The sequence below is a fragment of the Saccopteryx bilineata genome, chromosome 6 (assembly GCF_036850765.1).
Source record: "Saccopteryx bilineata isolate mSacBil1 chromosome 6, mSacBil1_pri_phased_curated, whole genome shotgun sequence".
NCBI lineage: Eukaryota > Metazoa > Chordata > Mammalia > Chiroptera > Emballonuridae > Saccopteryx > Saccopteryx bilineata.
In genome coordinates, this window is record NC_089495.1 from 32,623,390 (window position 1) to 32,694,748 (window position 71,359).

Consider the following 71,359-nt stretch of genomic DNA (forward strand, 5'->3'; position numbering starts at 1 on the left):
ATGAGTTCCCAATGTAGTGACTCAATGGAGCAGGTGGGAGAGGCAATGGGTGGAAAACAGAATATTGTTTCATTATTTCAAGCCAAGTCCAATTCATTCAGTAAACCAGTTACAAATATTAAATATTAAATGTGTGAGAATAGTCCAGAGGACAGAGATGGGACTCCTGAGGTTCCGACAAAGAGCAAGCTGCTGCTAGGTCTATCTGAAGTCCGTACTGGTGGCCTTACCCAAGACCGGTGGCAGGACTTGCGTCCAGATCTGCCTCATTTCCCATGAGTGCCCACCCACGGGGGGTGGGGTCCGAAATGTCAGCCCCTGCTCTCACGGACATCTCAGAGCTGTGTCTGTCCCTCCGTGCGGGACCCCGACGCAGAAGCAGACGAGGCCTCAGACAATGGCCCTCAGCACCCCGTGTGAGGCTGGCGCGCAGGGCCCGGAGGGAAAATGGAGCCGGTTTCAGGAAGAAAGTCAGGGACACGCTGAGCTGGTGCTGCTGAAACCATCTGTCATGAGAGACTCGCCGTTTTTTCTTTCCAGTCTGCCTCAAAACTATATTTTGTAAAAACACAATGAAAGCAAATTGTTAGGGGGGAAAATGAATTAAAGTGAAGCATGCAACAAGTTCAAAATCTGTATCATTAGATTTGACAGATGAAATTCCTCCATTAAATTGCAATTTCTGCACTTATTTCATTGCGCATCAGCGACAACCACTCGGGATCCTGCCGTGAGGAGCGGCAGCTGGGGCCGATAGTGGCAGCTGCTGCACTGTCCAGGTAGCCGGTGATTACAGCCCGCAGGCATTGCGCACCCAGGCCGCGCCTTGCCCCTCTCCCGCCTGCCCGCAGGCATTGCACACGCAGGCGGCGCCTTCCCTCTCTCCCGCCAGCCCGCAGGCACTGCACACCCAGGCGGCGCCTTGCCCCTCTCCCGCCTGCCCGCAGGCACTGCACACCCAGGCGGCGCCTTGCCCCTCTCCCGCCTGCCCGCAGGCACTGCGCACCCAGGCGGCGCCTTGCCCCTCTCCCGCCTGCCCGCAGGCACTGCACACCCAGGCGGCGCCTTGCCCCTCTCCCGCCTGCCCGCAGGCACTGCACACGCAGGCGGCGCCTTGCCCCTCTCCCGCCTGCCCGCAGGCATTGCACACGCAGGCGGCGCCTTGCCCCTCTCCCGCCTGCCCGCAGGCATTGCACACGCAGGCGGCACCTTGCCCCTCTCCCGCCTGCCCGCAGGCATTGCACACCCAGGCGGCGCCTTGCCCCTCTCCCGCCAGCCCGCAGGCACTGCGCACCCAGGGGCGCCTTGCCCCTCTCCAGCCTGCTCTCCAGTCTCCTCGAAGCAACTGCTGATCTGGTCTGTCTCCCAGGCAGCAACCGACCGACCGTGGCTCCCCCAGGAGCAGTTTCTAACTCTCCCAAAGGTCCTGCTCCCCCCTCTGCCTGGAGTGCCCGCTTCCTGACCTGGCATGCGAAGGCCCAACCGTTCTGAGGCCCAGCCTCTGCACTGCCACCTGCCCCGGGTTTCAATCCCCCTGGATGGCGCTGCCCCGGGAGCTCGGGGGCGATTGTCTATACTTCTCCTGTTGCACACCTCACTTCCTACCCAGCACTGCGGTCATGGGTGTCCGTGTCTTACCTTCCCTATGAGAATATAAAATACTCGGGGGGCAGGATTTATTTCTGTTTTTCCTTTGCAAACTTCAGAACAGCTGGCACAGTGACTACCCAATAAAGTTGACTTTTATCAATGATTGAAAACAGCAGAACTCTCTCCCTCAGTCTGAGTGGGCAGAGATAAACAGCTAATTGTCAGTTCTTCGTACTTCCAGTGCCAAGAAGGTCCAGGCCCTGAGGGACCCCTGCCAAGGAAATCTCAACAGCACGAAGAAAAATGGCTGGTTGCTAAGTGGACTCTTTTAAAGGGCTCTGTGCCTCTCTCAGCTCTTCCGGAAAGGACGCCAGCTATCGCTGTCTCAGGCGAGTAGGACTTTTCCTTTCCTCTTTCTCAGGCCTCTGACTGCCCAGCAAGGCACTCGAGCCCAATGCCAGTTGTCCCAAGATGCGGAAGCCAGCGTGTCAGCTGGGAGGTAGGTTGCGTGGTGTGATAGGAGACCAGTTTTGTTTAGACCCCATGTGCGTGGCAGGCACAAGCTTGATTGCAGGGTGATGAGCTGTGGAAGGAAGGTGCCGCCCGGCTGGAACATGAACCGGACCTGTTTAGTCCCTGCCTCTGAGGATGCACCAGGATGGATGGCAGCGTGCAGGTGCAGTGTGCCACATTTCACACCTATAGTAACCAAACCCAGTCCCACCTGCCCCCACCCCCAGAGGCTGTAATTCCTGCAAATCCCCCGTGATGCCCCAGCCATAAATCAGGCATTGCTACCCCCAAGTCATAGGCAGTCTGAATGAGGTGACAGAGAAATGTGAGCAGGAAGGACAGCCTCCCATCAGGCTTTGCCTGTGCCGGGGGCGCGGCCTGAACTTCTCTGCAGACACAGATCCCCCGAGTATGACACAGCCTGCAAGTGTCCCTGAGCCAGGCCTTGCTGTGTTACACCTTAAAACAAGAGTCCCTGCACCAAGGATTGTATCTGGCTAGGACAGGGAGCCATGGAAGAGAGATAGACAAGGAGAGAGCAGGAAAAACAGAAGATTGCAGATGGAGGATAAGAGAGGTCAAAAGGAGAGAAATGAAGAAAGAGGATTCTTTTTTTTTTTAATAGTTTTATTTAGACACTTAATTTTAACGGGGTGACATTGGTCAACTAGAGCACATAGATTTAGAGAAAACATCTCCAGATCCTTCTGACATTCGATTATGTTGTATACCCATCACCCAAAGTCAAATCATCCTCCGTCACCCTTCATTTGGTTTTCTTTATGCCCCTCCCCTCCCCCCACCCTATCCCTCTCCTCTCTTCCCCTCCCCCTGGTAACCACTGCACTCTTATCTATGTCCATGAGTCTCAATTTTGTGTCCCACCTATGTATGGAATTATACAGTTTTTTCTGATTTACTTATTTCACTCAGTATAATGTTATCAAGGTCCATCCATGTGATCTGATGTCATCATTTCTTATGGCTGAGTAGTATTTCATAGTATATATCATATGTGCCACATCTTCTTTATCCAATCTTCTACTGAAGGGCTTTTTGGTTGTTTTCATGTCTTGGCCACTGTGAACAATGCTGCGATGAACATGGGGCTACATGTGTCTTTATGTACCAGTGCTTTTGAGTTTGGGGGGTATATACCCGGGTAGTTCTATTTTCAGTTTTTTGAGGAACCACCATACTTTCTTCCATAATGGTTGTACTACTTTACATTTCCACCAACAGTGAATGGGGGTTCCTTTTTCTCCACAGCCTCTCCAACACTTGTTGTTACCTGTTTTGTTAATAATAGCTAATCTAACAGGTGTGAGGTGGTATCTCATTGTAGTTTTGATTTGCGTTTCTCTAATAGCTAGTGAAGATGAGCATCTTTTCATATATCTATTGGCCATTTGTATTTTCTCATGGGAGAAAAGTCTGTTTGTGGAAAGAGGATTCTTTCTTAAATGCAAAAGAGAAAAGACAGAAAAAAAGTGATCAGGAAGTAAACAAGGGAAGTAGGGAATCTTAAACACTGGGGAGAAGGAGTGGAAATGAGCAGTGTTCATGGAAACAGTTTTGGAGAGCCTCGTTGATTGACAGAAAATGTTTCCTGGATACGTGTCCCCCTCCAAGGTGGGGCCCTTGGCCCAAGCTTCCTCTTTTCACGCCAGCAAGGAGCAGTGCCATACAGGTAAAGCTGTGAGTGTCTTCGTGAAGCCAAAGGAAGTCCCTTCCTCTTCCTCCAGGCAGCCTAAGTCCAAGGAGGCCCAAGAAGATGAGTTCAGGCTCCAGCCCAGCCCAGCAGTGAGACTAGGAAATGGTGTCTCACAGAATATGTCTGCTGAGCTGGCTGGAAAACTGTGTGTGTGTGTGTGTGTGTGTGTGTGTGTGTGTGTGTGTGTGTATTGAAGGAGGGTTGAGGAGCTTGCCTGCTGGGGTTGGAAAATCTTGCCACTGCAAGAGTTCTGAGCACTCTTGATTTGGGTGTAGCTGTTTCCCTTGTGATCCCAGTGTGGTGAGCAGAAGGGGGTGGAAAAACACCCCGTGAAGTTTTGCCATGGAGGAGGCCACTAAACTGCAGAAATATTTCAGAAATAAGGCTCTGCTGCTCACATAGCTTCCAACTCACATATTCCTGAACTTTGGAAAACCTCTTTTTGTCTCAGAAATGCCCAGGAAAAAAGGAACAATATTTTTAATTGTGGTAAATACATGTAGCAAAATTTATCATCTTAACCATTTTTAAGTGGATGGTTGTGCAATCGATCTCTAGTTCTCTTTTTGCCTTCCAAACTGGAAACTCTGTAACCATTAACAGTTCTCCACTCTCCCTGCCCCAGCCCCGCAGCCACACTCCACTCTGTCTCTATAAACTGGACTACTCTGGGTACCGCACATCATCCTACAGCAGGGGTCCCCAAACTACGCCCCGCGGGCCACATGCGGCCCCCTGAGGCCATTTATCCGGCCCCCGCCGCACTTCCAGAAGGGGCACCTCTTTCACTGGTGGTCAGTGAGAGGAGCATAGTTCCCATTGAAATACTGGTCAGTTTGTTGATTTAAATTTACTTGTTCTTGATTTTAAATATTGTATTTGTTCCCATTTTGTTTTTTTACTTTAAAATAAGGTATGTGCAGTGTGCATAGGGATTTGTTCATAGTTTTTTTTATAGTCCGGCCCTCCAACAGTCTGAGGGACAGTGAACTGGCCCCCTGTGTAAAAAGTTTGGGGACCCCTGCATTAGGGTCTGGGGTCAGTGTCCACAGAGGATGCCCGGGAAGTTCTGCTCTGCTTTTGGAATTGGCCATTAGGTTCACCAACCCATTCTTACTGAGCAGCCTACCAGGGCAGGTGCTGGGGGGATCAGGGGACTTGGGGGTTGCCTCTGTCCACAGGTGGGCTTGGGATGGGTGGAGAGCCAATACAAAGTCCCACACTCTCTTTACAGTCGTAATAAAAGGCTCCAGTGATCAGTTTCCTGAAGAGTCAGATCTAGGAGAGATTTTCCTTTCCTGCAGACAAAGAGAACTGTGTTTGGGGACCCCTGTCCTACAGTATTTGTCTTCTTGTGACTGGTTTATTTTACTTCATATAACGTCCTCAAGGTTCATTCATGTTATAATAACATGGTCAGGATTTCCTTTTTTTTTTTTTAAAGGCTGAATAACGTTCCATTTTATGAATATATAGTACCATGTTTTATTTATCCATTCATCTACCTTTTGTCTACTGTGAAAAATGCTGCTAGAAACATAGGTGTACAAATAGCTCTTCAAGACCTAGCCTTCAGTTGTTCTGAATATACATCTAAAAGTGGAATTGCTGGATCATATGGTATTTCTATTTTTAACTTTTGAGGAACTATCATATTACTTCCCATAGCAGCTGTACTATTTTATATTCACACCAACAGTGCACAGGCTGTTAATTTCTCCACATCTTTGCCAGCAATTGTTGTTTTCTATTTATTTGTTTGTTTGTTCATTTGTTTGGGAGGGGCTGGGGAAAGTTTGTTTTAGGGGGTCATTTTTTTTATAGTAACCATCCATGGGTGTGAGGTGTTACATCATTGTAGTTGAGTGCTGATTTGCATTTCCCTAATGATGACTGGTTGTTGAGCATCTCTTCATGTGCTGGCTGGCCATTGTTGCTGTACCTTCTTTGGATAAATGTCTATTGCCCATTTTTTAATTGGGTTGCTACATTTTGTTTTTGAGTTGTAGGGATCCTTTATACATTCTGGACATTAATCCCTTATCACATACACAATGTGCAAATTCTCCCATTCCACGGGTTGCTGTTGGCTCTGTTGGTTGTGTTCTTTGATGCACAGAAGTTTTTAATTTTGATGTAGTCTAATTTATTTTTTTTATGTTGCCTGTAAGGAACAGTATTTTAAGCCAACTTCAATACTATGGCTCTTCTCAAGATGCCATTAAGTGATAGGGAAAAAAACCATAAAACCCTGTCCCAATGAATGCAATGTGTGTGCCCCAGTATCTCAGACCAGCCCTGAGGGAACAGGCATAGACCAGGTTAAACTAACCCTGTCCTTCTGTTATTTTCTGTGTTAGAGTTTACACATGAGGTTTTTGGAAATTCTTTCTTTGCAGACCTATGTTAAATTTAGGGGGGGGCTTCACTGTTTTGTTGTTGCTGAGTGGTAATGTTTTTCCTGCCTTCTGTCTATGCTTTTTCAAGTCCTACAACAAGAATTTTGAAGAATTAACTTCACATAAAAGATCCAAAATGAACCACTTATTTAAGAGAAAATATCCCAGATTTTCTGGCCGGCTCAGCTCTTTACTATTTGTACCAGAAGGGATCATTCTGAAAAGTCAATAAATGGTCCCAAGGGGGTGAGCCAAATGCAGACATTTAACTGTCCAGAAAGATAAGAGTTGAAAGCATCTTGTAAGAAAGTGCTCAGCGTTTAGGGTCCTGGCTCCATGCTTTATGAGCCCTCTTTCTGGTCCACTGTCAGTTGCTGGGTCCTCTGCCAAAGAAATACTGGAAAATCAGCTTTTCCCTCATTTCACTGGTATGTCAGCAGCTGACGGACACCATCTGTGAAGTCAGACCGACCTTTAACACATTCAGATCTGCTGGCATGGATTCCCCATTTTCCTCTCATAATGGGAAAAAGAAAAGCCAGTTTAATTGAAGACCTTCAACCAATAGTGCCAGCAGGAGGTGAGGAAGGGGCTGGCAGTCAGGGCAACGTGGGGATGCTGCCCGACTCTTCACCTTTTAGAGCTTTCCTGTCTCCTGATGACCCCACATAGGCCACCACCGGCAAGACTTTGAAGTCTAGTTGTCCCCACCCACCCCTCTTCTTTCTTAACCATCTAACACAAGTTATTTGCATAGAAGCCATGTGCAAGTCACAATGCTGAGATCAAAGACGGTGGTGACGTGGTGACACACTAGTAGTATACTGGTATAACGCTAGCACAGGGTATTATAATGTATAGTGCATAGTATACTAGTATTATAACTCACGGTGTCTACAAACAGGTTGAACTGATTATAGCATCCCAGAAACAAGAGTAATCAATTCGAGACAGACTTGGCACCACGCAATTTAACGTTTTCACATTCCATTGTGCTCGAGTATGGTGGGTGCTTGCAGAAGAGGGGCCTGACTTTGGAGTTGCTTCACACACACAGACACCAACACAAACTCAAGCACACACACCCCAATGCCAACACCTACACACATGGACACTGACAGACACCCACACCCGTACACAATGCACATGCACACACCCTGAAGAGAGATGCACTCCTGGTACACAAGTTCAGGGATAGATTTTTTTTTTTCTTTAAGTTTCTCTCCTGAAATAAATGAGAAATGAGCAAAAGCTCAAGGCCTGTTGGGTGGCCCATGAAGGCACGTGAGGCTGAATTTCTAGTATGTCATTATCCTCTTGCCCCATTCCAATCAGGTTTATGTGCATCCCACAGGAAATGTACCCCCAGTTCCAGGAAGGGCTGGGTTTCTAAAAGAGTAACAGAGTTCATGGGAGGTGGTCGCTGGAATTTCAGGTGAAGAAGAGGCAACACAGGGTGTTATCCCAAAATTCCAAGCACTCTCTGTAGTCACACGTTAATTCCTGTAAACAGACGATGGTCTTTCTTTTTATGTGCTCTGGCTCCTTGTCAGCACAGGTCAAGTTCAGACGCTCTGTGCTGCCTGGAAAGTGACTGGGCCGTGAGGAAGTCCAGGTGGTTCTGATTAGGTCTAGAAGCACATGACTTGTCCAATATAGAACCCAATTGATTCCAAAGGTCTCTGCTCCTGTCCTCTCCATCCAACTTTTATTCCTGATGGAATGCAACTCCCCAGTTCAAAGAAAAGCTTTGATTTCTTCTTCCCATCTACCCTATTCACAAAAAGTCGTAAGGAAAAAAAAACAAAAAAGAAAAAAACAAATGGCTGGCTTGAAATAGAGGCCCTGGAGGTTTGTTTGGACATCACTCGCCCTTTGTATATCAACATTTTAGTGAACTGAGTGCACACGAATCAGAAACAGTAGGGCCACACTTCCTCTGAAATACTTGGGTTGGGGGTGCAAAATACACTCGGAGTTTAGCCTAATCTAAAACCAGGGGCCGGCCAGGCCCTAGTCAAGTCTCCCTTGTCCTGACATTTGGGCCAGCAGCCAGGAAGCCCAGCTGGTCAAGATAGAGGCTCACGGGCTAAATTCCTGTGGCCGGCTCGGACAGCCCAGCCACCCGCCGGACTGCCTGCAAGGGGACTCGCACTGAGCCCCATAATCGATACCAACCGTACCAAAGGCGCTGTGATGGGCCTTCTCCAGCAGGCAGAATATGAGGCAAGCGATAATGAGAACAATGAAAGGGTCTGACATGGAAATTTCAGTAGGAAACAAGCAATTACATGAGAACAAACATGCCCAACGCCACTCACAATCATCTGAACACATAACAGTGATTAAGGAAACCAGAGCACAAACGCAGACCCCGAGCAGCCGGCACTTCAGGAAGAGTTCTGGGGTGGGGTGCGGAGGCGGAGCAGGGACCCTCCGTGCGCACGTACGTGACAGTGTGTGGGTGTATGCGCGCACGTGTGTGTGTGTGTGTGTGTGTGTGTGTGCGCGCGCCTTTGAAACACGTGAATTTCATTTGACTTGATTGAAAGCTGGATCTCTTTCCCCTGCAGTGAAAACCACTTCTCCCTTACAAACACATTTCCATCCACTAGGCGGGGAGGAAACAGTGAGTCAGAATAGAGAGGATTTTCTCTGGACCTGCTGAAGATGCAGTCTGAGGGGTGCTGGGGGGGGGGGTGCAGACCTGGAGAGAACAGTCTCCCCACCCACCCACCCTCAGGGAGAGCTGTGCTCTCCTGCTCGGGACAAGAGCTAGCACGGAAATGAGGATGGTCTAGCATGCATATGTTTTGCTAGGAGTCCCACTGACCGGAACACACAGCTGTCCTTTTTTGCTGTCAACATTCAGGGCACAGTCAAGCCAGTTCTGAGAGTTTTAAAGGTGAGCTCTTTCTTTCCAGCCCGTGGAGTGGAAATAAAAGCAAGTCTGGATCCTGGTGTACATCTAAGCTGTCCCTACTTCGTCTCCATCGTGGGATGCCTTCATCACCCATCTCCAGTCTCCGTGTCATAAGAGCTGTCAGCCCTGGCACTGCAGAGAGGAGGCATCTGGAATAAGGACCCAACTTGAGAAAATTAGGAAAGGACGCAGAGAATTTACACGTGGTGGTTGGCAAGGTGGGGGCAGAGCTAGGAAGGCTTCGTGCTGACATTAATTGCAGTTTACAGGCTGGTCCGTGTTTTTTCTCTAGCCTACTACAAGCTGCCTCTGCCCTCGTCCCCCGTCCTTGCCTGCCTCTTCTTCAGGAGCTTGGGGCCTTCCCCAGGCCTGGTGCAGGGGCAGGTGCAGGTCAGGACCTGATTTGCCATGCCAGAGGGAGAGACTGCATCTTAAAGTCACTGAGTCACCTGCCAAGACCAGCAGCCAAATTCAGACTTTTGGTGGCCTCAACTGCCAGCCTTGGGAGGCAGTGCTGACCCCGGAGGAATCCAGCTAATTCTGTGGAACCCACCCTGGCTGTCCCTGGGCAACATTGTGAAATAGGCACTTGGGTTTTGGCCTGTTAGGCCTTTGTTCCATCAGATTATGGGCTTAAACTTCTAGGTCAGGAGGCAATATAACCCAGATCTGCATAAACTCTCCAGAGAGCTAGACAGCAAAAATGGAAACGGAGGCCGTTAGCCCACCTCCTACCCCCAATCCATCCCAGGTTCAAACAGTAAGAGGTGATGCTGGTGAGAATGAATAAAAAGTGCCACATGGATGGGATTGTACACAAAGCATTTCAGCAGGGGTCTCCTCTTTTCTTGCTCTTTTTTTTTTTGAAAGGACATCTAATGTGCAATTCTGGGGTGTGATTGCTTTATCTTTAAGTCTTGACATCTATAGACTCTCAGAGAAGCCGTGGCCCAGGACCCCAGCCAGCTAGCCAATGAGCAGGCTTCCCGAGCACGCACGGTTCTAGAGCCCAGGGCGCAGGCCCTCCAGGGAAGAGAGGAAGTAAGACCCTTTCCGTGGAGCTCACAGCTGCCCATAGCAGAGCCTACCTGACCCCAAGGACAGGACCATGAGAATTCCAAATCCTTGCCCCCGGCTCCCACCCACCCATTCTGGCATTCAGGTGATAGGAAGGTCATCCTAATTAAAACCACTTGGTGGGGTTTCAGCCATGGAAAATTGCTGGATCCTTTCTCCTTCCTCCCACCTCCTCTTTCTCTCCTTGAACACACACATGCAACTTTCCCTCCCTTTATTTAAGCAAACAACTCCCTCCATGATTAAGTACAGCCCCTTCTTATCTAAATAGTCCACAGATGTATAAAGACACAGGAGCTTTCTGCTCCTATTTGGAGCTTGTTCTGGGACCCATCTTATCCAAGCCTACAGAAAGGCAGCCTTCCTCGGCCTTTGCTGACAGAAATGCCTAATGCCTGTCCCCCCAGTAAATCAGCCTAGCTTGGCAGGCTGTCCTCAATTTATCAAAGAGGTGGGATTTCCCCTCCAAATACTTCAGTTCCCCACCACCACCCTTGTCTTGGCCTCTCCCATAAGCTGAGCTTGAAACTGCCCAGATGTGAACAAATGGAACATGAAAAGTCCCAATTCTGTTGTCAAAGTCTGATATTACTTTAGCGGTCAAGATAAATACCACCAGTTGGTTAACTCCAACGACCCCTGGTGGTCCAGGACAAGAGGCTAAAAGTAAAGGGCAGAAACTGAATTCTAAAAGTTTGCCAAGGAAGAAAAAAGCAAGGGATTCTGTGAGTTTCCTAAATAAATAGAGTCTGAGGAAAAGAGAACCGACCCTCAAGACCAGGACAACAGTGAGATGTAGTGGGTGGGCTGAGGGATAAACCCCAGTTTCGGGTTTCTAACTGCAGCTCTTCCAGTTTGATCATTTTCTTTCCAACCCAAACCTTGGTTAGTATTTTGAGCCCCTAGGATGTGGGGACCCCGGAGATGGCTTTATACTACAGGGACAAGGACACTACTGAGCCCAGGCAGCCCTTCTTGCTTGCCCCTTAGTCTCGCCACTCAAAGTGTGCTCTGTAGACCAGCAGGTCAGCCTCTGCCCTCGCCAGGGGCCCGTCAGAAATGCAGGACCCCTCAGACCTGCTGGATGGGTCGGCCCTACCCCAGGTCTCCGGTGACTCACATGCACATTCAAGTTGGAGAAGCGCTCCCTGGTCAGTCAGATGTACCCAGCTATGAAGGAGTTAGGCTCTGTCCCTCCCTTGTGTACCTAACTGACCTCTATTAACTAATACTTAGTAAGAAAAGCTCACAAAACTTCCCAAAAGGCTGCAGTAATATGTGGGAAGAGGGAAATGCCAAAAGGATCTTATTCTCATTCCCGAGCCATTCATGTCCAATTAGAATGTTCTGCAAAGTGAGATCCAGTGGACTGTAGGCGTCCGGGAAGCCTAGAGCACTTATTCTAAGTCCAGAGCCTAGGGCCCCACGGCAAGCCTTCTGAACCTGAAATTCTGGAGAGTGGAAGCCCGCAATTGCATGGTAGCAAGTTCCCCTCAGTGATACATACTAAGATTTGAGAATGGCTCTTTATTACTCTTGGATGATTGATACAGATTTCTCTTTCTCACAAGCGAAAATGAAATGCTGGCCCTTCTGATTCATTGTGGGGAGATAGCGTTAGAAGTAAGACCAGCCTTAGTTGGGTAACATAGTGCCTGACCCTTCCTCTCCTGCCCCTAAATAGCAGCACACCGGTATGGTTCCTTCAAGAGGCATGGATGCTCTAGAGTTTGGAAGCAAGGCTGCTTGCTACTCTGGTGTGGCCAGCCTCACTTAGGCACAAGGTTCAAACGGTCCTGACCCTTGGATACCCCAGACCCCAGGGCGATTCCAGCAGCTGAAGCCGAGATGCCTATGCATACACTTCATCAACCTTTTGCCGATTTTTTTTTTAATTCAGCCTGACCAGGCAGTGGCGCAGTGGATAGAGCGTCGGACTGGGATGTGGAGAGCCAGGTTCGAGACCCCGAGGTTGCCAACTTGAGCGCGGGCTCATCTGGTTTGAGCAAAGCTCACCAGCTTGGACCCAAGGTCGCTGGCTTGAGCAAGGGGTTACTCAGTCTGCTGAAGGCCCATGGTCAAGGCACATATGAGAAAGCAATCAATGAACAACTAAGGTGTCGCAACGAAAAACTGATGATTGATGCTTCTTATCTCTCCATTCCTGTCTCTGTCCCTGTCTATCCCTCTCTCTGACTCTGTAAAAATAAAAAAATAAAAAAATAATTCAAATAGCAATGGGGAAACCATGGGTCACGGCGGTGGGGCGTCAGTGGGGCAATAATGACCTCTACACCCAACCTAAAAGAGATTTTTTCTTCGTATTAACCACAGGAGAACTAACAGGAAATGCCGGTATTTCCTTTGGCTGGGCCAGCGTTATCACTAGTGCACCAGTCAGGTGCACCGGTATGGGAAAACCTGTCCATCCCGGAGCACAGCTTTAACGGAATTTTTACGTCCTCATACCATGCCTAAAAAATGGTGTCTCTGTGGTTAGGTGTGCTTTTGTGTGATGGGAGAATCTGCTCATTTCAAGGTAAAATTGCCAGTTGTCTGAAGTTTGAAAGTGCCTGGTTAAATCAGGGAATGACATCAACTGAAGGCGTCATTGTAATTGCTTATGGAATTAAGTCACACCAAACAATTCCTTAGGCAAGAAGCATACACCCTGACACGAAACGGCATGGGCCTGCCAAGGGCCACCCTCTGGATCCAAAGGGAAGTTCAGTGGTAAGCCGGACGATGTTGCCACAAGACAAGGACTTGGGAGCCCTGGGTTCCAGTTCCAACAACGCTATTGACGTGGGAGCCCCAAACTCTTTAGGAAACTCTAGCCCATCTCTCATCTTAGCTTCTCCACCTGTAAATTAAAAGATCTCCTTTAAGGTCTCATGTGGGTCAAAGACTCCAGATACCACAGAGTTTTCAAGTTTTTTGTCAGTAATTTTAACAGTGAATTGGCCGGGGAGTGGGAGGAAGAGCATCTGAAACTAGAGAAAGAAACTCAGGCAGGGTTGAGAAAAACATGCTGGTAGAGCAAGTGTACAACCTTTCTGATCTGAAACACACAGCCAGGAGACACACCCCTGGAACTTATTCCTGGAAGCAGATGGTCAGCGTGGGATGGGGGTGAGGGTGGCCTGTGGTGCCTCCAGGTGCCTCCCCAGCCCGCCTGTGCCCAGCTACCCCTTGAAAGCTATTAAACTGAGACCAGAAAACATGACTGAAAAAAAAACCAGGAGTAGGGTATGTGTGCAGTGGAAGGGGGTGAATGGTGTATTATAGGGGGGAAAAAGTCACAACTCACATTATCATTGATTAATTGAGTGATTTTAGTCAAGTGAATATTGATACATGGCAGGAAAAGCATGAAAATAAAATGAACACACAGGAATTACTATTAACATAAGTGATAACATCAAAACATCTGGTAAAATGCAGTTTAAAAAAAAAACAACACAAATGAAATGGAATGTAAAATATTTTCACAGTATTCAAAGCTTTTGTAAAAGATTTAGACTCTAAAAGAGGAGTGCTACAGGAAGGAGCTAAAGGGAACAAGAATCTCGCCCGTGTCTTATGTATCTGCTGGTGACAGGTTGCAGGGGCCAGTCCAATATTCCGCGGGAGTTACCTAGGGTGCGCTTCTAACACAGGTCATCTGAGCCCATCACAGACATCGAGGGAGTTACAACAGAGCAACTAGTTTCACCTGAAGTGTGGTGAGAAACATGGGTTCTAGGTTTGGGGAAAAGGTGTTTCTGTAATTTACAGATGCAGGTGAACACTGGAGCTCTGAATGGATTCTGCCTTGGGGCGAGCTTGGTGCTAGTTCAGTGTTACACAGAGGATAGTCTAAAAAGTTCTTGGAATTCTCACCTCCCTTTCTATCTTCTACAATAACTACTAATATTTTTTTCAAAGATTGAGCGGACTTCTGCTAATGACCTCACAGGATGCTACCCAGAATGATTATTTTAAACCTTTACACATATGACCTTTATACTGGCACTAATTACCAAATCACATACACACCTCCTCTTTTGGAAACCAATGACCAAGCCAATGAGTCTGCACATTGGTTTTGTTAAAGCCTTTGTTGAGCAAAACAAAGGTTTGTGATAGCGATGCAACTTTGGGGCCAGAGCCTCCCTCTGGGCCCTGAAATTGCTGATGTGTTTACACAGAGCTGGCGGGTGTCTCAAATCCACTGTAACACTCCAAGTCCTAGGCCGCTGCGCCGGGGTTAAAACCTACAGCTGCAATTCACATTTTCAATTTATTTTGAATTTTCTCTGAAAATATCACCTTCTACCTGAGAATTTCCATTTAGAGAGTTGCACAACACGGCCACCTATTATTCTTCCATAACCTTTCTGCAGTAGCTCTTAACACCCCACACAAACCCCTCTCCAAGGCCCCTGCCTTACAATGAGGGTCCAGTTGTATGATGCGCTCTTGTCAAAAACGAGCAGAAATGTCAGATACATAGGATCAATGAACTTGAGTGAATCAATCAAAACCAAGACCCAGATCCATGCACTCATGTAACTGCTCTGAATTTCCATTGACAATATGAAAGAATATTTCTAATTAACTAATATATATACACTTTTTTAACTATCCAAAATTACAGGCAACTCACTTAAGATCCCCAACACTTTATGAATAAAAGTCAGAGAGAACAACAACAACAAAAAAGGTGTTACAATGATGGGATCACTAAATTGTGAGAGGTTTAATCACATCAGGCTAACCCTCAGGTAGGTAATAAAGTTGGCGGGCTGATTTTCAGACTGAAGTCTTCAGAACTAACAGCATCTCCAATGTCTCAGTGTCCGGCCAGGGCCAGGGCCATGGCCACGTGGGTGACACTCCCTGGCCTCTCTGCAGCATCCATATTGGCTATAACCATTCACCCCGAGGGTCCTCAAGCTGTTACAGAGAATCAGGAACCCAGCTTGAGGAAGAACATACTTCCTACACACGGAACAGGAGGAATGAAGTTGCATAAGTGAACAGGTTTATGTACATACATCACTTATTAAACACCAGGGCTTTGAAAAATATCTTAGGGCACTTGGGAAAAACTGCAGAGATGTGTTGCCTTTGAAACTCTCTCCTTGGACGGGGAGACACTGTGGCTTAACATTCTCTCTGCAGAAATAGAAATAAATTTTCTAAATGCAGATGGACAGGCAGAGTATGTGTGCCACATTTCTTTGACCTGCAGGCAATCAAGTTGAAAAAACTCTATTTCTTCACAGGAAGGAAAAGCATGGAGAGCACTGTGAGTTTTGATTAGCGTTGTGTCAGAGCCACAGCAATCCCGAATTCCTCGGGAAGGAGGACCACGCCCTATGCTGCCAGCTGAACCCACCTCCCGCTCAAAATGCCTAGTGACGGCGTTCTCTATAGAAAGCAGCCTCGGGTGCACCAGGAGACCTTGGTCCTAACACACTTTTCAAACGCTCAATAGAGACTCTAAAAAGAAATCTTAAAAAGTAAGTGGGTTTTGGATTGTTGCTCTTTTAAAACAATGCGAAATGAACAAACAGATGAAATTAGAATGTTCAGTCCTTCACCAATTACACTTCGCTCTGACTAGCAATTTGCTAGTCTGTTCTAATTTTTTTTATTTCTTCTTTAACTATGTTTTTTTGCAAACCACTAACCATTGCCTCCTGGGTCTGAAAATCATCATCTCTCTCATGCCGGCGGTCTGGTACCCATGGTGTTTCCTTTTCCTCACACAAAGGCAGGCACGTGCCACCTTCCACGTGTGTGGAAGTTCCATCATGCACTGAGGCTGATGTCAACTGCCACTCACATGGCATCTGAGACTGGCTGATTCCCAGCAAAAGACAAGCACATGGAGGGGCAGGGCAGGCAGACCTCCCTCTGGTCACTATTGCCTCCTGCCCTTGTGCTTCTCTCCTCACACCTGTTACCTCTGGGACCGACCCTAAGTTGTAAGTGTGCTGGGTGTCTCCGTCTAAAGCAGGCAGAACGCAAAATGACTGAGACCAAAAGCAATGTGTCTTCCCGACAGTATTTTCTAATTTCAGAGGAACAGATTAGCTGATCGACCCACGGGCAATTTATAAGGACACAAAGAAAGTTGCAGGAATTCATTTTTGCTGCTGTCTTTTACTTTTTGCCTCCACCCCACCATTTTTTTTTTCCAGTGAAAAAAAATGTTCTTTTATAGCGAGTGTGTCTCTGGTTGAAATGGTTTCACGCCTCCTCGTGCTCAGTGACATGCTGTTCCGGACTGTAGATCTTACAAGGCTTCCTAATCTAACTGGGTTTCCATACCTGGGTGTGCGGCTTCAAATACTGGCTATCCTGGGGTCTGGAGCGTGGCTGCGGAGGGGAGGGGGACGCTGCAGGAAGAAAGCCGGCGGGGTGACAAGGTCCTCCGCCCACAGAAGACGCGCAGTGAGCTCCAGGGCTGCCCGCTCAGCCCCCACCCCTCACCCCCACCCACCCGGGAGATTCACTTAAAGACCGACTGAAAAGTGGGACACTCGTGGTTTTTCATCTTCTTCATGAAGTTTTTGAACTCCTTGTCTTTCTTGTCCCACTTGTGGATGGCCGTCAGCAAGTACTGGCTCTTCACTTTCCGGCCCATGATGAGGAAGTGGTGGCTCAGGTTGTCCAGCTGGTGACAGGGGCAGTCGGCCCCGTTCTTTAGGTACAGGACCAGCTTCTTCAGGTCCTTCTTCTTGATGGGCCCCAGCTTCAGGGGCTTCTTCTTCTTGGGGACAATCTTTTTGTCACCATTTTCTTTTTTCACTTCTTTTATTTTCATCCTCAGTGCTAGAGACAGGGAGGGCAGGGGGGGGGGAGAGAGAAGGGGAGAGAGAAAGCATTTTAGAACACAGCTCTGCATGCCCGACAGTAACCCAAACCTACGGCCGAAGTGTCGGTTTCAGAAATAACACAGAGGCCTCGGTTTACCTTCACTCACCGATTTTGCCCCCTGGCTCTGCAGTGCCCCATGGTGTCTCAACAGTTGCCACAAGGTGCCACGAGCCTCAAATACATTTTCAAAACCAACTCATATTTCTCTTTTTTAAAACTCTGACTCAGAATATCACACCATGCTTTCAGAAAAGGGGACTGTATAATCCAATATAATCCATATCATCTAAGACTTTAGACCTCTGCATTAAAAAAAAAAATGCTTACCCTGAGGGTTTTTTTTTAAGAGAAAGTTATTGAGGTTTTTTTTTAAATCGGTTTTATTTATATTTTTTCAACGTCCAAGGGTTATAAAATTCCTTGAAAGCTGTGTCCGCTAAATGAGACAGACAGACTACGTGTACACACCCAGCAAGTGGTAGTTACAGGATGCTTCAAAGTGTCATGTTCAAGTACACTGAACATCAATGGCCAACTTCAACACTGAAGTAATCGGGAACCCCGCCGGCCTACCGGTTAGGGAGTTTTGACAGCAGGTACTGCTAGTGCTTTATCAACCACTATCAGCCAGGTGCCACAAATGTTCAGTCCACTGAGTAGACCCACACGGAACCAAACTCTATTTTGACTTCCTGATAGATTAGAGCAAGTCCTAGTGAAGTCCTGACAGGTAAATCCAGGTGCTGACCCCTCTAGTCTAATGTGCTACATGAGCTCCTGTTCTGAGCACAGCCCCCGCAGAGAGGGAAAGCCAGCGTTTCTGCCGACTCTGCCTTCTCTTCTCTTTGTCTCTACAGACCCTGAGTTAACGTATGTCAGTGTTAACGTGTGGACCAGATACTTTGACGATGAAGACAAATCACTGTGGAGGCTTCTAGAAGCTGTCAGTGCATTAACACCCCACCTCGAGTCCCAGTCCACTCCCTTCAGACCAGCCAGCCCCGGGTATGTCCAAAGGGGTTGGAAACCATCTTCTAGACACTAGTCACCAGATACTTTCTACATTCTCTGAATTCTTCTGAATTCAAAATTACTCAACCCCTCTTAATAACACAAAGCTTCCACCCACCCTCCATGAGGAAGGGCTGGAAGCTGGACTAAATAACCAGAGCTAACAATTAAGAAAGCATGTGGCATCCCAGGGAGTGTGCTGAGCTCTGGCCGTGCCGTTTCTTCAAGCAAACCTCACAACTCCATGAGGAAGGGGCGATTATTTCCCCCCAACTAACAGATGGGGAAACTGAGGCAGAACGGGTTAAGTTTACCTGCCCAAAGTCACTAATCCGACGTTGAAACCCATGTCTGAATGGGTACATTTAATCACTGTGCGGCCCATGCTGACTCTAGTGTTGCAGATTCTTTATAATGAACCTAAGACTTAAGAGTGCTGATTAAATGGGCCAAGAAAACGAGGGGCAGGAGCTTGAACTCTCTTCCCAGTGTCACCCACCATTCCAAACGACTTTATTTACGAAATGGTGCAAGAAGAGTTCCTCCTGGCAAAGGAAAAACTGCATTTGTGAAACCTTTATAATTTAATATTTGGCTGATTAGAAAGCACACCCTTGGCCTAACCCAAGAATGAGTACAGAGAAAATGTCCTAGGAACAAACCTTTAATGAATGAGTCAAAGTCAGTAAATTAAACATGTTCCCACTGATTCTTTTTTTTTTTTTTTTTTTTTTTTTTACAAAAAGGGCTCCAGACGTTGCAGCCTACTTAACCACATAAAGTACCCTAGACCTGGTGTCCCTTATGAAATGCCCCGCTCCCAAGGCTGGCAGGGTTCTGGAGCTTGGCACCAATCAGCAGAATGCCCTCGCTGAGGATTAGCACTGCCCTCACAGCTGGCCCAGGTTCCACGCACACGTGGCAGTGAGCTGAGCACCTTCCCAGGGGGCTCCTTTCTTTAACTCTCCCCGCAGACTGAACCAGCCATTGCCCAGCGCCGCCGCACCACCAATCATGCTGCAGTCCCAACCCCACTGCGGACAGAGTGTCATGAGACCAGCGGGGTGGGGGGTGGGGGGCGGTGCAGAACAGAAGGCAGCAGAAACCAACCCCTCCAGGACCTCCCCCCAGACATGCCCAAACAGGCCCACACCTGGTGGTTTAGCCTCCCTTGTTGGCTTAAAATCTCATGCCTGGGGTTCACTTGAGAAAAGACTTCAACTGTTCTAGTCGGGGGCTCGCTAAATGAACAAGGTTCTCAGCGGGGCTGCGTGAGGACTGCAAGAGGAGACTGACTGCTCAGGCCTGGGCAAACCGAGTCTCCATCTCTGCCTCCCCTCTGCCAAGCAGAGCAAACGGGACCAGGAGAAACCACAAAGAAAGGCAGTAAAAAATACTGCAGGGAGGCAAGGTAGTCAGAACAATTCTCCTTTCACAAGAGCTTCTAAGAGCTGGCCCCACACGTTAGATGAGTCTCAAGCTACTTCCTCAAGTCGCAGGCTGGGAACCAAGTGTTGCCATAGGAGTGATCAATTCCATCAACAGGAAAGGGGAATGTGTGCTCAGCCGCCATTGTGGGTGTCCTTTCTGCAGAGAAGTGAGCCGTCCTTTTTAAGGTCCTCACCACGTGCCAGGCTGTCCACGGGCCCAGGACAGGTGCCATCCGTGCGGCTCCTGACCTAATGCTCATGGCATCCATGTGAAGAATCATCATTACTTATTACAACCAAGGAGAAGGACACAAGTTACGCAGTGACAACATGCGGCCACCATTTGTAAGAGACGGCATCCAAGTTAGAACTCATCCCTAACCCCAAAGACCCTGCTCTTTCCTGCTATACCATGACTGGGTTTCAAATGATATTGCTTCAGTGGAAATTATCTCACTCTTTTGATTGTATAGCTTTTAATCACAACTCAAATCAAAAATTAATGGTCCTTTGCCATGACCGTGTAAAAGAATTTGGTTTACATAAGTGGGGGGGATGGCGAGGGGAGAGGGGAATCAAATGGTGGAAATGTGTTCTGCATTAGACTCTTTATTCCTTGCCATTTGGCTCACTTTCTTTTTTGAGGTGGGGAGAGTAGGGAAGGAGGCACATATGGCCAGAAATTACTAACATCTTTCCATCTTTCAAAGGTTTATTTTAGGGATGCAGATTACCAACAATGTTTGGACAGGCGATTAGCTGTCCGGGGTTGATTTCCCTGTGCCTGTGGATAGGTGGGCAACCCCCCACCATGCCTCATCCAGGTGCTGCAGGGACAGGGGTGTGTGCGGGTCCAGGAGAAGCCTGGGACCGACCACTAATTCCTCCCCTCCTCGCCCCACCATGCTGAGGCACTCCTGGATGCCAGGGGTTATGCTCCTGGACTACACTCCCAGTTTGCCATGCACATGGTGGTGGTAGGCAGGGAGGAGAAGCCTCAGGAGGCAGCTGGTATGATGGGCAGAATCCTGGTGACCACAAAATCTGGTCTGGAGCTCCTGACTGTCTGTTTTCCATCTATAAAGTGTAGAGTGAAGTCTGCAAGCCTAGCAATACTCCCATCCAGAGGCACCATGCTGGGCAATGCCGGGACGGGGTGTGGGGGGCAGCTGAGCTCATCTCCAGCCTCCTCGCACTGCACTCACTCTTCTCTGCCCTCTGGTGAGCCCACCAACAACGGGCAGAGTTCTACAGCCTTAGGCCCTGACCTCAGCTACCTGTCACAGCAGGGCTCTGACCTAAAACAAAACACTTCTTTGGGGTTTTCTTTTTCTTGCTTGTTTTTTGCAACAACTTAGCATCTTTCAGAAGTAGAATATTACTCTCACCTTTCACCTCACTGGTCACTGTGAGCAAGAACTCAGAAACCTAGCAACTTTGAAAACCCAGAATTTAAGGTTACAATCAGGGGCTATGTAGGACTTTCTCGGCAATCTTAAAATAATCCCTATATTCATGTGGATCCTTAATGTTTCACGCCACTTCAGTCACCCAAGCCATACACACACACACACATTTTTTTTTTTTTGTCGCTCACAAATTACACTTCCTTGATCAACTTCCCAGGAGGCTTAGCCATATTTCTGAGGCTAACGTGAAAACAGGAAATTCATTAAACTCAAGACAAACCCACACTCTCTTCAGAACCATCCCTTCCTCCTAGATCTGCTTATACAAACGCTGCTGCTATTCTTCTAATAATCTAGACAGAGCGCCTGGATGTAGGACAACCATTAGGCAAGGGCCAGTCTTTTATACAACCAACAGCACAGAACTGCTGCAGGAACACAAGAAAAGTCGGATGGGAAGGGGGGGGGGGGGATAGGGCTGAGTTAGTAATCAGATTTGTGACTCATCTGATTCCAGATAGTTGTTACAGTGAACAGTAAAGAACAAAAAGAATGAGGGACCCCAGGAAGCACCTTCATAGGGGTGGGAGGAAGAACAGTTATTACAAAAGTCACCACAGGCACAGATGGAAAACCAGGCAGCCCGTGTCTGAGAAAGCACATGAGGAAGGTGTTTTGAATGGACAAAATGCTCCTTGATCCCTAACGCTGCCAAGTTTAAGAATGAGTGTGAGACTAGATCCTTTGACTCGGCAATCAAGGGGTCCCTGATGACCTGTGGGAGGCCAGGATCCAAAGGGGTGCGGGTGAGTTCCAGAGAGCTCAGTGGAAAGAGAAGGTGTCCATCCTGACAACCACCAAGCTTCTGGAATGTTTGTGAAAATTTACTGCTGGCCACCGCTAGCCAAACATATTAGACTGAGCACACACAATCATTTCCGCTCCTTTCCAAAGTCAGTTCAAAATTATAGGGGAAAAAAAAGTTATAAACACATGCAGGAAAATGGTAAAGGGAACAAGAACATATCAACATTTAGTATGACAGGAAGTAAAATGGATGGTGGAACGCGGCTTGATGGAGAGGAAAAGCTGCGACCTCGCTGCCAGTAAGAAACAAGTCAGTGTGCACGGTGGGGCCCAGAAATGCTCGTGGGCGGAGCCATTGGGTGCGTCCGCACTCCGTTGCAGAGGCTGCGTCACACGCGGGAACTGGTAAAACATCTGGATGAGGACACTGACGTCGTCCAGTCTGGGCCATAAGTCCAGCTGCCCAGCCTTCACCAACTCCAGCAGCAGCCAGGAGCGCTGTTCTCTATGGGACGTTTGAACCAGGCGGACCGCGAGCTTGCAGACCCGGACGGGAGGGCAGGGTAGTTGAGGTGCTGCACTAAGTCAGTCTGCATAGTGAACAGTGAGACGGACCCTCAGGTCTCAGAACGCTACACTTATGTCTCTCCCGTCAGGGGATCGAAGGGGTTCTCTCTAAAGGAACTAGGAGCCCAAAAGAAAAGACCTACAGCTCTCATAATGAAGTCTAAAGGGAGGCCCCACAAATCACAGGCCATGCTCACACACAGCTTCCAGTGTAGTGCTTCGCTATTGACTTCAAATGGCAAGACAGGCGTTTAAGGAAGCCTCTAAACGCGAACAGAGCCCAAAACATGCAAAACAAACAAAAAATAATAATCAGAGACGACAGAGACAATGCAGGGAGCATTTAAAAACCCTTGTACCAAAATAATATTAGGTAAGATATTATAGTCACAAAAGCAGAACAGAAAGTTACTAAAAGGAATGTTTAGAGAACAGAAAGAGTATTTGGAAATTTAAAATGTAAGAGCAGAAGTAAAGAATGCAATACCAAGTGCTTTCAGATAAGGTGGAAAAAAATCCCTAGAAAGCTGAACAAAATGACTCAGAGATGGGAATGGGAGAAGAAGAAAGCTAAGATAGAGGATGGACCCAGGAGGCTCAACATCTGAATAGAAGACATTATAGAGAGGACCAACAAAATCAATGGGAGAAATTATCAAAGAACTAATACAAGAAAATTTCCCAGAAATGAGGAACAGGCATTCTGAGCTTAAACAGTCCCCAGCTCACTCAATCATGACATTTAGAAAAAACAGTGATAAGGAGAACTTTTAAAATCCTCTAGAGAAAAAGAGAGTGTACCTCTAATACAAAGAGCAGGCATCAGAGCGGCAGTGGACTTACCAACAGCAACACTAGGAGCTGGAAGATAATGGATCAGTACCTGTAAAATCCCCTCACTTGGTACTGAGTGAGCCTGACTATCAATCAGTGTGTGCTTAGAATAAAAACAGTACAATAACATCTTCAGACATTCAGTGATTAAAGAAAAATTAATTCCCACATGTCTTTTCTCAAGAAACCACTCCATGACGTGTTCCACAAAAACACAGAACAGGAAAACACAGAATTCAGAAAACCAAAGCTCTAACTTAAAATAAAAGCAGTGGTGTCTTAGGATGGTTTTTCCAGAACAATTGTATGGCAGGCCTAAAGCTCAGCCAGTCCCAAATGAAGCAGGAAGAGGGAGGATTCAGGCAGATCCCCTGCAGAAGAGTTTGGGGATGAATTTCTAATACAAACAGAAGAACTGGGAGAATGAAATGAGGCAATTGCCAACTCAAAAAAAAAATCAAATTTTAACCATGTTAACTATTACCAAAAAATAGCTAAAATTATTACCTCTGGGAATTAGCAGTGGGAAGGCATGGGGTCAGGGACGGCACTTTTTTTGTTAATAACCTTCTATTACTACTTGACTTTTTAAACTGCATTTATTTTGAAGCAAAAAAAACCTAAATTAAAAATATATATAGTCTCTAAATAACATATACATGACTCAAATAGAAACAGACATGGATACATGGGACAGAAAGACAGCTATCAGAGGGCAGGGGGGTTGAGGGACTGGATGACAGAAGGTAAAGAAATTAAGAAAAAAATCCCATCTGTGTGTCTGTGTGTCTGTATTTATATATAACACAGAGACACAGACAACAGTGTGGTGACAGCCAGAGGGAAGGGGAGGAGGGTGGGTGGAGTCAGGCAAGGGGGGGGAAGGAGATGAGGGAGATGGCTGCACGATGCAGCACACCTGAAACCCGTACCCCAATAAATTATACCTTTGTTATACGTATAACATATATATATAATCAGAGGTTGATTTAACAGCGGGCGCACCGGATACGCGCCGTGGGCCCCGACTTCTGAAGGGCCCCACAAAATCCCAATTTTACACTTTTTTCTAATGACACCAAGTTTGGTTTCATATGTGCAATTTTAACATTAATAGTACATAATATTTTTTATTTATTTAAAAATACAGTCAACGTGTATTTTTACTTTTCCTGTCTTTTTTTTAAGGGGCCCAATATTTTCTTCTGCACCCGGGGCCTCAACAGACCTTAATCCACCTCTGTATAAAATATGTTATATATATTTTATATAAATGTTATATATATATATATATATAATACACACACACACACACACACACACACACACACACACACGACTCACAAAATGTGAGACCTTAAAAGAAACACAAAGATTACATTTCCAGGTCCTCCACTGGTCCTTCAACTAGAGCAGCTTGGCATTAGTTAGGGTTTCTCATGGGTTACATTTTTATAAAAATTCTGCTTTTTCCATTGTTTTTTAAGGGGAAGGGTGACCTAGAGATTTAATCAATCCCCTTCATGATTCAGATTTTAAAACTCAATTAGTTTAGCATCTGAATTATTTCCTTCAAGCAGGAAAGGGTGTTACAGCTGGAGGCTCCCCTAGCTCTGCTGAGAAAGGCTCCCTGCCTCCCCACTGAGCTCATTGTTGTATCCCATAGTTCCTCCAAGCAGAAAGGCAAGAGGGGAGGAATGGTGTTCCAGAAGATTCAAGGGACAGTTGGACAAACACATGGATCCATTTTCTGTCATCCACACTCATGAAAATCCATCCCACAGCAGATAACAGAGTGCACACCCAGATTCCCTAGGGACTTGCTTTTTTTTTTTTTTTTCTTAAATTGCTTTCTCCTTCCCAGAGGGCTAAAGTCCCCAAATAGATAATTTGAGAAGCAGGGGGTAAGACTGACAAACTCTGTACAAAGTGGCCTGTTTCTGGGCCCTTGGGTCAGGAGGAGCCCACAGATGGGCACCCGGGCATCCGCTCTGTGGCCTCGGTTCACACCCCTCACCCCACATAGAGCCTCCAGATTAAAAAAAAACAAAACCTGTTCAGATAACAAGGTGTCACTAAGCAACAAAAACAGAGAGGACCCGATTTGCTGCTTCCCACCCCACTGCCACAAATCTCTTGGGTGGGTATCCCTAAGGAAGAAAGCCTCGTTCCCAAATCCAACTGTGCAAATGAGATTGGGTAACAGCGCTGGGTACGGCTGGGCTGTGGAAGACCGCAGCCTCCTTCCAGCACTCAGCAGAGGGCCCGGCACCGTGGCGAGCTGGCTTTGAGGCGTTAGGGCCAAATGAGCCCTACTGACAAAGGCCCCACAATGGCAGCTTAGCAGATCTCTCTGTTCCCAGCAGGAGCCAGTGTTTGGCATCATTAATTCGTTTAGCAAAGAAAGGAGCTCCTACTTGGTCACGATAACTCAGGCTCTCTCCCCTGACCACAAACCACACGCTGCATACTTACATGCATTTACTGACTACAGGCTGTATGTTACCAAAAAAAGAGAAAAGAAAGATCGCAAAAACAAATCCCCCTCCCCAAAAAAGATTGAAAGCAGCTTTCTTCTTTTCTCATTTACAAAAACAGTAGAAAGTCGCTGCTCAGTGACTTACTTGGGGCAAATTATTTATTGACGTTGTTCTGTTTTCTGGACCCCAGACATCTTGGGAGGTGGGCAGGAAAGTGGAGTTTTACAGGCCCTCCCCAACACACACACACACACACACACACACACACACACACACCACAACAGCACTGATGTCAGCCAGCCGGAATCCTGCTGCCTAATTGCTTGATTTCATGGATTGTGTTAAGTCCCCACTGGTTTAAGCTAATGGTACAAGATGAAAACCCCACTTTAAGAGCAAAGAGCTGCCTGGTGTGGTTTTATTTGGGAAGACGTGTGCATTGGCAGCTCTGGCAGCAGGGGCATGGGCCTCAGAATGGGACAAAGAAGAGCTCTGGGCCCCTTCTTCCAGTAAGCACTGTATCTCTCCTCTCCACCTCCCCAAGCAAGAGGCAGAGAAGAATGGGAGAATCGCTTAAATAAAGTCAATCACTAGGATTGATTGAATCTTGGCTCCAAGTCCAGGCGAACCTGCCAAGGCAAACAGTTTTTCCTGCCGCAGGGTCACTGGTTTTCCATTCCTCTCCATTCCACCCCCTGCTATTCGCACAAATGACAAGCTGGAGTGTGGAATGGTCTCTTGGAAGAAAAAAGTGGGGAGTGGGTTTCACAGCCAACGAATCGGAAAAGCCATGAGCTATCCCTGGCTTAAGAGGGGGGTTCTCGAACTTTAATGTCATCAGAATCACCTAAGGACTTATTCAAATGCAGATTGCTGAGTCAACCCCTAAGTTTCTGATTTGGTAGCAATGGGATGAGGCCCAAGAATTTACATTTCTAACAAGTTTCCCAAGTGTTACTGAGCTGCTAATCCAGGGACCACATTCGAGAAGTACTGGTTCAAAGAGTTTGAGGGGATGGATAAAGTGGGCTTTCTGATTTGTCACCTTGGTTATTCACAATGGTGCGTTCTTAGGACTCTTTCTTGGGTGGTGTTTAAATATCCCAGAGGCCCAGGAGAGCCCTCCAGTCTCACAGAAGCTCAGGCTGAGGGCAGCAAGACCAACATGGGCATGTCCAAAACCCAGCGGACCCTGGGAGAGCTGGTCTAGCACTGTTTTCAGAATTGCAGAGGTCTGTGGGCCCCTATCCTTGAGTAGGGGATTCTTGCAAAGCCAAAGCTGGGAAAACAAAAGCTTTGATAGCAAGAGGCACACATTTTAGAGGAAAAGTCCAGAGTCAGCAGAACGAAGCTTCTGGTTCAGACTCCATCACTCACCTTCTCTGCAAATCTGGCTAAACCACTTTACTTCCCTGGGTCACTGCGTAGCCATTTGGGCCACGTAATCTCATTTTCCTTCCCAGCACTTGCAATCTTTCTGAATCTTCCTATTTCCTTTCAATGTCTTGAAATTCAATACAGAAACACTAACCATATAAGGGAAAGCATATCCCATCTTAAGTGGTAACTTGTTCCCATGGCCTGTTCACACCAACTCACAGTGAGCGTAGCCCAGGACTAGAGTGAACACGATGGTGCGAGAGTCCAATCCTGGTCATGAAGGCGTGGTGGAGTCAGACGTGTTTCCATCTGACAGATGGGAGAAGAGGCTAGATGTGCCCTGACCCCTTGGCTGACAAAAGCGACATGTCCGGTGCCTGGAGCACTAGCAACAGGCACACCCAGCTCTTATCCCTTTATTGACTTCTGAGTTGATCCCTCTGAGGATAGAGGGTGCATTCCAGACTAAATTTATGTTTTTCCCACCCACCCTTCCAGCCAAGTTACAGACCGTCTTCTCCCTGAAGCCTCCCCAGCCTGATCCAGCCATGCCCAAGGGTGAAAGCATTCTAGGTACAAAAGGATTCGGAGAGGAACACACCTCCCAGTAATCACAGACTTCCCGAAAGAACCAAGCTAAGAAAGCACAAAAAAGCAGCCTACGTCCCAAATCCTTCATTCTCACCATCACAAGATTCACTCTGAAGCAGAAACAGAGGTTCCGTATGCAGACCTCGGCCACCCCACCCTGAAATGAAGGCTTTTCCTCCCGTTTCACATTTCTGATGCTATATATCTGTCTAACTTTCTGTACTGGCGTTTTGTTTTTGTTTTTGTTTTGTTTTTTTCACCCTTTCTAGGCTTTGTGTAAACAGCAAAGAATCAGAAGACCCAGTTGCCCTAGCAGCCTGCCTGACTCGGGCCCTTGGCAGGCACCGAGGTCTATTGTGAGCCTGGGCCACAATAGACACCTTCCCTGTCTGGGAGATGGGGCAGGACCTGGCCTCGCCAGAGTCCCAGGACAGGGTGACAGAGCACATGTGGTTCTTCTATCTCCAACCCAGCCAAGCCCCACTGGAAGCAGACTTGCCTCCAGTTGAATTACAATGAACAACAAACAGGATGGAAAGTGCTGGGCAAACAAGTTTGTGACCAGTGTTTTTTAGGTTTCCTGGCTTGTAATGGGGCAGCACCATGTGTGTATCTTCTATGCAAGGCTGCGGTGCTTGCCCTCAGGGCAGCAGATTGCAAATTGTGGATTGCCTTCCTGCTTGGGAGGGGCAACTGTTTGCTGGAAAAGGGGTTTTCTCCCCCAGTCTGTTTTGCTGGAGGGTGCTGAGGCTTGCGGGGGTGGGGTGGGGGTGGGTGGGGGGGCTGGGAGTTCAGGAGAGTCCAGAGAGAGAGAGGGAAGTGGACTTTCCTGACTGTTTGCTCGTCTGCATTACCAGACTTTAATAAACGGAATGGCCCACCATTTTCTGGCTCCACGGTTCCTTTACCGTCTGCCCAAATCCAATGAAGACCTGCATGATCACGGTGGCAGTGGCCGCTGGCCCTACAGAGAGGAGTGCTGGGCCCCTGAAGGTGACATCTGTTTTGGCCTGAGGTAGGTCTGACTGAAGCCAGAAATGTAAAGAGTGAATGGGAGCCCCCAGTCCGAACTCGAGGCTGGTCTCCTGTTGCCCAGGGTGTGCACTCTGCCGGGCTCCGCCGCACACACTCAGGGTGGCCGGGTGGTGTCCGTCCTGAGCCGGATGTCCTGACTCCTGCTTCTAGGTCCTCTGACCTTCACTGACTCCTTTCTCTCCACTCATCTGGAGCCTCACAGGCAAGTCACAGGGCGGAGGTTCCGAGAGCCTAAGGGGTGAGGGACGCAAGGGCATCAAAGGCAGTGGGATCGCAGGCATTCCCTCTGCGCTCGCTCCCTCCTTCTCAGGAAAGCCACTTCCCGACAGGAGACAAAAACAGAAATAAATGAACAAAGAGACTTCCCCGTGACCCTGGGGGCTGAGGTGGCCCCAGAGGAGGGACAAACAGCCCCAGGCCCAGAAGAGAGCCACATGAAGTCTGATGCATGAACAAGACTCAGGGCACCACAGAGAGAGCTTAGCAGGAAACGGGTGTCCAGACCACACTCTGGGGTCCTGTCCCCCACTCCCAAGGCAGGCCTGCCATTCAGGCAGCACCTGCTTTCTGGGTGTCTACCGAGTTCCTGACTCTAGAACTTGCAAGTTTGCTTTGAATGGGCCCTATTACTCTCTACGTACAGTGCACCCTTTCCTACAAAGACAGTCAGTCCCCAGAAGACAGGGGCAATGGCTCTGGCTTACAACTCTCTGAGAGTCCTGTAAGCACCCAGCTCCCCAGCAGGTGTGCCCATTTACTGACAGGGGTTCGGGGAGCTGGCCTCATGTCCCCAGTTCCTTTCCTCAGTTCTCGTGCCACCTGCCAAATGCCCCTACATCTTGTTCATGGGCTTCTGCCCCACCCAGGGAGCTAGGGGGTGTCCTGTCTCCTCTCCAACCCCTCAGGTACTGCGCCCAAGGACCCTCATCGCACCCTCGCCACACAAGCCTCGCCCCAGTACCAACCAAGCGACGTCCAAGAGGTTGGGCAGCTCCTTCCAGATTTGTTAAAGAAACAGAGCTTCAGCCACCCTCCCTGTCTCAGCACAGGAGGATTGAAATGACAGCCACAAACCGAAGATAAGACGACGTCGCCTCCCATCTGACCAAGGCTGAGCAGCAGTGCAGCCACTTCAGAACGCAAGACATCTGAGCTCATGGCTACCACCATCTGAAGATTTCAGAAAAGCTGGGAGATGGGAAGTCATCGTGTCAACTGTCAGGTGCTATACAACACCAGCACCAGTTTAGATTTCGTACACAGCTGTGTATAGAGACACATCATGTAATTAGCAGCAACGGTGTCAATTTGTCATAAATTGAGGGTTTACTGTGAAACCACCCTTAACACAGCATGTGCATCGTGGCTCATTACGAGGGGGAGCTGCCGGCCTGTGTGCAGCGCTCAGAGGAAACGGCGCACCCTGCGCTGAACGGCATCTCGGGTGCACGTCCCATCATGAAGGACGCAGGCCCCGGCTCTCGGACCTCTGTGCCATGCAGCTGCCTCTTCTCCGGACAGAGGCATGGAATAGATTCTCCCTCAGATCCTCCGAGAGGAACCAAGACTTTGGACTCCTGGCCTTCCTGAACTGTGAGAAAATAAAATTCTGTTGTTGAACTCGCCTGGTTTGTGGTGACTTGTTTTGGTGGCCCTGGGAAACCAGTACGAGCCAGGCTCAGCCGCTGCACCACTGTCTCTCAGCAGATGCAGCCGGTCAGCTGGGAGAAACAGCAGGGTGCGCTGGAGTGTCTGATTCCTGCGGCCTGCCAGCGCTCCCTGTGTGACTCCCGCCTCTGCTCTGTGACTCCGAGCAAGTCACTCGCCCTCTCAGAGCTCCATTTTCCTCACCCTAGAGAGGGGATAACATTGCTTTCCACATCTCTCCCAGGTCATTGGTGGGCTCGGTAGAAAAATAAGCTCCTATTTGGGAAAGCATTTTGAAAAAGGCAAACTTACTTTCAAATCTCTACTGTTTCGTACATTTTTTATCTTATACCATGTGCATATATTGCCTTTTCAAAACTAAATTACATATTCAAAGTAAATAAGTATCTACACATAGATTTGTGTTTTTATTTACACCCGATTCATTTATTGTGTTCACCTAAACTTCTGCCCGGTTGGTAAGCCTGCCTCTGCCTTCGAGAGAAGGAGAAAAGTGCAAATCATTTTCTACTGCGTTTGGGCAAAATCACTCTAGCTTGAGAATTTGGGTTCATTTCCCTGTGGTCTTTCCAGAAGCTCTGTGACTATGGTCTCATTGTTCTTCACCCTATTCCTAAGGAGGGAGTGGGGATTCCAACTCTACTTCACAGATAAGAGCCCCGTAGAATTTCAGTCCTTGCTTCCCGTTCTATGACCTTTGACGACGCGTGCTCCCTGCCTTGTTTCTCCCTCTCTTTCTGTCCTTTCGATTTGAATACCTTTGTTTCCTGAGCTTCAGGACACAGCCACGTCTCTGCTTCTTTCCTTCGCTGTAACAAAATGTATGCTTCACTAAAACGTGTCAGAATGAGAGAGACTACTGGGTGGCAGTCCCCTGTAGGTGTCGCCTCCTCCTGTCCCCCTTCAAAGTCGGTGGCTTCCCCCTTTGAAATGTGAAGGGAACGATCTTTAGGCCTTTTCCCTGGAAGTATGTCAAGGGCTCCGCGTCAGACAGACCTGGGTGGCGGACGGGTCCGGACGAGAAGCCCAGTGAGTCTGTCCTTAGAAAGAATGTGCAGGTCCCAGGCTGCTTTTCCAGCCGTTCTCATGGTTCACTTAAAGCAGGGGTCCCCAAACTATGGCCCGCGGGCCACATGCGGCCCCCTGAGGCCAGTTATCCGGCCCCCGCCGCACTTCTGGAAAGGGCACCTCTTTCATTGGTGGTCAGTGAGAGGAGCATAGTTCCCATTGAAATATTGGTCAGTTTGTTGATTTAAATTTACCTGTTCTTTATTTTAAATATTGTATTTGTTCCCGTTTTGTTTTTTTTACTTTAAAATAAGATATGTGGAGTGTGCATAGGGATTTGTTCATAGTTTTTTTTATAGTCCAGCCCTCCAACGGTCTGAGGGACAGTGAACTGGCCCCCTGTGTAAAAAGTTTGGGGACCCCTGACTTAAAGACTATCCAATGCAGGGATCCAGTCAGACCAAAATCAGCAGCTGAGCCTGTAGAAACCTCCCAGATCAACACTATTTTTTCTAGAAAGAAAAAAAAAAGTCATTCCTCCAATTTTCTTATACCTACTGATTATAGTTCAAATAATATAGAAAGTTGATAAGCGTTTGTTCCTTCGCTCAGACCGACCGCTCTGCCAGCCTATCCCTGGGCGCGGGTGTCCTAGTGGGGCCACAGCGCAATTGGTAGCAGCACCACCTGGCCTCCGATGCCACCATTATTACCTGTTTGCATGAGCTCGGAGAAGCTTTATGGAAAAAAACAGATCGGTAAGATTCTCAGTGAGCGGGATCCATACGCATGCAGGAACAGGCAGAAGAACTGCTGAGAGTCACATCACCGAGAGGACGTGAAGCCGCCGGGGACATCCAGGAGGAGCCAGAGTCTGGCTCGTCAGCTCAGACTCAGAGAGGGGTCTGAGGGGAGGAAGGACTCGTGGCTCGGAGTGCAGCACATGCTGTCACGTGGACCAGACACACTGGGACCATATGTGCTGTGGGAAGCTGTTAAAGAGCTCTTTCACTTGAGGCTGGAACACAGCAGGACCCAGGGAGCCCACGTGTAGGGCTCCTCCCCCAGAGGACCCCCTCAGGGCCGAGCAGGGCCCTCCTACGCTCTCCGAGCACTGGATCCCCAGCTCCAGCCATCTTCTGCAGTGACCGCCACCAGCCTCGCGCGGTTGACGGGAGAACTTCAACAAAGGCAGGCTGCCCGGCAAGCACAGTTTGGGTGGAAATGTCAACCTTTGTACCCACGGGCAGACCAGGGGACAGCTAGTAAAGGCCCCAATGTTCCACTCAGGAATAAAGTACAGGTGTGTGTATCATTGGAGAATCCAGCCCTTTCCCCTGAAGTCACAGACTCAGTAACTTAAGAGTGTCAGATGTGCCCCAGGAGTGAGCAGTGGCTAAGCCAGCCCAGCTCTGGCCCCTCCTCTTCCAACCCAGGGGCCCGTGCTGACCAGCTTCCTGTAGTAGATTTTAGGGTAACATTTCCTTTGAAAAAAAGTTCTGCTTCATGGAATGCGTGTGTTTAAAGATCAGAAAGTTAGGACACAGAAGCACAGATTCTTAGGATGGGATTTAAGAGGCCGTCCAGCCAAAGTCTCATTTCAGAAATCTGAAAACAGGAAATGACCAGCCTCACCTGTCAGCCGCCGCTCAGGAGCTGAAGCCTGGACCCCGAGCCCCTGTGGCCCCCGTGTTCCCCCTCGTCCCCAAGCGCTAGTCCCTCCTGTTTGTGTCCTTCACACACATACACACACTTACTCAGAAAGCCGATCCCCCAGCTTCCCGGGCTCCAGCCCCACGAGCTCACACAGTCTCCCTTCCCCCTTCTGCAAGCCACCCCCTCCCTGTTCCAACGCCGGAACAAATGCGAAACAGAAAACGGAGCTCCCTCCAGCTGAAGAAGTACAACACCAGGTCACTATCACAGAGTCACTTCCTATAAGGAGCGTGGCTGTGGGGCAGGAGGAAAGCCGGACCAGAGGCCCTCCCACCAGCCCTCAGCCCCCTTCAGGGAGATGGGCACGCTGCCCAACCCCAGGTCACTATCACAGAGTCACTTCCTATAAGAAGCGTGGCTGTGGGGCAGGAGGAAAGCCGGACCAGAGGTCCTCCCGCCAGCCCTCAGCCCCCTTCAGGGAGATGGGCACGCTGCCCAGCCCCAGGTCACTATCATAGAGTCACTTCCTATAAGGAGCGTGGCTGTGGGGCAGGAGGAAAGCCGGACCAGAGGTCCTCCCGCCAGCCCTCAGCCCCCTCAGGGAGACGGGCACGCTGCCCAGCCCCAGGTCACTATCATAGAGTCACTTCCTATAAGGAGCGTGGCTGTGGGGCAGGAGGAAAGCCGGACCAGAAGTCCTCTCGCCAGCCCTCAGCCCCTCAGGGAGACGGGCACGCTGCCCAGCCCCAGGTCACTATCACAGAGTCACTTCCTATAAGGAGCGTGGCTGTGGGGCAGGAGGAAAGCCGGACCAGAGGTCCTCCCGCCAGCCCTCAGCCCCTTCAGGGAGACGGGCACGCTGCCCAGCCCCAGGTCACTATCACAGAGTCACTTCCTATAAGGAGCGTGGCTGTGGGGCAGGAGGAAAGCCGGACCAGAGGTCCTCCCGCCAGCCCTCAGCCCCTTCAGGGAGACGGGCATGCTGCCCAACCCCAGGTCACTATCATAGAGTCACTTCCTATAAGAAGCGTGGCTGTGGGGCAGGAGGAAAGCCGGACCAGAGGTCCTCCCGCCAGCCCTCAGCCCCTCAGGGAGATGGGCACGCTGCCCAACCCCAGGACCACTGCTCAGACAGAACAGCGGGCTGCAGCCCCACATGCAATCCACTGACGATCCTGGGGCCTGACCAGGGGAGTCCCCACGCTACCTTCCTCCAAGGAACACTCAGCGGTGAGGCCGGGACCAAGACGGAAGGATGCGTGCCTGTAAGCTCACTCCATAGAGAGGAGCCCCGGCAACGGGCTCCCAGACCTCACTCCGCCAGAGAGGCAGACTTGGGGATGCCAGCGATCCCCCCAGACCACTTCAGAAGAAGCTCTCTGTTGTGTCCCGTGCCAGAGTTTCTGGGGCGTGGGCCCTCCAGAACCCCCCACCTGAGGGCTCCATGGACAGGACAGGCAGCTTCTCCCCTCCAGCCTGGGTTTCTTTCTCCGGACCCCAGAGGGTAAGGCAGGAGTATGAGGAGTGTCTGGCTGGCTGGCCGGGACCAGAGGCAGCTCACCGGCCGACCCCCAAGAGCATCAGGACGGGGCCCTGGACGGGACGATGAGCGAAAGAAAGGGCAAGTGCTGAGCTCCCCGCCAGGCTCGACTGTTCTCCGCTCGAGGAATCATTCCAAACAAGGAGAGCTGCCAGAAGACACATTAAGTCTGTAAGAAAAGAAGGCTGCAGGCGAAGAGCTGTCAGTCACGCAGAAAAACCAACAACACAATCTATTGATTCTTCTCCTTTTCCAGCGAAGGGGCAGCTTCTCACTCACCACCCTCCCCCTTCACACGGTTATACAACTGTGAAGGCAAAAAGGGGTTTTTTAAAAGTCACCAGGAAAACCGACACCAGGGAGTGGGGGGTAGACCAGACGGTCTTGCTTGTATGAAAGAAAGGGAAGGACAGGGAGGCAGGAGAAGAGAGGCCCAGCCGGGGCCAGCCGTGGGACCTCCTCTCTGGCAACTGGAGGACCATTTCCCGAGAGTCGTGACCACCAGAGTGCTCCAAGCCATCTGGTCTTCGTCACAAAGACATGCAACCTGGGAATGAATTCGAGGTTCTGTTTTTGCACACCCAGGAGCCGGCCCTTTCCTGGCTGAAGAGTGGTCTGCACGTGAGGATGGAACTGACCGGAAACACACTGCCGAGGGGACGGTCCATGTCGCTGGGTGAGCTCATGAGCCGGGGCCCCAGTTTATTCCTCCGCCTTCTTCAGGAAAACAATCTGATATCCCCATGAGAAGGAAGGTGCACCTGCCAACACAGCCACCTCCCAGAGGGAAAGCGAGAGCCAGCGCTCCATAAATCACTGACTCGTGCAATCTGCAGGTTTGGACAGGACCATAGGTCATGCCTTCAGGCTTCCTGCCCAATGCAGCCCTTTCTGGTATCGCAGGCAGGAGACCATCCAGCCTTGGAATGGCTCCTGTGGTGGGATCCTCCTTATCTTGTTGGTCAAGGTTTTATTTCCGCACCAAGCCAGGCTTATCAGACCCACGCAAGTCTGCCCTTTGCTGGACCAGTCTCGGCTCTCTCAGCTCCTGTCCTTACTTACACTTGTAGTCCTGAGGGGCGGACACCCTCAAACACACAGGCTTACCCACTGGAAGGGGGATACAGGAGAACTGCCAGGCCCCTTAGAGACTGGGAAACATCTGACCTGACTGCAGCCTCCAGATGCAGGGCTGATGGCTTGGCAGCTCAGTTTCTGACACTTCACAGCCCCTGTATGCGAAATATCCACCATCAGCCATGATGGGCCGACAGGAGGCTGACGCTTCTGCACGCTGGTATCAGGGCAGAGGGACAGCACAGAGTGGCAGCGGAAGCACCAAGTCATTCCCAGACCGTGACGTATCTGCACCGGGGCGTGCCATGGCCACTGTCCTCTCTTTGGGGCCAGGCCGGCATAAAAATGCCTCAATTTTCCAAGTTTCCTCTCCCACCCCTTGGGTTTGGACCTCAATCTTCCGATAATACATGCTCCCTTGTGAGCCCAGAGACGCTTAGGGGTGAGGTCAGCCTATCTGCTAAGAATCTCTAAAAACTCGACAAACTCCTCTGATAGAAACATCACTCACTATCACTACCCTGGTTCAGGCCTGGTGTTATTTGTAAAATGCTTTCACCCTTTATTTTTTCTTATTAAGGAAAGCAAAGTGTGTGGCTTTTGTTATCAGTGCTTTAGGGGAAGAGTGGCCGTGTTGAGCCAGCTGACAGCCCCTGCTCAAACAGAAAGCCCTTCCTGGGGATGCCAGGGAGCTGGAAGACGGCACCTGTGGACCAGCTGCCACGGGGTGATTTGTAAGATGTGAATTTGCACTTGGTCATTTCCAGGACACTTCAATAGAATCTCATGGGATCCACACACCAGTTCTGAGAAGGGTGTACAACTATTCCTATGTGGCAGGTAAAGAAAACCAAGGCTTAGAGAACTAAACTGGGCCAAAGTCGCATGGTTGGTACAGTGTGGAGCTGGAAATAAACCTCGATTGTAAGGTTTAGGCAATGTTTCTTAAAATCACTTGCTCTACATTTCCAATCTGCTTTCCCATCAGGCTATGTCCTCCCCATGCAAGCGAAGAGGGTCCTATGACCTCCATCCCTGGGTTTCTGAGTAAACACAGGGAAGAGCGAGAGCCTCAGAGACAAAGTCAGGAGAGGGATCCCAAATGTGGGATCAGTCCAAAGAGCTGAGGTCAGAGTGTCCAGAAGCCCTCCAGGCACTGTCAGGGAGTGCTCAACTATAGTAAACAATGCAACAATGCATAGTCCTTCGTGGTGGTCCGGCAACCCCAACTCAAGTCTTCAATGAAGGCATCCACTCCCTTTTCATCTGCTGCACACTCAGATACCGGCTTCTCTTCTACCTACAACGAAGGCCACGTGTTCCCAAGTGAACACTTCTAGGGAGCAGGGAGGTGCCAGTGAAGATATTCTATCAAGAAACATGCCACATTGCCCTGGCCTGTTGGCTCCATAGTAGAGCGTTGGCCCAGCGTGTGGATGTCCCGGGTTTGATTCCCGGTCAGGGCACACAGGAGAGGTGCCCATCTGCTTCTCCACCCCTCCCCCTCTCCTTCCTCTCTGTCTCTCTCTTCCCCTCCCACAGCCAAGGCTCCATTGGAGCAAAGTTGGCCCGGGTGCTGAGGATGGCTCCATGGCCTCTGCCTCTAGCACTAGAATGGTACCAGGTACAATGGAGCAATGCCTCAGATGGGCAGAGCATCTTCCCCTGGTGGGCCTGCAGGGTGGATCCCAGTCAGGCGCATGCAGGAGTCTATCTCTCTGCCTCCCCACTTCTCACTTCAGAAAAATTTTTTAAAAATTAAAAAAAGAAACATGCAACAGAGTTTTTGCAGAAAACCATACAGTTTCAGGGCTGGAAGGCCCCGCAGGCCTGACTAATGCTATAGCGGCAGGGTGATTACAGGGCTGGCCCCAGAGGCGCTGTCTGCTGCCGGCATGGGCCACTAACAAGGTCTGGAGGGAAGAGTCATGGCTGTTCATGGGCCTTAAAGATCACCTAAGGTGACTTGAACACAATAGCCCGAGTCACAACACCATTTAGTGGCAGTGCTGAAATCAGACCCCAGGACTCTAGAATTTGTGCTATTGTCTTCACAGCACATGCTATCTCCTTGCACAGAATTTTTGTTTTGTGATAGGTGGATAAACTGAGTCACAGAGAGGTTAAGTGGCTTTCCTGAGCTGACACAGCAGGTGGTCAAACCAGGCCTTGACCTCAGTTCTGTATGACTCCTGAAGTCAGGCATGTTCTTTCCATTCTACTTTTTAAATCCTCGGGATTACAGCATGCCCTTTATGACAATCCCTGCTAACCACTGGCATCCGCTAAGGAAGTCACCCCTGCTCAGAGAACCAGCAGTTCTAAATGGACTTGCTGCAAACACTAGAACCTAAACCAATGAGGCCAAGCTGGTATTCGTAGTAATAAACAAAACATCAGGCCTGTAGCAGTGTTCCCCAGACACACAGGACGGGTTTGCATCGTGGCATGCTGCAGAGAAATCTTTATGGACTTCTCCAAAGCCTTCCTGAGCCCAGGGAAATCAGGGCCACGTTCTGGAAGGCCTCCCTCTGAGGCCATGGGGCCAGGATTAAGCCTCTGACCTCACCAGTGGAGACTAAGGACCTGAGGCTAGGGGAGCTATACGAGGTGTTAGTTTTGCAAGCAGCTGGCTGCCATGGTTGTGCTTGCGGGGCAGATAGGCTATGAGCACACAGAATGTCACACCTATGTGCATATGCACATGGCCCATTGTACCCACAGGGCCACATGCTTCTACATCCACACCTCAGACCCACCCACACACTCACAGGCATAAACACACACACACTACACACACACCCCAACCGAGGCCTCTCCCTTGTCCTGTACAGTAGCTATAGCCTCTCTTGGCTCCCTCCTCCAGAGAACCAACACCTGAGCTGCCCCAGCCCGGCAGGCCTGACTAATGCTGTAGAGGCCGGGTGATTACAGGGCTGGCCCCAGAGGCGCTGTCTGCTGCCGGCATGGGCCGCTAACAAGGTCTGGGGGGAAAAGTCACGGTAGTTCATGACAGCTCCTAATGACAACTGCTCCTGGTAATGACCGGCTCTGCGGTGACCCGTCTCTGCAGTGACCCAGCTCTGCAGTGACCCAGCTCTGAGTTGACGACGAGCTCTGGCTACTGCTCCACACACCCAGAACAAAGGTTTCTTGGGGGCCCTGACCACAGCAGATGGTCTCTTCCCTGGCTGCTCAGGCCATGGGCTGACCTCATCGGCCAACCTTCAGGGGCTCCTTCAAGTGGGTGGCCCAGAGCTGGCTGGCCCTGACTGAAGAAATGTGACTTCAGGCACCCTCTGTCCACCTCCTCACCCTCACCCATACATGTCTCCTGCCCCCAACCTCTCAGCCCCGATGCCTGAGGGGCTGCTGTTGTACTTCATCACGTGGACGAATGAGTACCTTCCCCTTCGGTGTCCTCCTTCTCTTCCCCTCTTTTCCCACCCAAGGTCTTCTTCCCAGATGTGAGTGACCATTAGAGTTTCAAACAGGCTCCTGATGCTTCTCCATTGCCAGCAAGACAGTTGCTCCATTTGTTAGCATGGCCTTCAAGACTGCCATGAGCTGGCTTCTGCCAACTTTGTTAATTTCCATCTCTAGATACTCAGCACCACAGACCTATAAGCTGATCAGAAAAAGATTCACCGCACCCCAATGTACAGATAACGCCATGCCTCTATTTCTTGATCTCTCCTGGGCCTGCAATCTAGCATACTATTCCTACACCCATCTTTTTGGCCTGGCAAACCCCTATCGATTCCTTGGAGGAAAGCACAAGGTACCCCTTCTCTGGAGCTTCCCTGACCCCTCCCTAGGAAGAACTGTTCTCCCATGGCTCCCATGGCTCCCGGTCCTCACCTATTACAGGAATCTCAGCATTTGCTAACACGGCATTATGTTTACGTTCTTCCCCCTATATCCTCTCTGGATGGTGAGGACAGGCACCACATCCCAATCATCCTGCACAACCATTCTTATGTCCAAGAACCAGTGCTGAACCTGACACACACTACATCTGCAATGCAATTCCACTGGCATTTGTCCCGTCTCTAACACTAACATACAGTCGAGTTCACCGACGCAATCCCTTCTCTAGGGCCGGAAACACCACACCGGGGAGCACAGAAGGGCTGGGTGTCAGCGCCTGTGAAGCCAAAGAGAAGCACCTTGGGGAGGTAGTGACAAATGAAGCTGTGACCTCAAGCTGGCCCAGCAATGGGGAGGGCGAGGTGCCCCAGCTCCCATAAGCTCACCCACAGATATTACCCTCACCCTCACCTCTAACCTCCCCCACTCCTACTCAGTCAAATAGAGGAATGTTCAAGTGGGGTGCTCTCACCTCAACCAGGTGGCTCTGCGCAAGGCTCTCACTCAGAATCCAGCTTAACAGGCAACATGCAACAGGATACAGCTGAACCTACTAAAACTCTCCCCCACCTATACTTATATGCCCAAGTGAGACCTATTTTTTTTATGGCCAACTAAGGTCTTTCCTGCCTTGCCAAGGACTCAACTCAAGGTTCAGAGCACTTGGAGGGAGGAGGTGGTTGCTCTCTCTGGCTTTGACTATGGGGACTTCCCTCTTCCTAGACCCTGGAAAGAAATGATACAAACACTCTCTTCTGTACAACTGACCTTTCTTTGGGTGTTGATCGCAAGATCAGAATATGCAGAATAAAGTGTAAGCTGGACCATGTGCTCAGTAGACAGTCGTCTGTGGAATTAAATCTGTACAAAAAATGCATACACCTGTTTTTAAATGAACATGTGTTTAGAGTAAAGAAGTTGTAACCCGAGAGGCTGGGTACTGGCTGGCATTTGGCACCTTGCACGTCTGCATCTCAGAACAAAGGCTGTGACTCTCCGGTTAGCCCCGCTCCCTGTGGGTGGAGGCGGCTGCGGGTTCTGGGGAGGTTAGAGGTGCCCTCATCAGCCCGTCTCGCCCTCCCTGCTCAGCACCTTGCCCAGAGCAGACAATAGTTCTCACTGACCAATCGCCTTCCCTCCTGCAGCCCTGCCCCGCCGGGTGGTGTCTCTGACTCGAGCCCATGGCCACAGTGAATGGGTGACCACTGTAACACACTGCATTCCCACTGCTGCTCATTCATAAGGAGCAGGCCTGGTGCCACTGGGACCCCGGCCTCACTCCCAGCAGGGCACACAGGCAGTGGTGAGTCTGAAGGACCAACTCATCTTCCTCGAAGCACCTCAGTTCAGCCTTTGAGATCCCCATCTCTGGCCGGGGCTAGCCCTTACACAAAATGCTGACTTAGTAGCCAGAAAGGACAAATGGCATTCTTTACCTACATGTATTTACCCGATTTAAATTTTGTCACTCTAAGAATTACTATTTGTTGTGAGTCTTCACTGCCTTTCCAGCCCTCGTCCCCTGACACCAGAGATGCCTCTCTTTACCGTCTCCATTAATCTTAATTAAGCCTCAAGTTAGGCTGTTCCTCTCCTCTAGGAAACTTGCCTGCATTTCTCCAGCCCCCCACACCCCCTGCAAAAGATACCCTTCCTCCTTCAGGTCCGAGACCTGGGACTCTGTGCTGAAGCCTCAGAAATCACCGGGAACAGAGACAAATCAGCATGGCCAAGGCCTGCCTCATCCATCAGATCCTTACATTTTTGGAGGACAGGAGCTGGGTCCTTAATACAGAGCTGAGACCACATGAAGCCGGAGACACAGGCCGTCTCTGCCACAGACACGGTACCTGCATCTGAGACCCGTGCGTGGCAGCTCACACCACCCCCCACGCATGTGCCGCAGGAGGGGCTTGCCTCAGGTGCCAGCGGCTTCAGAGGGTTTAAAGTGCTTATTCCAGGCCCCCAGGTCTAGCTCTGCTGCCAGACAGAGTTAGGGATTACCTTCAGCCAGAACGCCGTTTCCAGAAGCTGAATGGGCCTGTTGTGGAAGACATGCCGGTGTGAACTGATTTTCAGAGGGCTCACAAAGAGAGAACACATCGGAGGTACTGGGGCAACGTCCTGGGGAAAACGCTGACAGAAGGGCAGAGAAAAAACGAGGGAGGGAAAATCCTCCTCATAATCCTCCCTGGAGAAGCCAGAACACGGTTTAGGGAAGCTGGTTCCTAATTTCTCCCCGCTGCCAAAGTACCATGTGGGCATCTCTGTGCGACTCACAGACATCCTTTCAGAATTTGTGAGCGATTTCCCTTCATGCCAGCCCTAAAGGAAAAATACTCCTTTATCCTCCTAAATATCTGTAAGCCAGTAAGCACCTATGACCTGCACATCAATCCCGGGAGCTGTCAGAACAGCCTGGCCTCACACATCCAACCTGGAAGGGCCGTTTCCTCTCAAGACTCAAACCTGAGCACAGATGCCCTGCACATGAGCCCAACCCAAAGAGCACTCACCAGACAGACACAAATGTCACCTCTCCTCTAGGGTACTTACTGTTGCCCCTCCCTGACTCACCAGGGAAGTTGGGAGGAGAGGGGCCGAGGATGGGGCCTGAGTTATGGAAGGTGCCTGGTCCTGCACTAAGGACCCTGACCAAGACTACAGTGATCCAGAAGCTCCAGCCTCGGGGACTGTCTGAGAACAAGCAGTTTGTTACTCAGCGACCCTTCCTTATAAAGCCATTATGAACAATGAGCACCATCTCTTCCTTTCAAAGATGGAGAAGGCTCTATTTCCTCTCTTCTCCATCATCACCTTGCATTTGTTCCCTCAGTCATCACTCAGACAAGCCCTGGACACTCACTGCAGCACTCAGAGCAGGACCTACGAACGTATCTCTCACAACCACCAGTGAACAAACCCAGGGACCCCAGGGAGGCGTCTCAGGGCTCTTGCCACGATAACTCCAGCTCAGCAGAATTCACAGTGATTTCCCCCTCCCACCAGGCCCTGGCCCCAGCTCCCGAATCATTCAACACGTCCCAGCCCCCTGCCAATCTGGTTCAACAAATGTCTATTTTCAAAGAAACCTAAGCCGGCCGCTTCTGGTTCACCTCCTTCATAACTCATCACAGGCTGTGTGTGTGATGTCGAGGGAAGCCATCCCAGGGCTTGTCCCCTCTGAACTAGGGAGTCCCCAGCGCCAGCACTCAGTGGCCCTCGAGGCCAGGGGCCCCCACAGCAGGGGTGGTTCCTGCACACACAGGCCTTGCCAGTTCTGGCTCCCAGTGGCCCAGCCGGCCAGGCTGCAGTGCCAGGTCCTCCCAGGCACAGTCAGAGTGACAGCGCTGGTGACAGCCGGGCCTCTTACACCGCATAGCTGTAGCTCAAATATTTATTGTATGTGTCTGGCTTTCACACGGAATTTGCAACCTGCCAGTTACCAGTGTTTACCTTGGTAGAAATTCACGGGAAATCTTAGCCTGAACAGGCTCAGAGTTTATTTTACTGCCAGATAAACAACTTTCTTTGATAAATCATCCATGTGACAGTGTTCCTGAAAGACTAAACAAAGATTTCAAGCGCAATCTATAGGCCTTTGAGAAGCCTTCCAAAGCTAATGCACGTTTAATTGGCTGCCCTAAGCCGGCTGAGGCAGCGCAAGGGCCTGACATTTCTTTGGCCATTTGTTCTTCTATTAAAAAAAAAAATACAATTGGAGCTTCTGGTTCATTTCTGCAAAACTAGACAAAATTTACCAATCTATAAATGTTTGGTTGCTTCTCAACATAGCCTATTTTTCGGTTGAAATGAATACATATCACAGTGACAGAAAATAATTTGACTTTAGGTGATGGGCATACAACACAATCAACAGTTCAAATGCTATAGAAATATTTACCTGAAACCTACGTACTCGTATTGATCAATGTCACCCCACTAAATTTAACTTTATAAATAGTATTTTAAAAAAAAAGAAAAAAGAAAGGAGTACATAGCAAACATCACAAGGCAATTGTTGGAAAAGAAATTAAAAACACCCCCGGAGACACTGCTTGCGAAAAAGGGAAAGGCGAGGGAAAGCCCAGAACGCAAGACCTAAAACGCCTCTTACACAGACCCTAATAAATTATGAGTAGAAAAAGCTCAAATTAGAAATAAGATTTCAAAAAAAACACCAAAAAACATAAGAAAAAATGTCAGTGGGCCTGTCCTGTCATTGGTAGGCTCAACCTAAGCTCCTTGTGTCCTGCAGTCCTAATTATCTAATGACATCCAGCTTTACAATGACCTAAGGGTGTCATCTAATTCAGTGGTCCCCAACTCCCGGGCCGTGGACCGGTACCGGTCCGTGGGCCATTTGGTACCAGTCTGCAGAGAAAGAATAAATAACTTAGATTATTTCCGTTTTATTTATATTTAAGTCTGAACGATGTTTTATTTTTTAAAAATGACCAGATTCCCTCTGTTACATCCGTCTAAGACTCACTCTTGACGCTTGTCTCGGTCACGTGATACATTTATCAGTTCCTCCCTAAAGGCCGGTCCGTGAAAATATTTTCTGACATTAAACCGATCCGTAGCCCCAAAAAAGTTGGGGACCACTGATCTAATTAAAACTGCTAGTATCTAGGGGTTTTTTTGTTTTGTTTTGTCTGCTTTGGTTTGCTGGGTTTGGTTTGGCTTGGTTTCTTAGCTATAGCACCTTGAAATTGCATAAAGCTTTTTAAAGTTTTGCCAAATGGGCTTTTACAAAGGCTTCTTCACCCTGGGCAGTTGACTCCATGGTAGAGCATTGGCCTGGCATGTGGAAGTCCAGGGTTTGATTCCATGTCAGGGCACACCAGAGAAGCGGCCATCTGCTTCTCCACCCCTCCTCTTTCTTTCTTTCTTTTTCTTTCTTTCTTTCTCTCTCTCTCTCTCTCTCTCTCTCTCTCTCTCTTCCCTCCCACAGCCATGGTTCGACTGGATTGAGAGTCGTCCTCCGGCACTGAGGATGGCTCCAGGGCCTCTGCCTCAGGCACTAAAAGTGGCTCCGGTTGCAATGGAGCAACGGCCCAAGAAGGGCAGAGCATCACCCCCTAGTGGGGTTGCCAAGTGGATCCCAGTCAGAGCACATGTGGGAGTCTTTCTCTCTGCCTCCCCTCCTCTTACTAAAAAAAATGAAAAGAAAAAGGCTTCTTCCACTTAATTCTCTGTTAACCAGAGAATTAATCAGGACATTCCATTCCATTTCCTAAAACTTTTTTGCCAAACCACACAATTTCATTAGTGCTAGGATCCTCCTACCTAGGCTAATTTCCCTCCTGAGACAATCCTTTTGAATAAGAGATAATTATTATGGATGGAACATCCACCATATTCTAGAAACTGTACATACTTGACTAATTCCGTTCTCCCCACAGTAATGCAGGAATCGCCATCCACATTTTGCAAGTGAGGAGAGAGACTCAGGGAAGTTTAGAGACTTCCTCATGGTTGTTGAGTTTATCAGGGTGGGATTTAATCCAAGCCTCTCTGGCCCGAAGCTTACGTTCTTTCTACTCTACTACACTGCCTGCTTCTCTCCACGAAGAAAGGAATCAACAATGGCTGAGTTCTTTCTACGGGTCAGGCACAGATATCAGTCCATTTACAGCCCACAAACTCTGACGGTAGTGAAGGAGCCGCCTACGCCCCCATTTGAGAAAGCCTCCCCTAACCATTCCCGGCAGGACGGGAGTGTGGCGGGCATGAGGGAACACGAAGGAGGAAGGGGGTGGAATCTGGACTGGCTACCCAGGTAAGCGCTGTCGGGAACCAAACCGGGATGGGATGCCAGGCAGACGGGCCTTGGGCCATCCAGGGACTCACCCCTCCAGCCGAGCCTACTTCCCCCAGTCCCTAGGATGAGAGCCCTGACCTGGCCGATCCGAGGTCCGACCATGCGCAGTCTGTCTCCAGAATGACAAAGGGGTACAGGAGAGCAGGACAACGCTCAGAGAACCGGGCCACTTGTGTGGGCTGTGCACAGGCACCCGGCCCAATCTCAGCCTTTACCTCTCTTTCTCCAACCACTCCCGGAAGAGCTCCGGAGAACAGGGGTGAACTTGAGGGCAAATCCTCCTTGCTCCCCTTCTCCATGATAGTTTATATATACATCAAATGATAAAGAGGACGTTTTGTTGAGTGAAATAAGCCAGACACAAAAGGACCGATGCTGTAGGATTCCACTTAACATGCGGTACCTAGAACAAAGTCATAGAGACTGGAAGTCGAGTGGGGGTTCCTAAGGGGGAAGGCAGGGGAGCACGGGCAGCGAGTGTTTGGATGCAGAGTTTCAATTTGCAATGATGGAAAATACCCCAAGTTGGATGGTGGTGATGGTTGACAACAATGTGAATGTGCTTAATGCCGCCAAACCATATACTTAAAAATGGTTAAAATGGTAAATTTTAGATTATGTATATTTTACCACAATAAAGTTTTTTTAAAAGATGAAGGCTAGGCGGGGGTGGGGGGGCAGGGCGACTCACACAGAGAATTACAGGGGACAACAAAGGACTCCCAAACCGCACTGTATGGCAACTGATGGCCCCAAAAAGCAACCTAGTCAGAACCGGACTTACCCACGAAGAGAGGGAAGTCACATGTCTGCCAAGCCTGAGCCGGCCATGCCCGTACCTAGATCTGTCTCGAGACAAAGAAAAGCGGCCATTCCAGCGTGATGCAAGGAAGGGAAAGGGTTCAGAACAGAGTTCGGTTCTAGAAAGATTTCAATACATAAGCGCAGAGCAGAGATGCACCTCTCACTTCTCCGGTGAGTCATGAAGGAGAGGCCTCGTCTGCCCCGACAGGTCGCTGGGTTACTGCTGTCCCTGCAGAGCACCAGAAGGAATGTTCAGCGAGTGTGGCCCATCTGCAGGGCCCAGGGCAGGCTGCTCACACACCATCTCATCTACTCGTCACCGGCACCTGTACCTGGCTACCAGTCGTCATTTCGTAGAAGGAAACTGAGGGCTGGCGAGGTCAAGAGATTGGTCCAGTGTTGTATTCATATAGAGATCGGAGGAGGACTGAACTCAGTTCCAGAGAACCCGTGCCCTATCCCTGGCTCAGGTTTCTGTGTACTTTCCATACTTAGATACACTTTCAAACATTCAAAGACGCTACTAAAGATAAGAGCTTCTTGTTGAACTTCGCTTTCTCTAAGTGTCTTCCTGCCACATGTAGAGCCAAGAAGGAATTAGAGAAAGAGGCAAAACGTACCCCGCTCGCCAGAGCGGGGAACACGGCTTCCCCCGGCTTCCCCGCAGCTCTTCTGACTTCGGAATATAAAGGGCTGCTGATACGACCTCAATACAAACTGCCCAAGATCTGACTCCTCTAGCCAGAACCCCAGGTTTGGGGTCTAGTCAGGAACTTTCCTATGTGACACTGCGGGTGAGCCAGGAATGACATTACCACTCGCCCGGCCACCTGGAAGGCTTGATGGCTCCTGGTTCAGCTACAGTGGGCGCCCTGTCCAACCTGGCCCCATGCACAGGAAGCACAGACTGGCACTCAGGCTGTGAGCTGGCAGTTACACTTCCAGTGCCCAGCCCCACGTTCTCCCTCCCAGGAGATGCCATAACTCCTTCCGAGCACTTACAGAGCTGCGGGTGGAATGTGGATTTTAGAGCTCGCCAGTGACAACTGTTACCCTGCGGTGACAGTTCCTTCTCCCCTGTCTATTTAGTTTTACTTCGACTGAACTAGGTTTCTGAATGTTAGGGCTTTTTTTTTCTTTTACACGTGTGCTCAGTCACCCAAAACAGGGCATGTAATTATTCCTTGAACGTAATAAACAAGTGGCACATATTCACTTGGCAAGGAGCCTTTTCCTTTTATACATATATATATATATATATATAAAGGAAGTTCAATATCCAAATCCCTGCCATCTCCTGTCATTCATATTCTCATCTGACAAACATTTCTTTTATGTGTGTCTCCATGTCCAAGACACTGTGCCAGAGGCTGTTTCAACACAAGCCGACCTTGTTTTGTTCACAGATCATTGCTACATTTGAACACTGAGTATGTTCTTGCTGTCAGTGGTACAAAACAAATAGTGTGTCTCACAATTAATGGGCATCTTACATTAGGTAAAACAGGGTTCAAGATACAGACCCTGCTCTCAAGCAGCTTACAGATGTTGCAATTACTGTGCTGGCAGCATTTCTTCTTCTGTGGGAGGAAGCTCAGGGCTTGGTTTGGAAAGGCTGAACCTACTCTTTGCAACAGATCAAACTGTCCTTCAGAGGAAAATACTGTGCCTCCAAACAGCAGCACAGCCAAGACACCTTGAAAGTGGAGTGAGAACAAATTAGCAAAGGTGCAGGAGCCTCCAAAAACATTTCTTCTAGAAAATCTTCCCCAACACTACCTGTGAGCGCTGATTTTTTTTCTTTCCCATATGACTCATTTTAGCGTTACCAAGTACGGTTTTACTCTTTATGAGGAAACATATAAATGGGGAGGGGGGTGGAAATCCTTCCAGAAGGCAAGGAAAATTTCTGGGGGCAAAGAAATCTTTTTCCACAGTGAGCAAATATTGGGCTAAAAACATCAACTGAACCCTCAAGCTCAAAAAACAGGAGAAGCCAGTACAAGAGAAAGTTCTAAACTATCTTAGCAGAAATATATCTGGTCATGCACATTTCTACCAAAAGAGCTTACGGGTGTTTGCAGATACTGGAGAAGCTACAGATAGTGGCCAGAGGTGGAGTCCTAACCTCACAGCCATTAGGAATCAGATCCTCACATCCCGAGGATAAGTTCACCTGAAGACAGGTACGGGTACTGAGTTGTTAACAGCAGGATTGTTAGTATGGCGGCTTGCAAACACGTTGGTCTGTTTAAGAGAAGAGAGCGGCACCCTGGTGTCATTCAAAAAGCAGAGAGGACAAAAAGCAGATCGGTATGTCCTAAGTTAAGCACAGCCAGCAGGCTGGCCACCATGTCCAATTCAGAGACTTTGCACCATCTAACTTTTGGCTTTTCCACATCTGGTGCTTGATCCAGGCTGATTCAGTTGCATTCCTGAGCATCAGCTCACAGGTGTTTCTGCTGATGCTTTTCCCTGCTGGGGGAAAATGCGTTCTGAACTGGCGGGGTGCCGTGCAGGGCTGGAGAGACAGTGGCCAGGCAGACCCGGCGGAGTTAGAAATGCACTGCCCAAGGAGGAGGCCATAGGTTGGGTGTGCAGGGGTCCGAGGATGAGCTGACAGCAGGGCAGGTGTGCGTGCTAGCTCAGAATGAACGCACCCCTTCTCCCGGGAGATCAGTGAGCCCTCCAACAACCCGATGTCTTCCCAAAGGGTATGTCAGGACCACTTAAGGCAAAGTTTGATCCCTGAAGGAGGGAGTAAGATGTTATTTTTCTTTTCTGTTGTGTCAGCTTACATGCCGAATTTCTGTTTCCTGACTGAATCCTAATGCTGTAGCTGACTGCTTAATTTACTTGAAATGTACGAAGATGGTACATAAGTACCTCAACAAAGCCACCTTCTCCAGGGTGCTGGGGACAGAGCTAAGCTCAGCCCCTGCAGAGAGGGGGAACCCCCATTTATTGTCTTAGAAGAATATGACAAAAAAAAAAAAAAACCACGAACTTTCTCCTGCATTTAGATTAAAGAAGCATCAAACACCGTATCTGTGCTGGATTGATAAATGCTTTCATGGCAAAGTTCAACGGCTGGTTGTCTTCTCTTACGGGAAAGGCAGCAAGACAGAGAGTAAAAGAACTCCAGTTGGAAAAGTCAGATTCCTTATTTATGAAATAAGTGAACCTGATAGGATGACCTGTAGGGTCCAGGAAGAAGTCAAAAGTTCTATGAACCCAAAAAGAAAATAATCTCAGACCTAAAAGAACATAGTCCCAAACAGCTGGTCACTCAGATTCACCAAGACCTGGATGGTAACTAAAATAAGAGATGGCCCTCCCTCCTGTAAGCCATGAGCAGACGCTTGCTGACTCAGGAGGCACCTACTGTAGTGGGGAAAAGACATCCAGCCCCAGGTGAGTGACCTGAGCACCTAGACGGTGACCCTACATCATAAGGTCAACCTTCCCCATTCAAATTCTTTCCGAAGGCTTGCTTCTTCAGCTCAGGTCTAGGGAGTGTCTCCAGTTTAACCAGTGACCATAGGCTCCTGCTCCCAGAATGCTGGTGGGCAGCAGGGGGAGATTAGAGGAGACCTGAGGTCAAGTTCAGGTTGGCATGTTCCAGACAACAATCGGAATTAATAACCATGGGTTCTCTTCTTACAGCTCCTTGGCATTAACTTTGGCCTTGAGTTCCCACCAGCCTCTCTTCAGCCGGCAAGTTATAAAATGAATCCAGTTTCTAGGAAATCAAGGATTAGTGTTTGGTCAGGATTTTACTTTTTTTTTTTAATTAAATTTTAATTTACTCTAGGTAAGTATTTTTGGATATGATGTCTAGCACAGTCCTTTGCACTCAAGAAACACTGAATGAATAGATACATAAGTCAATGAATAACTAGACAGATGCACTGGGTTTGAGCTCCATGATAGGAATTCATCACCTGACAGGCACCTCCACACACTCAATTCCAGAGTTTTCCAGCACACTGCCCTCAGGAGCTGAGCCTGAGAGAAGGCATATGAGCATACACATCGGCTAATATATTACTTTTCAGAGTTTAATAGGTCGGGGGGGGGGGGGCGGCATTTCTAAAAGGATGGTGATTTACAATGTCTGAAGAGGAGCAATGAAATCAACAAGATTATCCTTAGTTATTCTTCCCAAGGATCCTTTGGAAACACAACCATACCTGAGCAGATTCTCCTGCCCCAGCCACGCAGTAAAAAAAGCTTCTCATTAGAATATCTGAGAATTTATGTCCTTGTCCTTCACATCCAAAGGCATCTTTGGGAAGAAATCTCAACCCTATTCGTGGAAGAAAGCTTGTTGCTGAGGCGGTGCGGGCTGTGTGCCCCAGGCTTTACGGCGGGAGGCCCGCCAGGCTCAGCCTGAGAAGCAAAGGTCACCAGGGTCAGGGTAACCAGAGCCCTCCACAACAATTTTATTTGAGTTCGTTTAAAATGACAACAAGGAAAAGTACGTGACAAACACAAGCAGCAAGATGCAGAGCAGACCAGATCCCCTCGGAGGTCCTGCTGGGCTCCCCCATGAACGAAGGAGGCAGGCAGAGGCTCCCAGAGCACAAACAGAGCCCACCAAACGCATCCGTTCTCAAGAAGCTGTCGGTGGCAAAGGGTCCGAACTCTCCAGCTCGTCTTCAGTCACGGTGGCAAATACCCCGAGAGCAAACCTGTCATGTGTACAACCTCCTTCAACTCATGTGCGCACGCACATATGTGTGCGGCTCATTCAGACGTGGCACTCTGCCAGCACACGGCCCTGCTGTGTACTTTATGAAGTTTAGTGAACGAAAACACAGAGTAGGTAGCTCTAAATGAACGTAAAGACTCGTATGACCTACCATTCTGCTTTTCCTGGTAAGAATTTTGTACAAAATCCAGCCTCAGGGATACATTCCCTGAGCAGGCTTGGCCAACCCATTCTCAGCATCCATATAAACAGAGGCAGGTATGATGGAGGTGACCCTTCAAAGCAGTTACCATTTACTTTCCCCAGAGGAGAGACTCTCGGGCTGTCTGGGGCATGGGTCTTCCATGGGGCAGACAACAAGGGACCATCCCTGAAAGGCCACATGACACTGGCTGCCCAGGCTACATCCAGCCTTTCTCCTGTGTTGATTAGAAACTCCCTTTTAACCGGAGTGATTTGGGAAAAGGGGAGAAAAATTCCAACACTGTGTGGATGTCTATTTTCTTTGCCAGGAAGGACCTGGTAGGGGCCCCTTGTCTGAATGCCTTTGGACTCTCACCTCCCCGAGAAGGCAACCCCACTGTCAGCCACTTCAGATCCTAGGCAGAGTGGTGCTGACATCTAGGGGTGGACAGAGAAAGAGCCAGTACAGAGAAGGCCGGCCCAAGCCGCCTGCTGTAATCCTGGTCACGTCCGAGGAGTGGTGCTTTCCTCTCGCTCCTGTCCACCTGTCCCCAGGACTACCAGCCTCACGCTTAGAGGAGGTCTTCAAAAAGCTGCCCAGTGACCTCCCACACAGAAAGAAAGACCAAAGCAAAGTTTAATAAAAATCGGCCAGTTCCCCATCCAGTCTTGTTTTCCATCTGCCTAAGAAAAGCAGCCATTCGGGAAGGTAGAGGTAGAGGATATAAAGCCCCCAGAAGATGCATCGACAGGAGGCTCTGTTCAGCAGGGACACAGACCAGGGGGAACTGGGCAGTGCCGAACCTCCCCAAGGCGCCTAGGGATGCTTTCTTACCAAACTCGCTCGCACAGAGATGTTCAATTATGGCTTCCGATTTCAACTCGTTGTCACACGGAGGACACACAGTGGTGCCTAGGGAGGGAAAGGAGAAAAAGGAGCTGTGAGTTATGGGGTTAGTAGAGGCTGCAGAGAGGAGACATCCCTGGGAAGAGATCAACCTGCTACCAGCATGAAAGTATTTAAAGGTCTTCCAGAATTTCTGAAGGGCACCCCAAGAAACAAAAAGTCCTTAAAGCCCAGAACTTAAAGCTATAAATAGACACATGGTTTCTTCAAAGTTTGGGGACTAGAGCTGTTGAATATAGCACAAGTATTTAGAGCAGGGGTCCCCAAACTTTTTACACAGGGGGCCAGTTCACTGTCCCTCAGATCGTTGGAGGGCCGGACTATAAAAAAAAACTAAGAACAATTCCCTATGCACACTGCACATATCTTATTTTAAAGTAAAAAAACAAAACGGGAACAAATACAATATTTAAAATAAAGAACAAGTAAATTTAAATCAACAAACTGACCAGTATTTCAATGGGAACTATGGGACTGCTTTTGGCTAATGAGATGGTCAATGGCCGGTTTCTTATTTGTCACTGCTAGCCGTAACAAGTGATATGACGTGCTTCTGGAGCTGTGACACATGTGTACAGCGTCACCGGAAGTAGTACTGTATGTAAGCGATGCCGCGCTTTGTGGTACATACAGTACACATACAGCATCCGCATCCTGTGCCCCTCTCACTGACCACCAATGAAAGAGGTGCCCCTTCCGGAAGTGCGGCGGGGGACGGATAAATGGCCTCAGGGGGCCGCATGCGGCCCGTGGGCCGTAGTTTGGGGACCCCTGATTTAGAGCAACAATATCTGGGGCTGGGTGGGGTCAAGTCTTATGAATCATGGCTTAATGAGGTACGGCGGGTCACTGGCAAAAGTGGACTTCTAAACCAAACACATCTATTCCAGTTGTTTGTTTCCTGTTCTTTCCCCTCTCCTTTAAATATCCCTCCTTTGATTGGTGCCCCTTCCCATTGCCAAACTCCTATAGAGACAGCAGATCAATCTGGCTCTCTGGGAGTCAAGGAAAAAAAAAAAACTCAGCCAGACTCACAAAGTCTAAGCCCAGTTCCTGAACACCCCTCTCCAAACGGCTACTGCTAGCAAGAGCTGCCAAATGGCAGTGAGGGCCACTGGTAGGCAGCTAAGCCCCAAGGGCAAGAGGCATCTGAGGCCAGGCCCAGAGGTCTCCTCCAAGCCAAAATGCTACTGATGCTGGACGGATCCCGGGGAGATAGTGTCTCTGTGGCAGGACAGGGAGAAAGTGGTACAGTAGCATCACCAGAAGGATGCAGTGTCTTATCACCAGCACCAGCACCACCATCATCATCGTCATCATCCCAACGCCACCTGCACCTCCACCTCTACCTCCATCATCATCACCATCACTGTCACCATCTCTCAAACAACCTGGAGTTTCATCTGTGATCTAGGAAGACATTAGCATGTTCTAAGGCCACTCCATCCTAGGCACAGCACTGGAGGAAGCCAAGCCAGGCCAGAGCTACAGGAAAGTCACCTCAAGAAAAAATGTTGCCTGACCTGTGGTGGCGCAGTAGATAAAGCATCAGCCTGGAACGCTGAGGTCGCTAATTCAAAACCCTGGGCTTGCCCTTACAAGAAGCAGCTGCAGAGCTGATACCTCCCACTCCTCCTGCCCCCACCCCCACCTTTCTCTCTCTCTCTCTCCTCTCTCTGAAATCAATAAATAAAATCTTCAAAAAAATTTAGTAAGATGGAAAAAGAAAAAGAAAGAAAGGATGGTGTAGTGAGCAGCCTCTGAGCAAATACAAGGCTCCTGGTCTTCCTCCTTCCCTTCCCTCTCCATAGCTTCGGGGACAGCATCTCCTCCTCGGTGAGATCCCTTGTGGCTCAGTGAGACAGGCAAAGCCTCCCAAGATGGAGAATACGCCGGGAGCTGCCCAGCCCTCCAAAGCCAGTGCTGCTCCCAGGACACAGCTGGTACAGAGCTGGCTACCAACTCCCACTTCCAAGTAAGGTCTCTACATGGCCCAGCAGAGACCACATACCTTAGACCTTGAAGACAGATTCCTCTCCCGTCTTGACTCTATACCCAGGGCCAAACATCGCCCAGATTCTCAGTGCAGCAAGAACTACAGCCATACTCCAAGCAAAAGACTGAGTGACTATCTTTTGGTCCAGATGTTAGAAATTTGCTTTTTACCCAAAAGCAAATTTGAGATTGGTAGTATTTCTAACAAAGGGAAAAACTTACCTGGAGTTTTACACATGGTTCTTGCTTCCATGGGGAGAAAAACAGAGAAAGGGGTCTCACAATAACGGGAAGGGCTGTGTTAGTTACAGTGGGAGAGTCAACCATGCTTTGGGGTTTTCCTTGCTTAGGTTGTTGTTGTTTTTTTTAAGTGGAAGCTATCACATTGCAAGGTTCTATGAATATAGAACCTTGACCCAACAAGTAGCAGGGCCAGGGCTATCCGAATATAAACGCCAGGTCTCCCATCTGCTCCGCACACTCACATCATCTCATCTACAAGCTCTGTCCCTGATCCTACTGGCGGCCAGCAAGGGCCCTGTTCCCCACAGAGGCACTTCCCTCAGTGCCAGCAGTTACCCTTGGCCTTCAGTGCCTCTCAGGGCAGCAGGAGCTCCTGGAGGTGAGCTCTGGGCGTCCTCAGCGTGGCTTTCCCCTGTGCTGCTTTCCTTACAGCCAACCGGAACAGCAGCGGCCGGCCCAGAGGAGGGAGGACTGTGTGATGCTATGTTCATCTGTGCCCCCTCCGATGGTCCCTTGGGCCCAAAGGCTGCCTCAGCAGGACAGATCCACCCAGTCAGCTCTCTGAGAGGTGGAACTAAAGCTAGCTCTGTTTTACAGCGTATTTAAAATAATCTTTAAAGCAAAGAACCAAAAACTAAAATGTTTTGTGTTTTATAAATATTTAATGGAGAGTAGCTTGACCTGTGGTGGAGCAGCGGATAAAGTGTCGACCTGGAACACTGAGGTTGCTGGTTCAAAACCCCAGGTTTGCCTGGTCAAGCACATATGGGAGTTGATGCTTCCTGCTCCTCCCCCCTTCTCTCTCTCTCTCTCTCTCTCTCTCTCTCTCTCTCTCTTTCTCCTCTCTCTAAAAATGAATAAATTTTTAAAAATCTAAAGGAGAGTAGAAGAGAAAGTCTAACACTGGAATCAGGATTAAGTGAATTTTTAAAAATCAATGCGCACACATGCACACAGCACATTCTTTACTCATTTAGTCCCCCCACCCCACCCCCACACACAGCAGGTCCTCCCTGGTCAGCTCCTGGATACATGAAGAAGGAACTCTGTGGAAGGCTCTTGGGCATGATAAGGGCACTGTGGCCTCTGCAATCTGTGACAGCCAGGCTGATTTAACATACAACATGCCTAAACAACAACAAAACTAAACTAGAAGTACATGCTTGTTCATACAACTTCAATCACTCAAACCTGGTAAGGAGAGAGAACAATGACTTACCAGGGGGCACAGGTCTAATGTAAGTGAAGCGTTAGAAATACTTTTCCTGGAAAAAGAATCACTGCTTCTCCCGTAACAGACGCTTGATGCAGCTTGGGCAATGGCCTTTTGTGGGGGAAAGTGTCTTCTGCCACATTTCTCATTATTGAGTTTATCTTTAATACCACACGGCCACAAAGGGCAGCCCAATACCCCACAACTGTGTGTGCCTATGTAAACAGAAACCAGCCAAATCATGCAGAGATCTGATGCTACTTTGAAAACTCATTTTAATTTTAAAGAGTAAAATAAAGAATAAAAGTATCACGTGTGCTTATTGTCATACAAAAGTACCAGTTCTTATTGGGGGGGCCCAGCCATAAGGTTTTAAGGACCCGTATTGCAGTCCATCTCAACCTGCCCCCCCACACACACACACACAGAGCCCTTCCACCTCCACACTCAGCTGACAGTCAGTGGCCATTCAGACCCAGAGGAAGTCATGTGGGTCTCCTTCCCACTGAGTGACTGCAGTCCTGGGGAGGAATGGATGCCTTTTCAAGGCAGTGCCTCTCACCAAAAATGCTGAGGGAGAACCAGTTCCCCAGTCCCTCTCCTGACTGGTCCTGCCCCAGCTTTTCTCTTCTCTGTTCAACAGCTGGTCTCGGGAGGGTGACCACCTGGGCACTCCTGGGGTGACGGAGAGAGGAGGAGGTTACAAAGGCCCAGACAGGAGGTAGCAGACCAGTGGCACAGCAGCCAAGGAGTACAAGGCTCAAGAAGACACCCTTGCCCTTTGGGGTTCAGCAGGGAGGGTTCTTTCCCCTTCAAAAGTAGTCACTGCACCCAGTCCCCTCATCTTCCTTTCAGAAGGTGTTTCCCCAAAGGTCTCCATATCCATCGACTAACTGTCCCAGAAAGACAAATGGACCCAGCCCAACCAGAGCTGGCTGCGGCCTCTCGGGAGAAGGCTGGGCTGGGTTGGACTGGGCTAATCCCGCAGCGGTGGTGGAGGAAGGGGAGAAGGAAAATCCTGTGGGCTGCAGGGGATGGCTCCACACGGAAGAACACAAAGTGCTTTGTTTGCTCTAGGTAATCGCTCAGCTCTGGCTCTCAATGGGCTGTGCTTCCCAAAGGTTAACCCTGTGCAGACACCTAGGAAGCGGACAGCAGAGGTGCACAGGCTTGGCCCCTGCAGGCAGGCTGCTGCTGCCTTGCCCACACTGCTGGGACACATACCACCCAATGTCAATGACATTAGACTGACCTTTTCCCTCCCTAGAATAAACAAGTGCACTCAAAGTTCAGGGTGCAACTTTTCCCATACCTACCCCACCCTCGCTCTGGGGGAACAAGCCCTTCAATGGACATCTCTTTTTAGCATCACATTAAGATGGGTGAATTCAGCAAGCAGCCAGTCAGCACCCAAAGCCCCCTCCTCAAAAAGCCTTCCAGATGTGCCTGCCCCCGTGCTAACTGTACCTGGATATGGCTCCCCTTCTCAGACTATCTCTACATCTTTGAGTCTCAACTCTGCTTTCAAAGAATTCAAGGTTGAATTCACTCCTATAAAAGTCAAGGCACCATGCTGAGGGTTTGTTTTTTTGTTTTGTGTTGTTTTGTTGTTTTTTGCTTGTTTTGTTTTCTTACCTCTTAGGGATTTCTTTCCCCCAACTCAAGAACTGCCCTTTAAGTGGGAGGGAGTTCTTCTAGGAACCTGAGGCTGTTTCCCTGATACAGTTAGGAAAGTCTTCAATTTGCAGAACCCCACTCCCCAAGGAGAGATGAACAATGAACTAATTACATTTTTATCTTTCTAATTACTTGAGGATTTGTGTAAATGAGAGAAGCAGGGGGTATGCAAGAATAAGAATAGAGAGACTTCCATCCCCCAATCCTCCCTAAGCAGTTACCTGAAAGGTGAAAGGGATAGAGAAACGCAAATCCCCAGTTTCTAAACTTGCTTTCTCAGACAGAGCCGCAGCTTGGGCTACTTAGCTGCATGGCCAGTTAAGAGTTGTTTGTTAATTTGTTTTAAATTCTCATGGAACCTATGAAAATACAACTGCATCCGCCTTTCTGAGGTTTCTACACTTTGGGCTTTGGTTTTTTTCCTCCTGGAGCATTCCAGAACACTTGGATGGGTACTCTGTTTCCTCCCAGGGGAGAAACGGGCTCTCCTTTTACTCAGAGTTTACGGCTTTGTTTCAGGTGTGGAAAAGCGAGACTGGACCCCAGGAAGAGCCGCTGTAGGGGCGGGACCGAGTTTGTGCAGGGTCGAGGTGCAGCCGCCGCTGCCCCGCAAGCCCCGGGGCCGTGCACCTGGGTGGGGAGAAGTGTTCAGCAACACCTCGGACGGACTAAAAGCTTTGAACACTCATTCTGCACAGCTTGAGGGCAATCTCTAGGGAGCACGTCCGAACTCCAGCGGGGAGCGGCAGCCGAGGGTCAGGGTAGTAGGGGCTTTCCCGCAGCCCCCGCTGCAACCCGGCGGGTCCCGGGGTCCCCAGCCGCTCGGGCGTCGGAGAGGGTGGCCTTACCTTGGGGTTTGGAGGCTTCAGTGGCATTGGGCGGGGTCATGGCGATGCAGACGTCCCCCTCGGGGAATTTGTCACACTTGAGCATCTCGGGCCAGTAGAAGCCGAAGAACTGCATGACCGGCTCGCACGAGTCGCGCACGGCCTCGCAGAGCCAGCGGCACGGGTAGATGGGCCGGTCCAGGCACACGGGCGCGAACAGCGAGCACAGGAAGACCTGGGTGCCGATGTGGCAGTTCTTGTTGAGCAGGGGCACCCAGCTGCTGGCCTGCTGCTTCACCTCGGCCATGGTCTCGTGCTCCAGCAGGTTGGGCAGCACCATCTTCTTGTAGCCCACGTTGTGGCACAGCCGCAGGTCCGCCGGGATGTCCACGCACTGCGGCGGCTTGGTGTAGAAGCGCCCGCTCTGGTACGAGCCGATGTCCGACTGGAAGCTCACGTAGTCGTACTCGCTGGCCGAGCCCGCGGCCAGCAGCCCGGCGGCCAGCGCCAGCAGCACCCCCCCGGCGGCCCCGCACCGGCCCCCTGCGCCGCGCCCGCTGCCCATGCTGGCTCCGCGCTCTCGCTCCCGCGACGTCGGGGCTGCCTCGGCCGCCTCTCCGCGCGCGTCCCGCTGCAAACTTCCAGGAGTCCCGGGGGACAAAAGGCGCCGTCCCCACCCCGGCCCGGGTCCGCGGCCGCGCGCTCCGGCCCGGTCCTCGGCGGGTGGCGGTCCTCGGCCTGCCGCGGGGAGGGGAGCGCGCGCGACCTGAGTGCTGCCCGGGCTCCCGGGCGCGCGGCACCTACTCCCGAGGCTGCAGGACGTGAGTGCCCGGTGCTCCTGTTGCAAAGCCCTCTGAGTCCCCCACGCAGCCAATCAGCTCCGGGCTGAGCGAGCCGCACTCATTTAGCACGTCAGTCACCGGCGCAATTAGCCAATCGCTTCACTGGCAACAGGGTTCGCTTTACTAGAACTCAACACAGGTCAACACCCCTTAAAAAACAATCAAAAAATAAAGAAATAAAAGATGAAGGAGGGGGAGAGAGAAAATAGGAAAATAAAAGGAAGAGGAAATAGAACGGTGGGGTGGATAAAAAGAATGTTTAACGCTGTAATTAACTTGCATCGGATCGCAGAGAAGCAAGGAATTTAACAGTACTTGCAAATCCATGAGATAATGAAGATTTTTTTTTTTTTACACTTTTTCCTCATTTCAAACAGCAGCCCACCAGACAAGCAGGTCACCTCCTCGGTTTTGTTCTCTGTAGCTGCAATACAAAGACAAGTCGTTTCCCGACAAACCCGGGCTCAGGAAGGCAGAAGCAACGGAGATCTGCTTTTAAATCCCCAGCCGGCCGGGCTCCGCTCCTGCAAAGACCAGCGGAACGTGTGTGGTGGGGGCTGTTTGCTGGTTTTTTAATGCAGCACTTTTCCAGGTGAGACAAGCCACGGTGGCCCTCCAACAACACTGGAGGCACTGAGTAAATGCCGCTCGGTGTGGCGGGAAATACTGCTTGCAAAGGTGTTAGCTTTGCGAAGACAGTTTTAAAAAAGAAAAGAAAGAAAGGAAAGGAGAAGAAAAAAAAACACTACTCAAGTCCCAGCCCGACAGCATGTCTGTGTGTGCACGCATATCCACATTGACATGTTTGTGGTGTAGAAAGCCAAAACATTAAAAACACATGTGCACTTATCAGCGTGGTGTGTGTAAATATCAAATCCATCACTCAGGCACACATGCTAGCTACATTCAGAGCTGGCCCAGGAACCTCAAGTCAAAACCGAGAGCTCCCATTAAGGCAGAAAGCAAGGGGAGACTATTAGCACAAACACAGCTGGGCCTTCTTGCCTAGCCCCCCAGAACAGAAGTCTCCCTGCCACCCTCTACCTCAGAGTTCCTGGGAATTCTCTGAATGTTTCAAATCTCTAGCTGTGACTACGACTGACACCGGGGACAGAGGACAACAGCAAGCAGTTCATGAAGTATGCTGGTTCTGTGCTGCGTGTGCCCTGAAGCGTGGGAGGAAGGAGGCAAAGGATGCTAAAAAGCCTGTATCTGAGCAGTGTGGTGCCCCCTCCCCCCGTGAGGCAAATGGGCCATAGACCTCACTGCTCAAGGCAGACACTGTAGGAGGCGCTGCCTTGCCAGCCGGCTTGTTAGTAAGGCTCCAGAGAAGCTTGCTTTGGACTCTGCAGACCAAATTTCTTGATGGACAGATTCCAAGTAAAGCTACTTGAGTTTGTGAAGAAGCGAGACTGTTTTCTTAAAGCACTCGTGCCCATACAGAGATTGTGACTCCACTGTGCACACAAAACACACCTGCAGATGGTCAAATTCTGTGTGTTTTCTAGGCTAACGAAAGGTGCACCAAAGCAAGAGGAGCAGATGGAGGGAAAGAGATAGAGAGAGATAAAGCAAGAGTTCAGATGGCAAAGGGTTAATCCCTAAACAATTGGTAGTGCTCAGCAGCGGAAAAGCTGGGGAAGACATTCCTCACAGAGAATAGACCGCAGGAGACCGGGCAACTGTGTATCAATTCAAGGGGCATTTAGAGAAAAATGTGTTTAGTAGGGGGTCCTTTTCTCTCCTACATCCATCCAGGCCCTCAGTCCCAAGCCAAATGTGTCTGTTTACTCACTCCTTGGAAAGAGCTGTGTTAGTAAATAACATCCTCTCACCACCGAATCCAGGCTTGGCTGACCTCTCGCTCATGTCTGCAGTTTCCCTAAGTGGTGGAAGAACCTGAGTCTGTCCGCCATTACAGTTCTGGAAATCCATCCAGGTGACTGCACCTCCACCAGTCCTGGAGTCTCAAGTAGGGAGTGAAGCTCATGAACCCATTCAAGGGAGGACCTCGCCTGTTTCTGGGTGATTCCCATTGACTCTGATCACCCACAATCCTCAACTCCCCACCCGACTCCAGATCGGCTTACTGCTTTGGAAAGAGGCCTCTTAGGCCATGCTGGGGACACACAACTGTCTCAAAGAGAGACGGAGTGTGGGTGTCAATAAGACCCCAGGTTCCTAAACCCAGTACATTTCTGGCTCCTTCCAAGGCCCAGATGGAAAGGAAAAAATTAGGTCTCAGTCTCATCAACAGACTTTAACCTACACCTGGAATTTTGGAGGATGACAGCCAGTCAGTTCACAGACTGTGTAAGGTACCACACAGAAGAGCCTGAACACTTACTATTTTAGTGCTGTGTACAGTTGTTTTTTGTTGATGTTTTTGCCCTTTTTCATATTGTCAAAACTTTGAACTTCAAAGCCCAGTCTCCTTTTTTCTAATGGCAAAAATGTGTGTGTGTAGAAGAGAAATTTCTAAAGCAATGGTTCTTTAAGCATGCTATGGACATGACAGAGCTTCTAGAAACCAGGGCTCTTGAATATGAAAAAAAAGGCGAAATACAACTTTCAACTTGTGTTTTTCATTTCAAAAGAGTTTTGATTTTCCCACACTGCCCAATGCCCATACATGAAAACTGGAAGTGTGTTGCCTGTTGCATCATCACACCCGCTCAAAGAAGCATTCTTCAGTTTCCTATTGTCCAAAGCTGATGGTCAGGCCGAGCAGAGCCACCTAAGGGCCTCCCAGGTGCCTTCCTGGAGGCCTCTTCCCACACACAGAGCTCCTTCTTGCCCTCTCCTAGAACTGGGTGGGGGAGATGGGAGAGGCGCCTTTCTACCTTCTTCATTTTATTCTGCTCCATTATCATATCATCAGTGATTTTTATGACACTCCAAAGGCACAGCGAAATCCTCCCCATCAGCCAGCAGTGGTACAGCAAGGCAGGGGGGTTTCCTGCCAATGGCTGGGTGGTGGTGGCTTTGGTGCCATGCAGAGAAAAGCACTCTGGCCCAGTCAGGAAATACAAAGTATGGCCTCAGTTCTGTTTATGGGCTGGGTGACTCGCACTTTATCCCTCTGGCCCTGAAGTTCTCATCTGTAAATCAGAGTTATAATGCCTGCCCTGCCACCTCACGAAATAAAATATGTGAACTATCAATAGCTAGCTAGTGGCAGGGAGGCACATAGTTAGGCTCTGGGCTGCGCCAGCCACACTCATTTAGCACGTCAGTCACCGGCGCAATTAGCCAATCGCTTCACTGGCAACAGGGTTCGGTTTACTAGAACTCAACACAGGTCAACACCCCTTATGAACAATCAAAAATAAATAAATAAAAGATGAAATATTTAAAATGCTATTCCATATACGACATCGTGAAACACAGTAATGTTCTTACTCGGACAGGCTTCATTTCTGTTCTGCCTCTCTGGAGGTTCCAATATCATGCCAACCTTGTTGATCCGGAGCCTTTCTCACTCAAGAACTGGCCTGACCTATCTGGGGGTTTGGAATGTCTAGGAAGCCTCCTAAAAATTCACAGTTGAAGGAAACTCCACTCCTAAGCGGATTAGGCGCTGTCTCCTACATGCACCCAAAGCGCCTGTGCACCCTGCATTAGAGCACTTGACTTGATGTTTTATAACTGCTTGCTTTGCGGTATCTACTACGTGACTGTGAGCTCTTGAAGGGCCAGCATCCTGTCTTATTTTGTATCACTTATCCCTGCATCCTTGCATCCTTGCATCCCTGCATCTGGCATGGTGCCAGGCACACAGTGGGTGTTCAAGAAGGCTCTCTCCATCAAGAAATGCATAAACATGTAGTAGATGGAGGAGATATGTGAAATATCCAGGCTAAGAGAAGGACTACACTTGAGCACTGATTTTGCACGGCTTCCTGAGAACCAAGGCAGTAAGTAAGCCTGAATCACTCACACAGTTCTCTTTGTCTGCAGAAAAGGAAAATCTCTCCTAGATCTGACTCTTCAGGAAACTGATCACTGGAGCCTTTTATTACGACTGTAAACAGAGTGTGGGACTTTGTATTGGCTCTCCACCCATCCCAAGCCCACCTGTGGACAGAGGCAACCCCCAAGTCCCCTGATCCCTCCAGCGCCTGCCCTGGTAGGCTGCTCAGTAAGAATGGGTTGGTGAACCTAATGGCCAATTCCAAAAGCAGAGCAGAACTTCCCGGGCATCCTCCGTGGACACTGACCCCAGACCCTAATGCAGGGGTCCCCAAACTTTTTACACAGGGGGCCAGTTCACTGTCCCTCAGACTGTTGGAGGGCCAGACTATAAAAAAAACTATGAACAAATCCCTATGCACACTGCACATACCTTATTTTAAAGTAAAAAAAACAAAATGGGAACAAATACAATATTTAAAATCAAGAACAAGTAAATTTAAATCAACAAACTGACCAGTATTTCAATGGGAACTATGCTCCTCTCACTGACCACCAGTGAAAGAGGTGCCCCTTCTGGAAGTGCGGCGGGGGCCGGATAAATGGCCTCAGGGGGCCGCATGCGGCCCGGGGGGGCGGTAGTTTGGGGACCCCTGTCCTAGTGCAATCCTAGGTAAAAACAGGAGCTGACGCCTAGAAGGCTGGGGATTCTGAGAGCCTCGGACAGCAGGTGGGACTGAAGTGGGGGCCAGAGAAACCGGAAGGGGGCTCTGCCTGGTAAAGCCTGGTGCCAAGTCCTGGTTTCCAATCTCCAGGCTTGGACCTCGGAGCGGAAGAACTGGGTCTTTAGGACCGCCACCCCGCCCCGTGGTCCCCGGGAGTGAAAGTGAAGTGGCACATGCTTCAGTGACGGCGACGGGAGGCCGTAAATCTGCTGAGGTTGCTGCGGGGAGGGCAGCGGAGGCAGCAGACACAGTCCCCTGGGAGCCCCGGGCTTATTTACCTAACCCTGCGTGGCAGGCGCGCCAGACGGCTCCAGCCTTTCTCAGGGGCTGGAGCTGAGAGCAACTCGGATATAAATGAGGTGTTGGGGGGAGGAGTGGGAGAGGGCCCATCATCACACTCCTTCGCCCTTCAGGAGAGCCTTGCCCTCGCCTGGGGGTCTGGTGACCTCACCCTGGGCTGCGAAAGCGCTCACCTCCAGGTCCCCGTCTGGGCGGAGAGAGGCCTCCTCCTTCCAGGCTCCCTCCGCCGAAATAACACAGTCTCCCTCCGCAAGGCTCAGTGCCCCCTGGGAGAGTAAGCTGCCTTCCCCGCAGTCTTTTTCCGTTTGCACTCCGAACGCGTGATCACACCGGGGCCTCTCGGAAAGCCTCCGAGCCGGCAGTGAAGACTGCCGCTGCCGCCTCACAGGAGAAGACAGAGGTTGAGCTGGCTCGGTGGGACCCAGCCCACCCACCACCGTGCTGCGCCGCTGCACAGACTGGCAGGAACAGGGAGCTTGGGGTTCCAATCCCACTGACTCTGCGCTAGGCCTCACTGCCTCGGTGAAACGCCAGTCCCTGGAGAGAGAAACCCAGAGAGCCTTTAGCTGTCATTAACTTCTATCCCCAATCCATTTGTCACAGGCTTCCAAGAAGTCAGCTAGAAGGAAACGGGGGTTCTGAAGGAGGGAGAGGACGGAGAGACAGGGCTGCAGTGCTGGGCAGTGCCTGAGGCCTCTGTCTTCCTGTGAGGCGCTGGGATGGCAGGAAACCAGCGTGAAGTAGCGAATGCCCGATGGGTGCCCGCGCCAGTCTCGGGCTGGACAGGGGACTTCAGTGCCCTGTGCAGGCAGCTGTCAATAAATCGTGTGTCACTGGCCTGCCATCATGTGGACGCCCAGAAGAAACAAACTCTCTAGGGGAGAAAAGACTGTGTGCACCATGCAAAGAGGGCCGGCTCACTAGACGCCCACGAGAGAGAGAACAAGAGCCCTTCAGGAGCTGGGCCAGGGTGCAGCCGGAGGGCTGTCTATGTTCCTCTCTCAGATTGGACATTTTGAGAATTCCATGGTCTTTCTAGAGGTGATATTAAAAATATTTAAAACCCAGTATGATACAACCAATCAGACTGTATGTTAGATGAAAACCACCTGTGCTGCCTTGCCCTACAGGTGTGTGAGGGCTGGATCCCAGCCCTGGGGCAATTCCCACAGAGGTGAGAGGATACGCAGGTCTCAGGATGCACCAGACTGCCTCCGGCCTCTGTGTTGAGCTCATGCTGCCCCCTCAGGCCAAGCTGCCCTCCCAGCCTTCCTTCAAGACTCAGCTCTCCACCTGCTCTCGGCTGGCCGCTCCAGGAGGTCTCCTAGCTAGAAGTACCCAGCACGGCCTTCTGTCTGCCCCCTGCACCACAGCAATCTCAGCACCTCCCCTTATTGTTTGCTTGCTTATATGCCTGGAGCATCTCTAGAAGCTGCTTCTGCTTCTTCTTCAATTGATTTGAAAGAGAAAGCGAGAGAGTGTGCGTGACAGAAATATTTGTAAGTGCCCCAACCAGGGTTCAAACCAGCAACCTCTGCACCTCGAGATGAGGCTCTAAGTGAGCTATCCAGCCAGGGCTATAGAAGCTTCTTAAAGACAAAAACTATGTCTTTTTGTCCTCATATTTCTAGTACTTAGCCCAGTGCCTGCCACACAGTAGGTGCACAGACATGGCCTCACTGAATGAAATTGGTCCTATGGCCCAGTTCTGAGCAGTGAGAAGTAACTACAGATCAGTAAACAGGGTACAAACAGCCTTAAAGGGCAGCACTTTGACCCTCTCCTCTTCCTGTCTAGAATTCAGATGTAATACCAAGAGATAGAGCAGCTATCTTGTAACTATGAGACCACAAGCATACAGAGAACTGCCCACTAACCAGGGTGGAAGACCAGAGAGATGGAAAGAACCTGGGTGGTAAGGAATGACCTAAGTAGCCTACCCAAGAATTCTTGTTATGTGAGAACTACAATCTCTCCCCCTCACTTGCTTAAATCCAAAGTCATTTTGGGTTTTCGCTTTCATTCAGCTAGAAACAAACATAACCGATGTGGGTCTGTAGTTTAGGGATTCTCTCGGCAGACAAGAAATTCAAAGGTTGAAAGTCCTCATTTTTACTGTCTCCTAGGATGGTTTAAAAGTGTGCTCCCCAGACCAGCGGCATCAGTCGCTTCTGAAAACTTAACAGAAATGAAGAATCTCAGGCCTCACCCCAGATCTACTTAATTAAAATTTTCATTTTAACAAGACTCCTGGATGAATCCTGGGCATATTGAAGACCAAGAAGCCACATCCTAAGAACCACTTCCATGTGCCCAGAAGTTTGTATATCCTCTTCCACGTTGACTCCTATAGCTGTGAAACATCCTATTTCTAAGTGTCAGTGGATTTGTCACACGCATTGCTCTGCATCCCCTGACATAGCATCTTACTGGAAGGGTCTTATGAACCCTCACTTTTCAGAAGAGGAGACTGAATCAGAGAGGTTCATTGGCTATCCTATGTCTAAGACGTTCATACAAACCCTTTAACAGTGAAATCAAGTTCTCAGGCAGAAAGGGTGGACAGACAATTCTTTTCTTAAGGAAACAGTGTTACAGGAGTGTTACAAAGTCAAAGAATATGTAGCAAAGAAGCCCTGCCCCTGGGCCCCTCCGAAGCTGACTGCAGCAGCGAGCAGCCAACAGACCCTGCTTTCTTCCCCATGTACTCTGTAACATAAGCAACTGTGTACCTGCAGGTCTCTATAATCTTCCAGCAGTTTCACACTCTATCATATTTAATTTCTGTCACTCTGCAAACATTGCCTTTTCACAAATCCTTCTAACACTTATAGTGTTACAAGCTCCCCGCCCCAAGAAAAGTATAATTTGTCCATCAAACGCTTTTGTTCTTTCTTTATTTTTAACTGTAGTCTAGACCACCAAATTGCTTAATACACAGTATAAAGCTCCATAAATAACAGCTTCCCGAGTACAGCCACTCAACCTTAGAGGGTTTTCCAAGTTCTGCATTAACTCCTCGGGTGTGAAGGATTTTCCAGCCATTTCGGTCCATAAATATATAACCGGCTGCTTCCTAAATGGCCATATAATCCTTACCGCCATCACTTATGTTTTCTTTTATTGCCATTATCCTTGGCGCTTTGACAGAAGAATAAAATATTCTTTCTGGAGGATAAAATGCTCTACGTCCTGCATGATTTCGGCTCACCCAAATTCCCCGATTTTTGGTTGTATTTCCATCCCCACCCCAAGAAAACTGCCTACTCACAGTTAGGGGAGATTTCAGGTTGGAATTTACTTCCATCCTCTCTTTGCTCCAGACATAAGCTTTGCCCGGACTGAGTCAGATGGGAGAGAGGACAACTAAGACAGATTATCAAAACCCTGAAATCATAAAGGTGGGGAAGAAAGACACACATCAAAGATGACCGCGGGGACAGAGTACACAGAGCGAAGGGTTGGGGGCAGTGGATATGGGAAAAGCTTGGGCTGAGATGTCACAGTCAGTCAGGACACTGTGATTCATCTTGAAGCATTTGTCTGCCCGCCCATTGTCCAGCAACTCAGAGAAACCAACAGACACTCTAGGCACACAGACCCAGAGCAAGCCTACCATGAGCCCACCTCACTTCCATCATGGTATTAGGCACAACGAGATCCCCATATTTCTCAGGTCTAACAATTCTGTCAGATTGAGAGACAATTCTCTCTGTTTCCCCATCACTTTATACACACACACACACACACACACACACACACACCCGTCACGACCCCTGCCCACCTCACCCACAGTATCCTAAAGAAGTAGGTGCTCAGCCTTCTGATATCTCTCTCCTAAAGATTGGGTAGTGGTCAATGAGGACAAGTATACTTGTAACCAATGAAAAGGGGTGGTGGGGAGGAAAAAACAGGAAATGCTGAAGTCCAAAAGGGATAGAAACCTCTGCAGCATGAGCTCACCAAGCCCTGAGGCCAGAAGCCACAGGTCTAACCTGTCTTGTCAAGAAAGACACCTAGGCCGCAGGGTGAACCCGGCCTACCCTCCTTCCTGCCCAGCTGAGGTGCCCTGGGCTGTATGGGCCTTCCCTCCTTCCCGCCCAGCTGAGGTGCCCTGGACTGTACAGGCCTTCCCTCCTTCCCGCCCAGCTGAGATGCCCTGGGCTGTACTGGGCCTTCCCTCCTTCCCGCCCAGCTGAGATGCCCTGGGCTGTATGGCCTTCCCTCCTTCCTGCCCAGCTGAGGTGCCCTGGGCTGTACTGGGCCTTCCCTCCTTCCCGCCCATAGATGGGGTGTCTATCCCATAGCTGACAGGCGCCCAGCTGAGGTGCCCTGAGGCTCTCCAAGAGGAAGGGCAGTCCTGGGTGGAGGCTTAGCTTTGTCAAACACAAGAACCAGAGGTAGTGACCCGAGACTCACACAAACCCTCCTCCGTGCTTAAAAGGGCACATATGATAAATGTGTGAGCCCAGGCTCCCTGTCTCCAAACCCCTCTCCCCTTATCTTTCACACATCATATTTCTCCCGGTGCAGGCATAACTGACCCTGGAATGAGAGAGATCGCAGGCTGCTCAAATCAAGTCCCATGACCCTTCTTGTCCTCTGGAGGAAGAATGTTCCTGGTGGGAAATGGGTCACAAAGGAGAAGGGGCGGCAGACACCATGGCGTGATTGGTGAATGCGCCCTGCAGAGTGGGGGTGTGGGGTGTGAGGGGCAGGGCAGGGACCGTGTGCCCGGCTCCACAGAACACCCCACTGACTCCAGCTCCTCTCAGCGGCCAGGGCTGCTCTCGTCCTCTCCACGTCTACTCCTGGCTCTCTTCCTGGACTCTCTGCCACTCTCAACACCCTTTTTCCCCGCCCAAGGGTCCAGATGGGGTGTCTATCCCATAGCTGACAGGCACTCTTCCTGGGAGGGGAGATACCCACTGGCCCATGGGCTGGCGGGGCAGCTCCCTTCTGGGACCCAGGGTGGGGAGGCTGGAGAGTACAGGGCTGGGGGAGGGGTCTGTGGAGTGCAGCCCTCTCCTTCACACTCAGAGGCCATCCTGAGGGGCCTAACAGAATACATTCTCCCACAGCCCATTCAGCTCTGCCTCTTGAGGAACAATGGTGGCAACTGAGCTGATTTTTGCCAAATGACTGGCTTTAGTACATTCTGAGCAGAGCGGAGCCCACCAGACAAAGTCCATATTCAGGGCTTCAGAAGGGGTTGGCTAATGGACACAGGGTACCAGCACCAGGCTACTTCCTGGAACCCACACTCAAAGAATGCCAGTGCCCAAGAAAGAGCCTTGAGTCTGACACCAGCCACCCAAGTCCTTCCTGAGACAGAGCCTGTGCTGGTCCGGAGGCAGGCAACAAGTTACTGCTCTGAAAACAAGCAAGACAGATTTCGTTTTGAATTTGAGAAACCTGGTACCAGCGATTGATGCAAAACAATCTTTGTTGTTCAGAGTTTTACACAGGAAAGACCAACTGGGCTGATGGAAGGGAGTGATGTTGTAATTGCATCGACCTAGGTGAAACACCTGCTCTAACGGACAGAGCACTGGACTAGGAGTCTAGTTTTCCAACCTGAGGTAACTGACATTTGCAATCTACTTCTCTGAGCCTCAGGTCCTTAACTTATGAAGAAGTTAAACCAGATAGACTCTAGATGCCTTCAAACTTTGATGACATTTTATGTAAAGAAAACTCTGGCCACCCTTTCTTTACTTTACCACCTCATACCTGTATCAGGAACTCTGAAAACACCAAGACTTGGAAAATTAAAAAGCCTAGTGCAAACGTCAGTAATAATTATGACTTTTGACAAAGATCAGTGTGAACAGAGCAAAACCAACACCCAAAATAAAGTGGGGTCTGTTTTATTCCTATAACACAGTATACCTAAGTAGAGAGACGAGAGAGCTGCCACAGTGGTATAGCTGTGACAAGCAGGTATGGGCAATGTCACTGCAACCCACCCTGCCTTCCCTCCACTCCTTCTCTTTTCTGCAGTGGACACACACTGATCACCTTGAGGGAAAGACCCAAGACTTGGTTGTAAGCTTTTACCACTTTTCTCTGTATTTTTCTTACTATTTACTGCATTATTAATATGGCTGATACAAGAATTTTGTGTAAATTTTTTTTGTGCCCCTGAGAGTGTCATTATAAGCACCCAAAGGTTGGATATTGAAACTAGCGTATTTTAGGGTAGAATATTGTCTGCCTGTTTGGACTCAGACAGCACCTACTTGGTGGGATCTTTCTTATTCAAAATGCACCCAGACTTGTCCACTGCTCACTAGCCCTTCTACTTTATTTTCCTATCTACTTCTTATGGTCTTCTAACACACTACATAGTTTGTTCATTTATTTTATTTTCTGTCACTTCATCACCAAAATTTAAGATTCCCAAGGGAAGAGATTTATATCAGTTCTGTTCACAACTATACCCAAAAGAACAGTGCCCTGCAATCTTTCAAGCACTAAATAAATAAAGGCTTCCCGAAGGAATGAATGAGTGAGTGAGTGATATATTAGCATGGTTCAAATTTTGCAGAAAGCCTGACCTGTGGTGGCGCAGTGGATAAAGCGTCGACCTGGAAATGCTGAGGTCGCCGGTTCGAAACCCTGGGCTTGCCTGGTCAAGGCACATATGGGAGTTGATGCTTCCAGCTCTCCTCCCCCCGTCTCTCTCTCTCTCTCTCTCTCTCTCTCTCTCTCTCTCCCTCTCTCTCTCCTCTCTAAAATGAATAAATAAAATAAAAAATTTTTTTAAAAAAACAGAACAAATTATCAAAAAAAAACTTTGCAGAAAGAATAGAAAGAAGAAGAGGAGAAAGGAAGGAAGGAAGGAAGGAAGGAAGGAAGGAAGGAAGGAAGGAAGGAAGGAAGGAAGGAGAGAGAGAGAGAAAGAAAGAAAGAAAGATTTTAAAAATCTGAAAATAAGTACACTGAAATGTTAAGTATCTCTAGTTGTTGAAATCGTCAGTGGTTTAAACTGTCTCCTTTTTGTTTTTCTTCACTTTCTAAAATTTCTACAATAGCCATATATCACTTTTGGAAAAAGTGGTAAAAATATAACTATTAATTTTGAAGAAAAGAAGTGGAGTGAATCAGACAGCATAAGTGTTTTTCTCAGGCAGAAGGAACAGTGTGAGTCTCTAATATTCACCTCAATTACATAGGATCTTAAAAATTCTGCTTCATTTGAGGTGTAAGGTAATTATTGCAAAAGATGTAGTGTGGGAGGGGGGTGAGCGATGGCTCACATTTTCTGGATAATTGCCCCCATTGTCCAGGTCACGATGCCTATGGAGTCATATTCTACATCTTCCTTCCAGACCACACAGAAGTGAAATATGGGGAGAGAGCCCTTAGGCCAGCAATCAATCAACAAATCCTTAATGAGCTCCTACTACGTGCAAGGTTCTGTATAGGATGCTTGTCCTCTCTCTCCCTCACACACACATCCTCTTCAGCTGCTCCCTGATTACCTCTCACCACCCCAGTGTGCGTTGCTCAGGCCTCCTGCCCTGCCGGGGCATCACAGGCCCAGTCTGGGCATCTAGTCATTGCATCATGCATCCCCCTAAGAGAAGAGACTCTGAGCTGTTTCCACCAAGGAGCAGAGGAGGGTTTAAACCTGACTCAGAACTTTAACAGCCTGCTCAAGGTCCTACTGTAAACCATTGGTGGACACCAGGCCCTTAACTCCCTCCCTCCCAGTACATTGTCCTCTGATCCCTCC

The 71,359-nt window shown here is 49.4% G+C and overlaps 1 protein-coding gene across 1 annotated transcript; it reads right to left on the reverse strand.

The window, feature by feature from the left end:
• Positions 1 to 16,349: 16,349 nt before the first annotated feature.
• On the reverse strand, positions 16,350 to 58,685 carry SFRP1 (secreted frizzled related protein 1). The gene is made up of 3 exons (XM_066235412.1): positions 57,861 to 58,685; positions 51,813 to 51,890; positions 16,350 to 17,041 (listed from the first exon to the last, which is right to left on the reverse strand). The coding sequence occupies exons 1-3, from the start codon at positions 58,402 to 58,404 to the stop codon at positions 16,719 to 16,721; spliced, it is 945 nt and encodes a 314-aa protein (XP_066091509.1). The 5' UTR covers positions 58,405 to 58,685; the 3' UTR covers positions 16,350 to 16,718.
• Positions 58,686 to 71,359: the final 12,674 nt, after the last annotated feature.

Excerpts from the sequence above, each read along its gene's own strand:
- SFRP1 (XM_066235412.1), bottom strand. The coding sequence starts at position 58,404 with ATGGGCAGCGGGCGCGGCGCAGGGGGCCGGTGCGGGGCCGCCGGGGGG. Across the intron at positions 51,891-57,860 it reads TGAAGCCTCCAAACCCCAAG|GCACCACTGTGTGTCCTCCG; the intron begins GTAAGGCCACCC and ends TTCCCTCCCTAG. Across the intron at positions 17,042-51,812 it reads TCTCTGTGCGAGCGAGTTTG|CACTGAGGATGAAAATAAAA; the intron begins GTAAGAAAGCAT and ends CCCTGTCTCTAG.